At 40.7% G+C, this 60,948-nt stretch overlaps 4 protein-coding genes across 6 annotated transcripts; 3 read left to right on the top strand and 1 right to left on the bottom strand.

Annotated features, from left to right (window-relative positions):
• Positions 1 to 1,390: 1,390 nt before the first annotated feature.
• On the bottom strand, positions 1,391 to 2,816 carry si:dkey-27j5.5 (dexamethasone-induced Ras-related protein 1). Its single transcript, XM_042484490.1, is given in 12 exon segments — positions 1,391 to 1,486; positions 1,488 to 1,550; positions 1,553 to 1,612; positions 1,615 to 1,760; positions 1,763 to 1,882; positions 1,885 to 1,918; positions 1,920 to 1,958; positions 2,178 to 2,192; positions 2,194 to 2,343; positions 2,345 to 2,536; positions 2,539 to 2,714; positions 2,717 to 2,816. Coding segments are annotated over 12 exon segments (1,191 nt in total).
• A 1,025-nt stretch (positions 2,817 to 3,841) lies between these two features.
• LOC121942370 (mycbp associated protein) lies at positions 3,842 to 25,851 on the top strand. 3 transcript variants are annotated; one of them, XM_042485554.1, is made up of 21 exons: positions 3,842 to 3,997; positions 5,925 to 6,013; positions 6,202 to 6,361; positions 6,513 to 6,619; positions 7,318 to 7,483; positions 7,852 to 7,967; positions 8,103 to 8,253; positions 8,558 to 8,676; positions 11,735 to 11,853; positions 12,842 to 12,950; positions 13,343 to 13,535; positions 13,684 to 13,871; positions 14,006 to 14,152; positions 15,427 to 15,525; positions 15,739 to 15,866; positions 16,008 to 16,135; positions 16,211 to 16,350; positions 18,421 to 18,600; positions 19,949 to 20,069; positions 20,546 to 20,663; positions 25,766 to 25,851. In XM_042485554.1, the coding sequence occupies exons 1-21, from the start codon at positions 3,940 to 3,942 to the stop codon at positions 25,776 to 25,778; spliced, it is 2,649 nt and encodes an 882-aa protein (XP_042341488.1). In that variant the 5' UTR covers positions 3,842 to 3,939; the 3' UTR covers positions 25,779 to 25,851. The 3 variants fall into 3 exon arrangements, with proteins under 3 accessions (XP_042341488.1, XP_042341487.1, XP_042341489.1); XM_042485553.1 differs by having other exon boundaries at positions 5,925 to 6,046; XM_042485555.1 differs by lacking the exon at positions 3,842 to 3,997 and having other exon boundaries at positions 5,957 to 6,041.
• Positions 25,852 to 25,926: 75 nt separating this feature from the next.
• Positions 25,927 to 36,471, top strand: epn3b (epsin 3b). Its single transcript, XM_042485556.1, is given in 12 exon segments — positions 25,927 to 26,003; positions 26,275 to 26,433; positions 28,231 to 28,314; positions 28,703 to 29,000; positions 29,946 to 30,064; positions 30,886 to 30,972; positions 34,071 to 34,194; positions 34,283 to 34,453; positions 34,570 to 34,665; positions 35,705 to 35,998; positions 36,097 to 36,191; positions 36,193 to 36,471. Coding segments are annotated over 12 exon segments (1,794 nt in total). The 5' UTR covers positions 25,927 to 25,934; the 3' UTR covers positions 36,391 to 36,471.
• A 6,433-nt stretch (positions 36,472 to 42,904) lies between these two features.
• b3gntl1 (UDP-GlcNAc:betaGal beta-1,3-N-acetylglucosaminyltransferase-like 1) lies at positions 42,905 to 59,896 on the top strand. Its single transcript, XM_042485189.1, is given in 15 exon segments — positions 42,905 to 43,028; positions 43,133 to 43,346; positions 43,933 to 44,049; positions 44,153 to 44,195; positions 44,198 to 44,251; positions 45,702 to 45,766; positions 47,397 to 47,462; positions 48,476 to 48,571; positions 52,218 to 52,313; positions 53,605 to 53,729; positions 56,101 to 56,236; positions 56,352 to 56,420; positions 56,598 to 56,672; positions 57,547 to 57,674; positions 58,452 to 59,896. Coding segments are annotated over 13 exon segments (1,116 nt in total). The 5' UTR covers positions 42,905 to 43,028; positions 43,133 to 43,253; the 3' UTR covers positions 57,628 to 57,674; positions 58,452 to 59,896.
• Positions 59,897 to 60,948: the final 1,052 nt, after the last annotated feature.

Here is a 60,948-nt window from a genome sequence, read left to right as displayed (position 1 = left end):
AATGGTTCCCAAATCTCTCTGAGCCTCTGCCTCATCTTTCCACAGCAGGCAATGTCCTGTGGTTGTCAGAGGTGACATGTTCACACCATACATCTTTACAATGGCACCCAATTAGAGCTCTTTTTTTGAGAGAAATACACCTGGGATCTCGGTAGTGACAGGGTGTTATTATCACAATTAATGTGTTTAGAGGGGATTTGAGAGCTAGCACTTTTATCACTATTTTTAGACGACAGCGTGGGTGTGTGGTGTTATTGATCCATTTATCACTGCACTGTGTAATTTTATTTTGCTTGCTAAAAGTGCTTCTAGTAGGTAGGGTTCACGTGAGCGCCATTCTAGAAGTAAAGCCTGAGTGGTCGAGTGTCTGCTGCATAAATGATTCTGAATATGAACTCAAAAGCAGTGGCTATTTAAATGCATTTACTGTACCTCCAGCACGAGGAGAGAAGGACCTTCACTCAGTGCAGCACACACAACCAAAACATCCATCTTTTTCACAACAGTGAAGACACAGATGAAGCTTTACTTTAGGAGATGAGATGTAAACAGACCAACACCCTGCCTCACATCCATTCGCCCTCATGACCTTTCCCAATGGCCTCTTCAGCCTCATTAAGTCAAGAGTGAGCTGGCAGTCATCATGGACATGAATAACTTGTGAGGGAGTCTAAGTTGACCGGCATGAAGGGCCCACTGAGTGACAAGCCTAACTATCAGAGTGACCATTTATAGAGAAGTGTAGGATGGGAAGGTATATGCCAACTGGAAACCCCCAGCTGTAATCTGATTGTTCAGGATGTGTGGGATTTGGGCTGTGGACTTCTGGCAATCATGACGCAAACACACACACACACGCGCACACACACACACACACACACACACAGATGCATACACACATAAAGAGGAAGAGGTGGTGAGAGAGAGTTGCTATCTAATAGATTTCTGAATATACTCTTTGCTTATGTAAATAGTGTCATACAAATAGTTTATAATAATCATAGCTTGACTCAAAAACCTCCTCCTACTATCTCCTTCACAGCTGTGTGATATGGGGTAGCACACAGGCACAAACACACACACACACACACACACACACACACACACAAAGAGAGAGAGAGAGAGAGAGAGGGAAAAAGAGAGAGAGATAGACAGAATATGGATGGATATTTAGGAAATAAAACATAATGTTTTTGCGAGGAATTTCATTTGGGGTGTCTTACACATGCTCTTATTATTAATAAGCAAGCCATTATGGTTATTACAAATATTTTTTTATTTAAAAAAAAAAACATGGTTTCAAGTGCATGTAAACATCGATAGTGTTTATCTTGAATATCAGCGCTTAATTCATTGTTGTACTTCGCTTTGTAACAGTTCGTCTCATCCTCTAATTGTCCTTCATTGAAATCGGACATTTTTCCAGGGGTTTGCCGGGTTTTCTTGCAGTATGTGGCCCGATCACTTGTCGGAGGTCTGTGCAAAAAACTCGGTCTACGGGCCAGTGGGTAAAGGGCGCCGCAGCATCGTCGCGCCCCAGGAGTCGGGCCCTACCCCTCCCCGGCACACGGCCAGTGCGCATTGCCTTGGTTTACGAACGGAGGAGAGACTTTGCTGGTGCTGAGACGGGCCCGTTTCAGTCGGGAGCCCGCCTCGCTGTTGCCAGAGTTTCGAATGGACTTTCTCTAGATTCGTGCTCTCCTTTGCAAGGGACGTTTCAAAATAGGCACAGTCAGAACCGAAAGCTTGGAGCACCTCTGTTTGGATATTTCTCTCTCAGACTCCTGGAGAGTCCACCTTGTGGCGCAGACCACGAGGGGAACCTGCTGCTGTGCGCACTGCTCTGGCACAGAGGATTTGGTAAGCTTGGATTTAGCGGCAGAATTTCCGTTCGCAGAGTGCACACTTCTTCGAAGGTAGCTCCTGTCATCTAGACTGAATACTAGAAGAAATATGTGCTCTGCAAAAAAAAAAAAAAAAATTGAAAGACAATCCATGTTATTTTTCCTTTCATTAGTTGATATTGTTATGCACATCCATGCGCTCTACAGAGATGAGAGAATAAGCTTTTACACAGCACCTACCAGCTGCAATGATTAATGTCTTACCAAATAAAAAAAACTGACGAGCAATTCTCAGTTTTAGCCGGACATAATAAAATAACAGAATCAATACGCACCAGTGAGGATAGACCAAGCCGGCGCTTGGTGGGTAATCCCGTTCTCGGGACGCGTCCAGGACGTCAATTTGGTAGGTCTCTCCGCGAATACGAAAAACAGATTCAATGAGGAAAATCTCGGAGGTAGGATTATACTCATCCACAAATCCGTCCCGGAGGTATCTTTCTGAGGATGGATGTCTTGCCGACCCGTGGCGCACCAAGAACGACGATGCGCTTACAGTTACTGTGGCTTGGTCGGTGCTGGCTCTTGGGAATCTGGCGGTCCCGGGACCTGACGTGCAGAACCAGGAGCTGCCAGCTGGTCCCAGCGCGGGATCTCTTGCAGGGGTGGCTGTTGTTGTATGTGGGACAGTTGTCGTTACGGTTGACCTGAGCGGCGTCTTCTTTTCCTGTTTCCACTGTAATGAGGCCACTTTAAGTATTCCCAAACCGCTTTAATTCTAGGATCGAAACTCAGGCGCTGCGACGTCGTTCTTGTAAGCTAGTAATACTTTGGATGGGGGACCCGGCGCAACCTGCCCTTCCATATTACATGAAACTGGGGAGCATCTATATTGGTGGAGCAGCTGAGCTGGTGCGCAACAGGCATGGATGTGGTCTGTGCGTCCGGCCGAGATGCATTGCTTCTTTCCATCGCTTTACGATTTTTGGCTCAGTGTGGTTCCGCGGTGCAAAGTGGGCAGAATCTGTGATATGACCGTTTCATAGGACTGCTAAAGCGTGTCTGTGGCGCGGGGGTGGTGTTCCGTTGATTTTTTATATAGGCCATCATCAAGCCCCGTGTATTCATGTGCGTCATGATGATTTGACAGAGACGGCTGTTTTTATTGTTTTTTGTTCATTTTCAGGAGGAACACCGTGTGTTGAGGAAAACATTAGGATGAGGGTATATTAGGCTACATTTTAAATCTATGAAGCATGATGATTGTTATGCAATACATTATAAGTATTAGTAACAGTTGTACATAATAATAATAATTGGGTATCTTAATTGTTATTATAATAACAAACAAAACAACAACAAATAAATAATAATATTAACTAATACTAATAATAATAAGATTAATAATAATTAATGCTACAGATTGAGCCTGTAGCGCTATACGTCAGTTTTCTAAACTTAGTAATATTGGCCAACTTAGTTTTTACCCTAAAAACGCTTTTTGCTTTTGATAAATAGTTGATCACGAGAAAGAATTTTGGCTCGATTGTGTTCAGTCTCACATTTTTAACAGGGAACTAAAAGCTGTACTCTGTTCTCTTTTTTTTAATCCACGGTTAAATCTTTAATCTTTTTCTCCTATATTGCTCTTTATAAGATATACTTTTGCCTCGCTTCTTTTTCTTTTTTTTAAAACACATAGTAGGCTATAAGCTCAATTATTATTATTTTTATTCATTATATTTGGTATTATCAATATTATTATTATTATTGTTAATGTCGTGTTATAAAAGAAAGAAGGAAAGAAATAAGGACTCCTACGCCACCACGTGGTGTCGAGGGGGATGTTATTCTTACTTATTCATTATATTTGGTATTATCAATATTATTATTATTATTGTTAATGTCGTCTTATAAAAGAAGGAAGGAAAGAAATAAGGACTCCTACGCCACCACGTGGTTTCGAGGTGGTCGTTGTCGTGGTTACCATAAGGAAAAACATACCTGAGGAGCAGCGCTAGCTTGGTTAGCACTAGCACTGCTAGCTAATTATTGCTACATTATTATTGCTTTCAAGGTACGGTATTTGGACAAAATGAGCCGCGGCGAGTCACCGAAGAGGGACTTAAGACCTCTAAGTCGCGGTCAGGCAGGTCAGCTACAGCCGTCTGTGTCTCTCTTTCACCTCTGTCCGTGTCTTCCCCTCCTTTCCAGCTAATTGTTGGCTAGCTGCGTTTGTAGCACTGTCATCTTTCCACCTGTTGAAGGAACATATTGATGACAACGAAACTTCCAAACTTTTTATACAGTGTTGAAAAAAATACTCGGACGTTTTACTTCAGTAAGAGTATGTATAACGTTTAACAGGGTAGACATACTCTGTGGCAAGTAGGCTAAATGTTCTGCCTTCAAAAATGTACTTAAGTAAAGTAGGACAGCATCAAAATACGCTCAGATCAGGGCAAAGTCACTTATTGAAACATAATGTAAAACGGAAAAACAACGGTTTAATGCTTGGGCTCTTTAAATATTAGCAGCCAATCACCAAACGTGTTATTAAATTGTTCATACAAATGTGTTTTTCATAAACAAACATTTTTAGGGGCACATCAGAAATCCACTGGTCAAAGAATTTTAAAGAAAAGCAAAAAAGTGGCATGTTGACTTTTTAATTTTTTTTTAGTTAGTTGCAGCTAAAATAAAATGTCTATGGGATGTTGCATTATTTGACTTTTAATCAATGTATTTTCACAATATACTTTAATTTTTATGGGAAAGGGGCTTTTGAGTTAAGAATGCATTAAGGTGAAATGGGACAAAATAAATAAAAAAGTTAAAATGGGAATTCAAAGAAGTAGGCTACCAGGTGCCATAAAATCATGACTTGTGCGACTGTCTGCCACCTTGTAATATTACAGACAATTTTAGTATTTTTGTCACTGAAAGATTATTTAAATTATGCTGTGGGTCCATGTCAGCCACAGTACTCCAGAATTAGCCATCACTGTGACACATGCAAGCACACACACATGTCCTTTGTAGATAGTATGGCAACAAGAAAACAAGCAGCAAAAGAACAGGGAAAGCATTGCAGAATAGTTAAAGACAGAGGTTACATAAAGAATTTCGTGAATGAATGATTAAACTCATAATTGGATTTTACCATTAAAAAAACAAACAAACATCACTGTCCCATTTTACCTGAACATGTCATGGGAGCAAAGCTCTTGATGTGTTTGAGGGTCCAGTGTTTCTGAAGTGTTTTATCTGGCAACATATTTTCTTCAAAGAAATAAAGTAGAGATCTACAATGAGTTTTAAAAGTAACACATAAAGTTTAAGGTGATTTTCTTGCTAATCTACCAAAAGTGTGTCAATTTACACGACTTTTACCGTGTTGAAGTATAACATAAAATGAAAATGCTCAAGTATACAGGACTTGGGTAAATGTACTTTGTTGCATTCCACTACAGTTTTTATAAAGCTACAGTGAAAAGCAATTAGTCTATGTGGATCTGATGCCCTAAATGTGAGGAAGAGATAGACAAGATCTTTGTCAGAAAATGGGTCAGTGCCACTGGCTTTGATAGATTAACTTGCAATGACAAAGAAAAGCGCTGCAGCAGTTTCTTTCCTTACTGGCCAAGGGCATCCGCTGACTCCAGTACAGCAAAGCAATCACCTGAAAAAACTGAGCCGAGTGTATGACAGGAAACATTGAGGAACGAAGTGAAACCCTTACAAACGTCAAGGATTAATCATTGTTGTTGTGGCCATGGAAACTGTAATAAGGCGCTGTTTGATAAAGAAAAATAAGCAGAATTGCATAACCATGTCAGTGTTCCAGGATAATCTTTTTGTCTCTGCATGTGTGTGTCTACATGAGCACTGATGTACTTTGCACACTGATGTAGAGCATCTTTTCACTTTTTGAAATTTTAGAATTAGAGGGTCACTAATAAGACACAAGAATCAAAAGAGGTGTGTTAGGAGATTACAAAGTGACTTTTAAGTATTGCAGCACCCAGTTTGACATTACATAGCATTACGTAAACACATTTATACCTTCCTCTCCTCCAGACAGCAAGAAGCTGAAAAAGTCAGAGGAGATGTACTCCTTGGGTGATGACCAGTCAAAGCGCTCTGCTCTTAAAGGCGGCGATATCCAGGTGCTGACCATTCACCCACAGGACCTCAGTAAAGTAAACCCACTTCACCTATTTATAGTATTTACCATTAGTTGGAGAATTAATTTGTCTCTCCACATGAAATACAAATCATGCTGCTTTGATTTAAAAGCGGTTGTGTATGTAAAAAGCAGCTGTGTATGTAACTGAGTATGTGATTATGATTACAGATTCATATACCAAAGCCACCCAAGAGCCGTCAAAAACCAGTGCCCATGGCTGGTATGCGTAAGACAGTACAGCATGTTGATGGTCTTAAAGATGCTGTTCGAGGGCCGGTGGCTCGTCCAGTGAATCCGGACCCTGATCCTGAACCTTTGGACTGCACAGGCTAGTTGTCTTGCTTTGTCCTAATGGACAATACTGTACTGTAGCCAATCAAAAATATTTCTTGTAGCTATAAAGAGTTGTTCCCCTAGTCATAATCTGCATCCATAAGGCTAAAATTATGACTTTTTCTATTCCTGTATTTCTTTTTCAGGACTGGGAGGACTGCGATTTGACGACCAAGGGATGATTCTTCCACACAGCATCTTGGGTAGTTTAGACGATTTCAGAAGTTATCTGGAGGCCAAAGGGGACACAGAGGTACACTCAGACAAAAACAATGTGTGCAAAGAAAAATTATTTTTTACATACAGTCTTTGAAGGAGCACTGTGTTGAATTAAGTGGCATCTAGCGGTGAGGATTACACACTAAAACTTGTTGAAACTTCTCCCATGTGCTTAATGTGAACTCCCAGTTAGGATTCCTTCAGTGTTTATTCAGGGGGTTTTATCAATGAACTGAATTATCCGCAGAGGTCTCTTCCTCAACAAAACAAACGGACCGGTTGATTTAAATTGAGATAAACACAGAGTAATGCAGTTACATATTAAAAGTCAGTGTTTTTTTTATGCTGTTTTGCTCATGCAGATGCCCTGCTGACTACGTTGGCCAACAACAAAATGCAAGTAGCTTTATCTGATGCCAGTGTTTGATTTGTCTAGTTTAGGATACTGTAGAAAAATGGCGACATGGCAGACAAAAACCTGCAGCCTATTTTAAGGTGACGAAAAAAGGGATTTTTATTTTCAGGTAGTTATACACAAAAAAAAAACCCCATACTTTTTATGTCACATTCCATTTCTGCCAATAGATCCCCTTAAACCCTACACACTGGACCTTTTAAAAGTTTACAACCAAAAGCATCTCACATTCTGTTAACTGACAAATGTGATAGAAATACATTTGCTGTGCTGTGTAAATCACCTCTGGTTTCTTCTGTCCTCCCACTACCATCTAGTTGGTGAAGCGAATACCAAAGTCCCAGACACGTACTCCACCTGAGGCCCCATGGAGGCGTCACTCTGAGGCTGTGGAGAATGGCCACAGAAACATCCAGAGTAGTGCTCTGCAGCATTGGCATACGCATATGACGCAGCGCAGACGGCAGCAGGACTTCTTATCTGGTGAGCTGATCAGAGAGTTCAGCAATTTGAAACAGTAAGATGCATCATTGCACGCCTATCTCGTATGCAGCTGCATGGATGTGAGAGAGGCCAAAATAAAACCACTTAAATGCATTTTTGTTAGCATTAACAACAGACCAGTACAGCAATAGGCAATGTATAATTAAAGAGAGCATTCTTGAACCTGAATTTATGAATTAAGAATTTGTATCTGTGCATAATCCCAAATGAGATTTCTCATTTTAAATAAATCAAAAAGCAAGACATTTGCTTTTGTAAAAATGGCCGATTTCCTAAGTTTGCATTAACATCTTATGTCTGTCTGTTTATCTCATCTAATCATCTTCTGCTCTGTCAACTCCTTTAAGATTTGCTCGAAAGGCCGGTTGAACACTTACTGATGAACCAAGATAACCGTTTCAGAGAAACTCAGGAGCAGAAGGATTTTCTAAACCAAGTTATGCCACTTATCCACTCTGGATATGTATGATACACACTTTCTTGCGTCTGTCTTCTGTGTCTTTAGTCATCTTGTCAGAATCATATATTTGATATATTGCTACAGAAAATGTTCTCTGCAGCTTCTTAATTTATTGACGTCTTTACTTCTGTGTGTAAGGGTTACCGTGTGGGCAGTGAGTTTTGGAGTCTCCCCCAGCGTTATGGAGATGAAATAAGTGGCATCACAGCCACTCTGACTCAGACTGAGCAGGGCAGACGGGAGCCTGTCACACATGTAGGACAACCGAGCAGCATTCGCCAGGAATCAGGTACACACAGACGCCTACGCTGTGTCCCTATTTTCCCCTTGTTCTCAAAACTGTTGTGTCTGATTGTGCATTCTCCTGAAACCCAGTGGTCTCCCAAATTACAAAAAAAAATTTAAATAAATTTCTACGTGAACTGTGAAGTGACAGTTAAGCTGTCCAATTGTCGCTTTGGTGAGGAATTTTACTTGGCATCTAGGGCATTCCCAAAAACATCTCAACAAAAGCTCACAGCAAACGATCAGGGGCCTCTACTCTCAACTGAGAGTGACTTTATTCTCTTTGTGTTATTTTTTTCCTCCTCTAGGAATAATTTGTGCTAAGGCTGTGCGTCCAGCATCTCGGACATGGGACCAGAGTGCATACCTGCAGCACCAGTTCCAGGAGCTTAGAGAGGCTCTACACGACTTGAACATCAAAAAGCCGGTAACACCAGCATACAAACTATATCACTGAATGCTGTTTTAGCTCAGTAGCACTTCCAGAAAAGGCAATTGGTCTTACTTTACCTTTGCAGTAGGCCCATGCTTCCTCCTTCTTGCTGTTCGAAACTCAAAACATTTCATAATGAGTTGGAAAAATTAAAAAAATCTGAGAAGTTTTAAGGTTTAAGGTAACTAGAGTTAGACTAGTAATCCCATGAATCCAAATCCATATTTCATCAGGCTAATTTTTTATCTCATATGAATTTTTATCAAGTCAGTCATCTCTTTATAGGATCTTAATTAAAAATAAAAACATGTCAAAGCTGGATGCTGCTTTTTAGATATTACTTTTAAGTTGAGTGGCTGGTGCAGCATCACTGACTCTGATGTATCTTCTGGGGTAATAATCCAGTCCAGGGGTGTTCAAAGTTCACCACTTTGGGCCTCCTATGGCACAAAACTAAGACAAGTGTTCATTTTTTAAAAACATCTATTTTTATTTATATTTTGGAAAAATGGCACCATTAAAAGTATGCTGAATTATCTATTATCAGTTCTTGTTTGCGATGTGTCCATATCTGTGCAGATAGCTGTCAATTTATTACTGTTGATACTGATTCTGATTGATACTGAAGAAAACTTCGTAGTTCTGGAGTTGACAATGTTTGTCTTCTCTTCAGTGATTTCTCAACAGATTTATGAATTCTTTGTTTTAGTGGGTCATTGATACTGTGATATTGGTATCCTCTGAAAGTGTCACACACACTGAACCAAAAAGAAATATGTGCCATGTCTGTGGGTTCAGATTTGAGTTATGACTCTGAGAGCAAGTGCAATTATTGATGATCTATTACCACCACTGCTTCAGCTCCAACCGACCACATTGGTGAGCAAGCCAAATCAGTGGTCCAAACAGCTAATCTCACTTTTTTATTACCTGTCCCTTCACCTACCTCTGCACTTCCATTGCAACTCTCACACGGCCCTCTGGGAAGGTTTGCCTCACAGTTTAAAAACCTGCGATCTAACCTGAAAGTTGTGACACCACAGTCCAGAGACTTGAGACTTTTGAGACATGAGACTTTTTTTTACACTCTCTTTGTTCTCACTAACAATGGATCAAGAACCTGAATTTCATACACACAGCACAAATCTAGTTCGTGCATCTACTGTTACAACATAAGCAACTTCATTACTGGACCACTCGTTGTCCAACCACACAGCCCACTGAAGCTGCTCACACCCGGAGGACACTCTGTCTTTAGCTGCTTGAGGTGCAAGCTGCTCATGATCAGCCTGTCTCTTCACAAACAGCCTGTGATCATCCACCTTGGGGCACACTGTTCTGGGTTTTCTGCACAAGGAACAAAACAAAGGGACATGGACAAGTCAGACAAGCACATGCACATGCACGGCCACAAAAATGTGCGTATTAATGCAGGCGCATGGGCATAAACGCACACATGTACACACACACACACACACACACAGAGAAACCTTCCACATATTGTTTTGCACATGTGTTATGATATAGTTTATTACCTGTAAAATGTACATTCAGTACACACATGCATAATGACATTAATGAGGCACTGGGGCTCTTCCATAAACAGTCATGTTTGTTTCTGTTCACACAAAGTACAGTTATGAAATCTGGAGCGTGTCCAGTCATAGAGGAGCACTGTTGATATCTGTCGGGTAACAGAGCTCAAGAAAAGGGACCAAACTTGCCTTACCCCTCTCTCTGCATGACAATGACTTCATCAGCGGGGGCAGGAGGTTCTGGGATAAACACTTTGCACAGCCAGTTCCCATTCAACCTCATTATCGCCAAAGTAACAGGTGCTTATTATGGGAAAATGTATTCAAATTCATTTATTTCTTTTATTTCTGTTTGCACTTAGTAGCCTCCTCCCTTCCCCCACCTCTCTCTTTCACTCACATCCTGACAATGTGCCCATGATATAAGAGAAAATGGTTGTAGTGTGTTCCGTCATGCTGGTGGCTAATGTGATACTGACATAACTGGGCGTCTGAAGTACCTCCTAACAAACACAAAAAGTATCAGATCATCCTGTCGGCAGCTGACTTGGCTTTGTGACATGTGTAAAGGGAGAAAAATGATAGGGACAGGGAGGGGTTATTATGTGAGATAAGAGGCGAGAGGAAGGTAAGTAGGAGGGTGTGTTAATTAAAATGTGAAAAGTTTGGACTTTAGGAGGAGAGGAGGGAGTTTAATTGATTGCATTTGTTTGTTTTACTCAGCCAGTTACATAATATAGTGGTGGAGCCAAGTTCATGGCAGCGTTTGGATGTGTGATATTGTTTGTGGAGGTGAGTTAAAAGAATAACAATAATGTTATTGGTTCACTAAAGTGGTTGAGTTGAAAGAGGTTGAATGACAGTGTATGTGCTCATGGATACGCTTTCATTTAGCAATTTAAAACTGCTCATTGTGTTCCACAACACCTCATCCTGTTATACTGAAGTTTATATCCAGTTGCCAGAATTAAATGTTAGCATTGTGCATTTCTGCAAACCAGCAGTGTTTTTTTGTACATTTCATACGAATCTTATCAACATTTCTTAAGTGACGTAGTTCAGATGGTATTAGCTGAGTTTGTCATCAGGAGGAGGAAAGGATGGTGTGTGGATAGTGTGAGACCTTGGCGGGACAGCCGCCAAGCAGGCTTCGAGCAGCTCGCCACTGTCAGAAACCGGTGACATTTACAGCCTTGTTTGTGGGGGTCAAACAGGGTATTTTAAGCCAAAACATTATGTTTTCCTAACCCTAACCAAGTGGTTTTTGTGCCAAAACCTAACCACACGTTAACCACAGCATTGTCACAACATGAAATTGAAAATAAACATAAAGTTTTAACATAACTGCAGCGTAAAATTATAACATATTCTTAGTTTAGACACGCGTAGACAGGACATGTGTATCCTAAAAAGGACTTTAAGTGTAACTTTCCAATGTCAAGAACCAAAATGTTGAATGAACATACAAAGCTGACCACTTCCTCAAAAAACACCCCTCTGTGTTACTGTGGTTACAGGACATCAATGGACTGGAGGTTATTGGCTCTGGCAAGCCATTCGGTTATGTCACCGTGTGTCCTGGTCCCTTACTGGAGAGGGAAGAGACAGAGCACAAGAAAACGCAAAAGGAGAACCAGTAAGCTGTGCTTAACTGATTTATTAGATATTTGTCGCACTTCCACACCAAAGTCAGAATTTTTCTTGACTGAATATATTAAAATCAGGCCAACAATGCTACTCTATAAAATATTTAAAGGCACAAAACAACACAATTAGTGTATCCACAAACCATTAATTTCATGGTGAATTAAGGTGGGAAATGCCCTGTGATCAGGTTGTATTTGTCAGGTTTTTGCTCAATTGCTGTTAATTATGTCATTCAGAGTGTCATGGAAATCATGGAAACGTGCCATAAATTACAGTATTTGTTCTTATAAGCAGCCTGGATTTATTTTTCATTAATATTGGACTTGCCCACAATGTTGAAGAATTAAAGTTGTCCCGACATGTACAACAAACCCGTGTCTTTAAATTTGTAACCGTTTACCGCTGTTCTTCGCTGTTTGTTGCCCATTTGAGGGCAGCTTCCTGATTCTACACTTTCAAATTTCAAGTTGCTAAAGAAACGCTTGAATATATCATGGCATTGAAATGGCTGGACCAGCTCCTTTAGGGAGGAGGAGAAGGTTCAGCCTTGTTTCCAGCTCGTGGGCTGCGTCCTTTGAGGTATCCAACCCGGAAGCAGGATACAGCTGATGACTAACTGATTTTCTAAATCAGTAATGAATAAATAATCTTTACTGTCATAATCAGGTAACACAAAAAAATGCAAGGCTTCTCTCAGTGTGCTGAAAATCAAACAAATACATAAAAGCAGTAAAAAACAAAAGAGTAATAGCAGCATAAATAGACTTGTGCAACTTTAGAAAATAAAATAGCTAGATTAAAATTAAATGTACATAAATATTTCACATTTAAAAATGCACAGAGATGAATATTATAAATTATTAATACATAGATGCTAAATGTGCTGTTTATAGTTTATATAATTCGTCTGTCATAGCAGTTACTGGACTGATGCACTCATGGACTTAGTGGTTCTGATGTTTCGTTTTCTTCCACAGTGATCCCCTGGCACAGTATGATGATGTTCGGTCAGATGCTCTGCTCATTCCTGCCTTGAGGTTTTGTGGTCAACTTGCTAACTGGACGGGAAACTCTACTGCTAACCAGGTACAGAGCGGTCTTTACAAAGGAGGTTGGTTGGTATGTATGAGTATCACACCATGGCATACAACAGCAAAGCAGCATTTCTTTTTCTTTTTTAAGATATTTTTTGGTGCTTTTTATTGCCTTCATTTGAGAGGACAGACATAGCGTGAAAGGGAGGGAGAGAGAGGGGATGACATGCAGCAAAGGGCCAAGGCCAGACTCGAACCCACGGCCGCTGTGGCGAGGACACAGCCTCTATATATGGGGCACCAGCTTTACCAACTGAGCCACCGGGTGCCCCAAAGCAACATTTCTTATTGGCCTTTATTTGCAATCGGCCTTTATTTGTTTGTCCTGGCTATTATTTTAGACTCGGACATTATTTGAATACATTCTCTCACTCTCCAACTCAGGGAGAAGTAGGAATCAGTGCCTCAATAATCTTTGAGGCCCTGACTGGAGAAAGAGCCTCATCCCACCTGGAGCTGCACAATGAGGGCAGCACAGTGTTTTTCTACAGCTGGCAGCAGCTTCCTGTGCCACACAGCTTTCCAAACCTGCGATCGCGAACAAAGAGTCTGCACTTCTACTTCAACTCCTCCTCTGGTAAACACAAACATAATCAAACACCTGCTGCCTACCCCTAAACCCACGTCATACTCTGTTTGTTCTTGTGTCAGCCCATCATATTTTATCTTTCATCCATTAATCAATACAACTTTCAGCTTTCCACTTTGCTTTCCCTGTCATCCAGGTGTGATCCGTCCAGGTGAAACCCAGCAGGTGGAGTTCATATTTAAGTCAGAGGAGCCAGGCATCAAAACTGAGCTATGGCAGCTCAACACCCACCCTGTGCTGCTGCAAGGAGCTTCCATGCAGGTCACATTAAGGGGAGTAGCCCTGTACCAGGACAAAACCGCAGACCAGAGGCTTTTCATAGAGGTGGAGTAAAATTAAACAGTGTCTGACAGTGAGACAGAAAAATGCATGGCCAGATGGAAACAAGGTTTTCGTTAAAGGAGACCCATATGTTGTTGTTTTTTCGGTCTGTGTTTTTGTTATGTGTGCGCAAGCAGAAAAAGCTGGATAAGATAGTGAAGATAAAAATGTGTCAGTCGATTGTGTACGAGGTACTGCGAGGGATCCGCACCCCAGAGAGACCCAGCTCTCCTGCAGAACTATATGTCACTGAAGAGGAAGAGTTCTTAAGGAAAAACCCCAAGGTAAATCCTACAAGTGGAAGCAATGTCCTTTAAGGACCTCATGAGTTGTTTTTTTTTGAGGAGTTTTTTTGTTGAAAAACCCTCCTACAGAGAATGACCGTAAAAAACTCATTTTTGTTTCATAAATAGTTCAAGGCATACTGCTCATCATTATTCAGGGCGGCCACATTTCACCTATCACTGATGTATCAAACATTTTTCTTTTTGCAGAGTCTTTTTGTTCAGCCTGAGGCACACCACCTCATTCACTGTGACATGACCTGTTAATGGGCCCATTCATTGTGTTGTTCCTTTTGACATTTCACTGGCTATAGGCACGGGTGGGATCAGTCTATTATGGCTGCCCCCTTCCACCGTGGATTTTATGTTAGTCCCCATTCATTTTGTCCCACACTGTTACAATAATGGCATCATAATTCATGATAGCTCATTAACTAATAATAGATCATAAGTGCTGATATCTTTAACTAGTCACTCTTGCCTTTACACTTTACAAAAGAGGCTATGTTGCCATGGTAATGTAATATGAGCTGGTTTTAACTGGGCTAATTTGGAGGGTGATTAGATTGATCCAGTGAACATGACTGTCTTAAAGGTCTCATTTGCTATAATAGCTTGATTATAAACAAAATTGGAAAATTACTTAAAATTACTTGGGATAAATTATTTTTCCTATCAAAGTCACATCTGTCATCACCAAATATTAGGATAATTACAGCGTTCTCTGACTTATCATAAAGAGTGGAACGGATTTTCTCTCTTTCCTCAAGCAGTGATTTAAAATGAGGACATTCATCATAGTTGTTAGAGGAGGATAACTATCAGAGGCAATTATCATCCTGTGGCGTGAGAGTAATTTCTCTTCATGGGAGTTTTGTGATCCATATTTATACTTCTCACTAGACCTGGGAAATATATCAATATTGTGATATTAGACTAAATACCATCTTAGATTTTGGATGTCATAATATTGTGTTGTCTTTTCCTGGTTTTAAAGGCTACATTAGAGAGAAACGCTGTACTTTTGTTCATTACAAAATGTAATTTAGTTGTTATAATTTTTGCCCACTTATTCATTATATCCACTTTAGCGATGATTATTTATCAAAAATCTCATTGTGTAAATATTTTGTGCAAGCACAAATAGTCAACCCTACAATATCGTCACAATATGGATAGAGATATTTTGCATCGTTATTAATATTGATGTCTGATTTGCTCCATATAGCCTAGCCCCACTTCTCACGAGAAATATTGCGTTGTACATTTTTTAGTTGCAGTACCTTCATCAGCCAGTGGAAGACCTAAAGAGACTGTGGCAAGAAGTTCGCCCTGGATGCACCTGGGACCTCTCTGTCGATACACTCCGCCAGGTAGACATTATGAGGTGTTACAGTGCATAATAATAGTTTGTTAATACAAAAAAAATACATGTGACAATGATTTTAGCAGGTTCGTCCAAGATTTTAATCTCAAGGTCCTCTCTGAATGCACTGTACACCCTTCTGTACATTTTTACATCATGATGATGCATCAAAAACATTAATATACATATATTTTTTCATTCACTTGTTTCCCTCCTTTAGGTTGTGCTGTGTCTGAATGAGCAAGAGTCGGCTCAGGAAAACAGTCTGACCCAGCTCAACTCTCTGCTTCTGCAGCTTTCTGAACCATCTCAACAGAATCACCACCAGCTAACAGCAGCAGCTATAGGGTGAGGCTTAAACACACACGAGTATTGTAGCATCTCTATTGTAGCTTCTTGGCTCTGTCAGACACACACCCATGTTGCACACGTGCACACCCACAGTGAGGAGAGCTTGTAGGTTATGGTGGTGCGTGGTGCCCCCTGCAGGCAGCAGCTGTGGAGGAAACTGCTGGACACGATGGCTGGTGAAACCATGAGGCTCGGAAACCTGCTGGGACTTCCAGAGAGAGACACATGGATCGATAAAAAAGAGGAGTCAGTGATCCCTGATGCTGGTGAGACTAACAGACTTTGACTCAGACACAATGGTGAAGGTCCACACCGCTTACTGCTGTTTTATTATGTTGCAGATATTGCTGATAACAAAGATGAGATGCGTGAGACAAAGGATGGAGCAGCTAATAAAGAGGAGAGGAATGGGTCAAGGTCTAGATTTAAAGATGACAACAGAAGGGAGTCCAAGTCAGCAGCAACTGAAAAATCAGTGGAGGTGAGGGGGTGTTTGTCTTTGACTTTGTCGGGCTGCTAAAAAAAAATTGCCACTGAGTGGCAGCAGATTCAAAAGTGTTTTCATTATGAACATGAATGAAGAATCAAGACACTTCAGCTGACCCAACCAAGAGTCACCTTCACTACGTTTGACAAGTTGTCAGTTCATCATTGAATCATCTGCCACTCAACAAGACAACTCTTGCTTTCTTGTTACTACCGACTGCCTTCTCATAAAGCATCCCCACAGAGCTGTGCCAGCGCTAGAGAAAGGTCTGGAATCATCAATTATCTCTCTGATGAAGGGGCTCTGGCTTATTTTTATTTCTTTTAACCAATCACAGTTGTCTTTGCCAACAGTGACCCCAGGATGCAGTGATGGTGCCCTTGCGAAGTAGTTTGGGGGGTTTAAGATTCAAGATTAATTTTATTCTCATTTCACTGAGTATTTGCATACACAGAATGAAATGAAATGCTGCTAAAAAAAAAACCCCAGACATTTCAGACACACTATTGAGCAGCCAAGGCCAACAATAAAACACACAGCAACACAAAAGTAAGCAGCAGGTTCAAAGCTGAGAAAAGTGCATAAGTGCTCTGTTTCAGTGCCATTTAAGGTTCACCTTGTTGGATGTGAGTGTGTGTGAGTGAGGAGGGGACACAGTCTGTTAACAATCCTTACAGCCTGTAGGAAGAAGCTGTTCAGCATCGTGCTGGATCTGCAGCAGATGCCCCTGAACCTCTTCCCAGATGGCAGGAGGGATGGCATTGAAAGGGTGGTGAGGGTCCTTAATGATGAAGGTGGCTCTGGAAATACAGCGCTGCTGGTAGATGGGAGATAGGAGAAATTGGCACCAATTATCCTACTGGCTGTCTTCACTATCCTTTTTAGCTGCTGTTGTCCGTAGGCCTTGCAGCTCCCTAACCAGGAAGTGAGGCTGTGGGTCAGTATGCTTTTATGCGTTCAGTGCTGCCCCTGTAGAAGGTGGTGTGATGAGGAGTGGGGAGACCTGTCTTTCTGAGTCTCTGGAGGGGGTGGAGCCGCTGCTGTGCTTTTTTGATGACTGATGTGGTGTTGATGGTGAAGGTCAGGTCATCAGCTATCTCAACTCCCCAAAAGTGACCAAAGTATGCATGTGTGCACATGGTTTGCTAACCATGTGATATATAGGGGTTAACCAGCCATTGCACATTCAGTCTTCCCACTAAATGTAGAAAACTACTGTCTATTCAATGTTTTGTCCCCCAGAGAAGTCATTATAGTAGCTTACCAATAGAATATGGTGGGGACCATTCATGTTTTTGTAGTGTGACTGGTCGGGTGAGATAACGAGCAAAAAATTTCATTTAGTTCCAATTCATTTTAATGCAGGTGGTTGTTTTCCTGCACCCATCCTCATTATACACAGCCACTTTGTGTCATCTTATTCACAAATCTGTACTTCAGCAACTTTTCTGCACTGGGATTGAGAGCCTTAATGAGGACGCTAACTGTTTTTTCGAATATAGACGAGATGCTGCGTCCTAGTGGTTCAGTTGGTCGTGACATAAACAACGTTCTGGGGATGAATCCGCCCCAGGAACTCTTACACCTCTCTCCTTGTGGTTCCTGTCTCCATTGTCAGCCATGAAAAGCAGAAAAAAAGACAATATTAAAATAGAATAGAGACACAGTCTTGTCTGTATGTTTGTGTATTTTGCCGAGTGATTTTCTCCACTGTGTGATGGTTGAGTCATAGGTAAGGTACAGCCTATTACTCACAGGGTACCATGGTAACAGGACACTGTGTGAAAATGTGCACCTGCTCTCCAACTGGGTGGCCAGGGTGTGAATTATTAGCACCCAGACCATACCAAGCCATCTGTGGTGCACACAGCTATACATTAACTCAAACTGTACATGACATCCAACATATTGAACACCATGATATATGAGGGAGGTAGTTTTTTACAATTTACGCTGCATGCAACCACTTAGCAGCCAACTCACTGTGGAAATTCAGTATGCATGCATGCTTCATCAGTCATCAGTTACTTATGTCTGTCTTTTATCTATCCGTCCTTTGTACAGGAAAGCAAAAAGAGGGGGAAAAGAAGAGAGGAAGTGGGGAAACGCACTAGGGAAAAGCAAGGGAAGGAATCTGCCTCCTTGACTGATACCTCTCTAGACAGCATCAGTCAGCAACCTCCTGACGACCAAAGTGTAGAGCCGGAGTTGATGGACATTTTCACAAGGCTCCTGCACAGAAAGGCAAGTCTTTAAATTATCTTAATTTTTTTCTTTTAAAGGGGCAGTGACTCAACCTGTGACAACACTTATACAATTTAATATCTACTTTGGCTGTTGAGGAGTTTTCTAAAGTTTGAGAAGGTAACCCCCGATAATGTCATTAAAGTTATGTCACAGCTTGAGGTCCCATATTTAAAAATCTGATTTCCTTTTTTTATTTTTAAGTACATACAGGTGCTATATAAATACTGTGAAAATATAAAAAATGCTTAATCCAAAAAGAAATGCACACAGCCCGATTCAGAAACTGTGCCTTTAAACGAGCTGTCAGGGCTTCTGTTAAGTTGTGATGTCACAAGTAACTATAGACTGAATTACAATGTTTATTTACAGAAACTTTAAGACAGCAATTTATTGAAAGCCACCTAAAAAAGGTCCAGCTAAAAAAAACAATTTAAGTAAACACTATGTTTAGAATATTTTTACCACTTAACCTTGCTGTAAGACAGCTCTTATCAACAGGGATTTGAAGTGTTATATCAAAGACACACTCCACTGATAAAAACACTCATTTTACTTCACCAAACAGCAGAGTTGCTGGTCTTCCTCTGCCTTTATCAGCTATTGTGTAAATAACAACAGATTAAACAAGTTTGCTGAATTTACATACCTCCGCAATTCATAACAGTAGCCAGTTTTCTGCCTGGAAGTGATGTTTGTTGTTAACGTGACGCCACTGTGTTTCGGTCTATATAAAGGTAAAAGAAAGTGCCATTACTGTCATTTCTCGGATGCAATGATGGTGCAAAGATGTCGAGAACCAAGATGTGGAAGACCTGGAAATACTGATCAGTCCAAGCTGATACAGCTTTTTTTGGAGGGAGTCTTAAAGAGATAGGCTGGTTGGATGGTTGAATAGAGGTTTACTCAGGCAGACAGTATGAGAAAAAATAAGTGTATTTTTTAATATTAAACCATGGAGACATGTTCTAGTAGAAAATAAAAGTATGACCCAGTGTGTATTTTTGGCCTGTGTATGTAACATGTAAATGACAACAGAGTGAAAATATTTCCCCTGGGGCATTAACAAAGTATACCTGCCACCATCCAGCAACAGTGTGTAAAATTTAGGATCCTGTTTCCTCTTGTGGCACTCTAACCATATGATTACAGGAAAAGTTCAGGCTTATTAGTCCCTCCTTTTTTAATTTTGCCCTCCCTTCCTTTAAAAAAAAACCCAACTGTCTCATATGAGCCCCCCAACCTTATGACAGTGCAACACTAAATCATTTAGGTACCTTTCTATAGGTTTTCCACAGACCTACATACATCCCATAAATACATTAATCTATATGTTTCTATCTGGCAGGTTTATGCTCTGATGGAAGACCTGGTGGACAACCTGTGTGACCTGATGAATGAGCTTAATGAGGGGGACACTCACACTCAGGAGGATACTGAAATAGGACACACACACACACTATTAACACGTGAGAGGCAGGCGCAGGAGCCCACTTGACTGAAGATACACAAATCTCTGTTTTTCTTCCTTTTTTTGTGGTGACATCAATAAACTTTCTGTTTCTTCTGGCACATGTGGACTTACATTCATTCTGTTTTATTCACACGGTCACACTCATATCAGCGGATGATTTAACAGTACCGCCGACTCTGCACATGATGCTCCCCCGTCCCTGCCTCTCTTTTACGCTCGCCGTTGTGATTGTGTATGCTACGCGTGCGTGGCCTGCCGGTGCCGTATGCGTGTGTGGATGGCGCTGCCTGAGTGAGAGAGGGAGTGAGTGAGCCGTGTGCTGTGGCTTATCCTTGTCCTATGCGGATTTCACCACCGACTGCCCGCCCGAGCGGCTCGCATCATCCAGGGTAGGCCGGGATTTAGACGCTGACGTTCCCATTCAAGGAAACAGTCACTGATCGGCTGCTCTCTCCCGTTTGCCGGATACAGGAGCGGAGGGGATAATCGTGGTTGCCCTGCTCAGCCGATCCCAGCGGAGGGGATATTATCGGGACTTGGAGAGGCGAGGATGCTCAATGGACAAGGCGAGAGATGAGCAATGGGCAAGGTAAGCGGCATGCTGAAATGACCGGCGATTTTAGTTCCTTAGGTTTTTTGTGCCAGCAATTCTCATTATAAGAGTACAGATGTGCAATCTACAATGTTATGAGCTATGCTACATGTAACTAATAGCTCCAGTGGCAGTTGGCCTTGCACAAGAATCTGTGCTACACATGGCAGCCCGCACAGGGAATCCACCGCAAGAGTGTGTGTGTGTGTGTGTGTGTGAGTGTGCGTGTGTGTGTGTGAGAGTGAATGTGTGGGGATGGAGGGGGTTGGAGGAGAGTTGGGTAATGCATTATGCAGACCCACAATGTGCGCCCTCCTCATCTCCATCGCCACCTGAAATACACGGTACACCTGCGGTCACAGCACGCATGCGCATCCGTAAGTGTTGACGATGGGGTGACGTAGGGTCTCTGTTTGAGCATGTTGGCGCAGCGGACTGGGGCCATGTCAGTTCATAATCTCACTACATGGTGAGATCAAGGTAGTTTCAGAGGACTTTCATTTTTTTAAAAAAAACATTAATAGACATAAATTGATGCAGAATAGGCACAAGCTGTTCTTACAAAATTCACCAGAATGCAAGAAATGTTCTGGTGGAGGTTCCCTAACCCAGTGCCAGACCTAGCACATTCAGGGCCTGAGCCCCCCCCCACACACACGCACACTTTATTTTTTATTTTTTTTAGTTTTATTATTTATTTTATTTTATTTATGTTTACTGTATTATTTGCTAATGAATAATAACTAACGATGAAAGAACAGTATGTGCATATGTGGGTTTTTCATCTTCATTTTCTTTTACTCAGGTCCTCATGTTTGGCAACTTTGGTGAACATAAAGGAACATATGTGGGTGGCGCCCTATAAACCTACACTCTTGGTGCTATTCAGGTGATAGATGACATATGACTGTGTTCCTGGAGTTGAGCATCACGACTTGATGATTTCATCAGGTGACTTTTACTCTGAGTTGGTCCATCTTGGTGTAGTGACTGTTGCTCAGAGTGAATTAATTACCCGAATGAGTCATTTGAATGTAGCGTTCATAGCTGTGAATCAGAAAATATCCCAATAAAACCACCATTGGTGCTGTCATTGTGTCCAAGGAGTTGTTGCGATACTTACAGATTGTCTCTGGATGATTTTATCACCTCTGTCTGTCTCTGTGCTGTGTGAGACTTGATCAAATACGAGCATTAAAAGTGAGCTGTTTAATATTTCATAAAAGTCTTTTTTAAGATACTCGAGGATGGACTTTACTCATGAACTTCTTATTAAAAAACATAGTGTGGTGTTTGTGGAGCTGTGCACATACATTGTTGCACTCAGACAATTTGACATAATATCTTTACTTTTTCCTAAGTAGCCTATTGACTCAGTAATGAATAGGACAGATAGCAGAAAATGATGTCAAAGTCAAATAGCAATGTTGCAAAGGGGTACATTTATTCAGTTACTGCACTTACAAATACAACTTTCAGACAAGACACTTGTACTTGAGTATTTATGTTAAATGCCACTACATTTCGTAGGGATAATTGAAGCCCATTTTTTACTCCGCTGCATTTACTTAACAACTATAGTTACTCCTAATTTTTCAGATTTTAAATAAAAGACATAATTTAAAAAAATGTGATGCACTGTTATAGATGAATCCACAGCATATGAAGTGGTTAAAATTAGCTCCTAGTTAACCAGCAATATTAAAGTGCAGCTTACATCTCAATGCAGCAGTAATCATTAATAAGATAACACTGACAGGGACTGCTCATCATAATGAATACATTTCCTTTTATACTTTTAGTGCGTTCTGTTGCTATTAATGTGTCTATACATAAGAACATTTTTGGAGTGGAATCTTTGGAAGTGTAGGATTGCTCTTATGATTTTCTATCCCCCGCTGTCAAATAGCGACTGCTAGCCCATAACCACATCATAGATTTGTGAGGGTCAGATAAAAGGATCAAAAGAGCAATAGTTTTAAACACGTCATGCAGGAGACAGCAGCAGCCTTTGATAACCTTTGTGTGTGTGTGTGTCTGTGTCCGAACACAAAGCTGAAGATGATTTTGCAGAAAGCTGATACTGAATGAAGTTGCTGAGCTTCACTTTCTTCTTTATGCCCTCCCTTCCCTCGCTCTCTCTCTCTCTCTCTCGCACATGCACACACTCTCAGACTCGTCCTCAACTCAGAGTTTTCTGTATCCCTGCTGCGTGCATCTCAGTTCCTCTGTGCTTTTGCTGATGTTTGCGTTTCGGCAGGATGAGGCATCCTGTGACATGTTTCAGTGTGACAGCCTTTGCGAACTGCAGCAGTGGACAGTGACAATTTGAAAACAACACACAAGAGTCTTTAAAAAGTCAATAATTGTTAAATATACTCATTGATAGTCATCATAATTACAGCATTTACAGTCTGTTAATAATGTTCTTTTATTCTGAGCCAAATGCATCAAGGAGCTCAGTCAAACGCAAGGATGTGCTCATCACATTTATATGCATCTGTTCCCTATAATTTTTTTCTGAGCATGTGCCAACACCGAGTACAATCCATTGTATATTTTTAATATATATTTTCTTTCATACTACAGCTGCACAGTGCAAACATAAAATAGTCTATAATAAGTTATTATTAAAATGAGTAAAGGAATTCATGTGTGTGGTTTCTCCCGCATGAACAAAATCCAAAAATCCAAGGTGCAGCAGCACTTTTTTTTTTTTTTTTTACAAATTCTGCAAGCAGCTTTACAGTAAGTGAACATTTGTCTTTAAATGCAACCATGTATCCCTAACTGAAAAATGCATTATCATGCAAACATACTGGAGGTATGATCAGTCAGAAGTAACTTAAGTATGTCAGGTTTACAGACAAACTCTCTGTGGTGATTTTGTTAGCCGCAGATGATTCCCTGAGGCACCCAGGGTAAAAAATCTTCAAACAGGCTTTACCGTGTAATTCAAAATGTAACTTTGTCTAGTGAGTTGATGAGTGATGAGGAGAGGTTTAGACCAGGAGGTCACCCTCGTTCAGCTTTGGTTTAGTGAGTTAAGTTTGCTCTGTGTGTCACTGAGGGTGTAGTTGCAGGCAGAGGGAGAAGTATCACAGGAACCCTTAATGATCGAATCCCTTGTGTCCTCTCTGAAATATGAATTTGGAAGAGAAAAATAGGTTGTGAGTGTGTCTGTGTGCACACAAGCTGCTGCATGTGTGTGTTGGCCTGAATAAATTAAGCTGCCAAGAAGCTTCATCAGACACCTGAGTGCCAGAGCTTTTGTATGACCTACTTCCTGAGCGGGGACCAATTGTGAGCCACTCATTCAGTCACTATTTGTATCACTCAGTGTGTTCATACTGACGTAAATAGCAAAGAAATAAATCAATGAGTGCAGCTTTTACCTTGAAGCTAGCAGTGCAGAGCTGTGGATGGCAATGTCGTTCATGTTCCCCTCAGGATGAACTAGCAACTCATTAGCAAATGTTAGCATGCTAACACGCTAAACTAAGATGGTAAACATGGGTTAGAATCAGACAGGCAATCTGCACACTGTCTTTAAACCGCCTGGTAACTTTTATTTGTGCAACGTTTCAAAATAACAAAGATCTCCATCAGGCATTTTCTGATCATCACAAAGCAGAGCAAGACACAAACACATTAATTTCTCATGATTATGATCTGTTTCATTGAGAGTCAGTTCACTCTTAGGCTGAGACAATCAGATTGGGCAAGTCAGAGCAGAGCTGAATGGCTCTCTCTGACACTCCCACATTGGGTATCTGATTGTTTCAGCCTGAGGGTGGATTGATTTTTAATCAGGCAGATCACAATCACCTGAGAGATGAATGTGTTTGTGTCTTGTTGTGTCTGTGATCACGATTTGAAAAAGTCTGACAAAGATCTTTGTGACATTGAAACGTTGCACAAATAAAAATTACTGGGAGCTTTTGATAGTGTGTGGATTGCCTGTCTGATTCTTGCCCCAACACCTGTAAAAGTTTTCTGGATGTACATGCCCTCCACCTTGCTTGAACCTGGTAAACATTATGCATGTTAAACACGAGCCTGTTAGCATTTTCATAAAGAGTCCGAAATCACTGAGAAAAATTATAACATTTAAAAATTTTCTTCAGTATCAAAGTAATCCAGTGATAACTGTCTTTACATTCTCGGTCTTTCGCAGGAGGTCTGTGTCCTCAGTGTTGCTACGGGAGGGCTGCAGAATTACTGCTTGATATTTTAAGTTTAATTTAAGATTTTTCTTTAAATTACTTTTAATTATTCATTTATTTTAAAAATAAAATATTTTAAAAGTTACAATGTGTTAAAAAATCATTAATTATCAATTTTAACATATAGTGCATATAAACTGGCCTATTTATAAATTCCATTTAATTTACATTAGGTTACAAAACCAAAATAATAAGCCAACTGTTACCCATAAATTCTTGTGCAATCATGAAAGCTAGCTAATGCTAAATCACTATGTGGGAGAGTAAGGCTGTGTTCAGACCGGTTCAGCATGATGACGTATGTCTCATTTAGCCGCTTGTTAGCAACTGTTTTGGTTTTAAAGGCACATAAAAGCTTCAAAGTTTGTGAGTGGAGCATTTAATAAAGTATTTTATGTCATAGAACCATTGGCGTAGAACAAAACGTGAATGTTCTTCAGCATGTGTTAACCCCAGACATCATTTAAGGCTTCTAACCAAAAAGCATTTACATAACCCATTGATTTTGAGACAAGGGAGCCGGAGGTGCTGAAATGCTAATGGATATTACTGGGGTTCTCTATCTGACATACTTTTAATGGTTGTCAGTTAACTTTAATGTAAACAAATACAGAGTAAAAAATTCAGGGCTTAAGTTGTAGTATTCAGCATTGATATTTCCATCGCAACGTTACACCTAATTTTTACACCCCAAAGCGCTGAAGTGCTGTTTTAAACTGTGCTGAGGCTCAGAATGTCCCATCCATTGACAGAGTGGGGATTTTTGATTGAATGAATTTGCAAAATGAATCAGTCCTAAAGGGGCAAGAATGATGTAAAGTTACTACAAAATTTTATTTTTAGTCATAAATTTTCTCCATCTCTTTCCTACAGGGGCGTCCTGTAACTCCTGACAGAGAAGAGGAGCCTTCATTGCCATAGCTACCTCTCCTCTCCTCCTCCAGTCCACGTTTCCCCTCTCACCCCCCTCTCTTCACCTGTTGAGTGTTTTATTTTTTAAATTTTTTTTCCACTTTCTATCCCTCTACATCCTCCGATCACCATGACAACCTCAGCCCTGCGCCGGCAGGTGAAGAATATTGTGCACAACTATTCCGAAGCAGAGATCAAGGTAGTGTAAATAAACAGTGTTATTAAGTGTCGTAGTGCAGAGGCTTCGTGTGTTAGACTTTGAGGAGGGTAAACTTCTTTAAATGAACACAGATGTCACATCAGAACAAAACTCTGAACAGCTTCTTTATCTTGACCCCTCTGTTCTAAATATGACACTTTTTAACTGCACACTTTTTATGATACATTTATTTTGGATGAGAGAAAACATGCATGAAATGTAAATATGAGAAGAAATTGAGATCTTTTTTTCCTCTGCTGGTGATGTGTAGGTTCGCGAGGCCACCTCGAATGATCCATGGGGCCCGTCCTCATCTCTCATGTCAGAGATCGCTGACTTGACCTTCAACGTAGTGGCGTTTGCCGAGGTCATGGGCATGGTGTGGAAACGCCTCAACGACAGCGGCAAGAATTGGAGGCATGTCTACAAGGTGACTTTATGACAGATTTCTGTCAGATTTTACAGGTTTCTCTTCCTTTCTACCAGCCTACTCTAACTGCTTGTTTAGCATCCCTGTGACTGCTGACCACTCACCACCACCACTTCCCGCCCTTCACCTTCAGCTTCTTAAATAATTTATTACTTTCTTCTCTGAGGTTGACATTTGTGGTTCAGAGTGAAATATCGTGAAAACGATCAAAGGGATTGCCATTAAATTTAGAACTAATGGTCAGGGTCTCTAGAGGATATATTCTTATGAAAGTGATGATTCATGACTTTTCCTGTGGCGCCACCAACAGGTCAAAGTTTTTAGTACTCCTGTTAGATATCTCAGCATCTAGTTTAAGTCTTGGCACAAAATTTGGTACAGATATCCATAGTGCCCAGACAATCTTGCTGACTTTGGTGATCCTCTGACTTTTCCACCATTAGGTTGACATCTTAATCCTAAATAATGTTTTTATTAACCTCAACTTTCCTTTGTGTTTATTGCTAATTAGGAAATGTTAGCATACTAACATGTTAAACCAACATAGTGAACATAGAAAACACATAGACTGCATGTAAAAATGGATGAAGCATCTCCATTTCCTCCCACTGTACAAAAATGAAGCATAAATATTCAGCAGCACAATATGCCATTTTGTGCTGGTGATGTCATTTGAAGCCAGAGCAAGACACCAGGAAGTGCGCTGCTCTTTGACGCAAATTTTACAAAGTGGCCAAAAGTGGAATTACACTATCCGGTTCCATCATGTGATGCCATGGGGCCCAGAAAGACTTTTTCCCATTGACTTACAATGGAAAGGAGACGTCTGTGATTCAGTGGATAAGTTTTTGTGAGCGTCAAAACCTCAGCAAAAACACTTGTTTCACTATCAAGATTTAATCCATTCAGTCCTATAACATTTGGAAAGTCAGGAAGAGACAAAAAATTAAATCATTTGCTTGCCACTCAAGCTCTCAGAGTGCTGAACTGGAAGTCAGACACTCTGCCAGTGGAAGTCTCTGGTGCACATGCTGTGTTGGCCCCGTAAAGCAGAAGATCAGGGGACATTCAGACTGTGGAAATAGAGCGTTTTTTGCTTCACGTGCCACTGAGCTGCTCTTTAAGGAATGAATGGGTCTCGCCACCATACTGTGTCCAGGTTTTCTTAATAAATCAATGAGCCACAGTCTGTGCAGTAGTGATCTCCACAGTATCAAGTCCCGCATAACACCAGTCCAACCATATGTGAGCAGCATCATTGAATGCGAGAACACCGTTTGGCACTCGCAGTTGTCATCCATCTCAATCGAATCAAACCTTTTTTTTTAATCAAATAAATGATTAAAACCAAACTTACGCCATGGTGATAAGAACTACCTTAAATGACAGAAACTGAATTATGGGAACAATTTATTGGGCATGTACTTTGAGTATTAAAGGGTTTATTGCCTGTGCTGCAGCCAGCCACCAGGGGGCAATCAAGATGTTTTGGCTGCACTGTTGGGCGCTGTCATGTCGTCCATCTTTATTATACCGTTTATGGGTAAACATTACACCAGGTAAACACTGACAACCTAGCATTATCATTGCAAGCATGTTAGTATGCTGACATTAGCATTTAGCTGAATTCAGCCTCACTGAGCCACTGGCATAGCTATAGACTCTTAGTTTTGTTTAAGCCATTCTTTCATGTATCCATCTCATTGCATGTGTCCCTTTGCAGTGGATCTATTTGATAATGTTAATGTGTTTTTGGCAATTTTGGCACACAGTGTTGTAACCAGCATTTAATTCCAGGCTCTGACTCTGTTGGATTACCTGCTGAAGACAGGGTCAGAGAGAGTGGCCCAACAGTGCCGTGAGAACGCCTTCACTATTCAGGTACTGGACTGCAACAAGAGGAGAACCTCAGCAATCTGAGCACCTCGGCACAGAGCGGCTGTATTGTTTATTTGGATTGTCATGAGTGTTACCTTGGCAACCACCTCTCTTAGTAGTGACCTTATCTTAAAGAATAAAATATAATCAGCAAATGTAAAATACATTCTAATAAAAAATTCACAAGATGAAAATGCAAGGAGTAACATTTTTTAAAAAACAATGAGCAAACTATAATTTCCTAATATATACGCTGAATGAATAACATTCCTGAGGATCAGATTATTGAGGTTTTCCTGCATCTTCTTAACCAAACTTTGATTGCACATTTTTAAAAGTTCAAGTTTGTCTCTAAAAGATCATGAAAATCTTTTGTCTACATGTGGTTCAGACGCTACGTGACTTCCAGTACGTAGACCGTGACGGCAGAGATCAGGGGGCCAACGTTAGAGAAAAAGCACGCCAACTGGTGTGTCTCCTCCGTGACGAGGAGCGGCTTCGACAAGAGAGGAGTCAAGCCTTAAAGACCAAGGAGCGAATGGCTGGGGGAGGTAGCGGAGGGGGCGGGGGGGTGTATGGAGGGATACCCCCGTCTTACCACCCAGGCAGACGAACAAGCCAGCCCAGCATGGCTGTGCTGTACGGGGAGGAGTTCAGCCGCTCCAGAGGCTCTCCGTCCTCCTTTAACTGTGAGTATTGTGAGTATTTAAACTTTTTTAGCTGAATGAGGGCAGAAGAAAGGTGCAAACACTTTGACATATCATCACCTTTTAAATTTATATGGCGGACTTGTTAGCAATCAGTTGCTTATTTACTCATCCAGCAATTACAGAGCAACATCAGCATTTGGAGGTGTGTTTCTGATCACCTGATGAATATAAGTCCAATACTGACTTTCTCCAACTCAGGAAATATCTTAATCTCTAGCTAAATTAGTCGCCAACAATGTCTGTCTGCTGTTTGGTGCTTAGCAAGGAAGTGTACAATGGATTTGTACAGCCTTGTGTGCTTATAGTGGGTGTTTTTTACTCAACTACAAGGCGCAACAATAAGCCCAGTCTGCTTTCAAACTTCCACAGACTTTAAAAAGCGACACAAAAGTAAGATTTATTTGTCTGAACTTATCTGAGATGTATAATCTGAAGTCTTTTCAAACAGTTTTTCATGGTTTTACAAGAGAAAAAACTTGTTTTGCAATGTACATTAATTGCTCCATTAATTGCACAACCATTTCCCACAACCACAAGTTGCCCGCTGCGTCTGAAAACGACGCCATAAGAGCGAAACAAAACAGTAAAGTTATAGGCTTGACACCTAAACGATAAGCTGAATCTTTTCATAAAGCTTCAAGTCTGAACTTATCTGGAGCAATGATAAGCTTAAGTGTGTTAAAATGCACACTTGTATTTAGGCTGATCCCTGATGAAATGCAGTTTGTGCTGTAGATGGACACTGTGGACAGTCCACCACGTAGATTATCAATACTGCAGCGTAGGCCTGAAAATATTCAAATCAGCCCCACACTTCCTGTGCTCCGTGCATCTTCTCATGCACCCCCACGTCAATCTGACCATTTCTCCTCACGCTCTGTCACTGCTTCCTCCCTCAAAAACTCCTTCACTTATTCCCTCCAGCCTCGTCCTCGTCTCCTCGTGCTGCCTCAGACCTGGAGCAGGCTCGACCTCAGACGAGCGGCGAGGAGGAGCTGCAGCTCCAGCTGGCTTTAGCCATGAGCAGGGAGGAGAGTCAGAAGGTAAAACAACACACACACACACATAATATGATAATGTGTAATCTCTTAAAGTGTGTGACAGCGTACCCTCACTACACAGACACACTCTACCCCTGCAATTGAGCCACACATGTCTCATTGCCTCTTGATGATTCCAATAATGAAAATGTTGATACAAACGCTCTGAACATTCGCCCACCTTCATCTAGCTAGCCCTTCCTTCCCCTGTTACCATAGAGATGGATGAAGACACACAACCACAGATTGCTTTAAGCCTTAAGCCAAAAGGAGCACAAGCAGGTACACACACAGAAACACACCTCGCTCCTTACTATTCTGTGTCAGCATGTATTAACCCTCTCCTGCATGATACGGCTCTTACAGCTTAACTTCTTTGTAACCACTCAGTGTCTTTCCTCCTAACTTTTTTTCCTTCCTGAGCCAGTTTGTGCCACTCCAGGACTTCTTCTGTATCTCCCACTGGCCCTCAAACAAAATCTCTTTTTTCTCACACAAGAAACGTCTACATATAAAACATCCTCTGCACTCTTTCTTGCTCTGAAGCAGCCTCTGCTCTTTGTCAACTAAATATTTCAACAGCACAAAAAAGCCACCAGCGCTGCCTTCGTTTTGCTGGGCCAAACCGACGACTGTTTCACTAACGCTGGTGTGTGTGTGTGTGTGTGTGTGTGTGTGTGTGTGTGTGTGTGTGTGTGTGTGTGTGTGTGTGTGTGTGTGTGTGTGTGTGTGTGTGTGTGTGTGTGTGTGTGTGTGTGTTTGTGTGCGTCCACGCTCATTGCCGTTGCGGTAATATTGATGATGTCACGATGCCGCCCCTGCAGGAGCAGTGCTGTCGCCAAGGAGACGAGTCTCTGTTACAGAAGGCCCTGGATGAGAGCAGGAGAGAGAGTCAGTCGGGGACACAGGAGGTGAGTTTTTTAAAATGTGCTGTACAGTACGAGTGTGGGTGCATGCGTGCTGTATGAGTGCATGTGTTTGCATGGAGAGGTGGGCGGGTGCATTTGTAGGTGGTTTTTTTGGCAGGCATTTAGAGAATGAAGTGGAGTTTATAGTGCGGACTGTGGGATAGGGAGGGAAACGAGACAAAAAGACATAGATCAGCATAATGAGGGAGGTTTGAGAGAGAAACGCTGAAGAGCTGAGAGAGGAGAAGGAGGTGCCTGCTGAATGATAATGACTTTGTCTTGTCTAACCTTGAGCTCAGCATGACATTTCCCTGAAAGCATACTCCTTATCATGTTGCACACCAGCCCCTTTACTCATTGGCCTGTCAACAAGCCAATCAGAGTCACCAGCGGTCTTATGTAAACGTGCTCATGGCTTGTAATTTGTCACGTTATCGTAGAAATCCTGGTACTTTCTGCTGCTGTGGAAATAAAGACCAGGGAAAAACAGTTAACGTGAGCTTCCCAGTGGTTCTCTGTAATTCCTGACATATTTACAGTCAGATACATGTTATTTATCATAATGTCTTGTATCATTACACATTCAAATGTGACATTTAATTTCTGACCTTTTATTTGATGCCTTATTGTAAAATGTGCAATGGGTGTAGCAAGATGAAATGCTTTAAGTTCCCCAGTAGATATGGTTAATGGTATTTGGAAACAAAAAGAAAAAACTATAGCAATACCGCACTTGTTATAATAGCTCTTGAAAGTTGCTTCTTTAAATTACATCTATTACTTCTCTCTAATTGAATTCAGAATCTAGGACCAAGTCCATATATACACCTGTATTTTTAAAAGGAAGGTTTATGCTATTTTTGTAGGGATGCATGATTTTTTGTTTTTTTGCAGATATCCATTATCCAGATACATAACAACTGATATGTCTGACAACTGACACCAATATCAATAAATCCACATTTTTCCCCACGTAATTTTATCATTACATCATCATCAAGTCTCCTCTGTCATGGAAATAACATCATATTATGCATATATCATGCTTGATAGCCCACTAAGAGATGGAGACATAACATACAATGCTTTTCAGTGTATGTAATATTCATTCATTGTGCAAAATAAGACAAATACTTCAGCTTAGGGTTGATGTTCTGTACATGTTCGCTTAATTCTTAAAAGAAAAAAAGGGTTGTGATGTTCGCACAATCAGCATATTGTGTGATTCTGATATTTCATTTGAAAATCAGTATCTGATGATACTGATGATGTTCCAATATTATCATGCATCCCTACATTGTAACCTTTAGTTCATTTTGCATTTAAATCACCGAAAGGCTTACGATTGATGAAGTAAGGCTGCCTCTGTTACATTTTTTTGTTATGTCCATATTGTGTCTATACTGTACTGTATGTACACAATGTGAATATCCGTGTTGATACCATATGTTCAGGGTATTTTAAGGTTAAACAGTTATCACCAGACTGCACTGCTGTCTACTCCACTGTGAGTCACTGCTCTGCCAACTGCTGCAGTCATCTAAAGAGGGGAGTCCAGATGCAGCCTGAAAAATAGTTTATGAATCCCCTCAAGCACTTTTCATTTTTGCATGATGTCATGTAATCTCATAATCTGGTTTTCAACTGTGTTACCTAGTTTTGGCTTTCTCATATATTAATCAGCCGAATTAATGATTATATATCTCACACCTAAAAAGCCCTGGCTGTTATGACTGTGCGCTTTCAGTACAGTGGCAGTAAAACATTGTGCATTTTATGTTCAAATGAAACAACATATTTGTAATTTAAAGTGAGCTAACCGTTCCCTGGTAAATGCACATACAAATTACTGTCAGTGTGACTTCAGTATATTGTCACTGTTCTGTCAAAACCATGTACCTCCAAAACATCAACTTCCGTTAGTTTTCAGCTTTGGGACAAAGAAGTACAGTTTTGGAGATACATGGACTGTGATTAAGTCATAACTGACACAGCATGAGGAAAACATTTCCGGCATAGTTTACTCTTCTGGTGGATTCACAGACACTTACACCACCAGTCCTGTTTCAGCAGCTTTAAAATAATACTTTGCCCATTTTCGACCAGATTTATATCAATATTATATGAATAGTATGTGTAAATGAACTGTGGTAAATTTCCCTCCATGTTACCAGCACCCAGATTTTTTGGTCATCTCAAAGCTCAAATCTGATGCATGAGGCTGTTGCTCCAATTACAGATCGTACTTCTGCATTTCTGTGTGCCAGCTGTATAGCTTAATATAGAAGCGGATATAGAGAGGGTGCTGCTTCCCCCTATCTCTGAAGTCAGATTAAACTCTGAACTAACGGCCAAACTAGGAAGCACTGATGTATTAAAAATCAAGATTCTATCACTATATTGCCAATTTTTCACCTGAAATGTCTTCAGAACCATAACTGCCCTGTTTAGCCATTATATGAGAATTTGTGAACAGATAGTGAGTGCCATACTGTCTCCTGTATTGTAAATATGGAGGCTGAAAAAAAGTGAGATCAAACAGCAAGTCTGATTAGTGTTGATCAAATATGAACTAAGATTCTGTTATTTAGTTGCCTATCTCTCGAGTCAGTGGTTTTCAGAAACATTTTTTAGTGTACTGTTTGATTGTAAAATGAGATTGTTGTTACCTGGCCGCCATATTGTTTTCTGTGTCAAAATGGCCAAACTCACATTATGCCATCCATCAGTAGGAGCCTTTACTGGTTCGGTGTGGCACAGTGCATTCTGGTAGTTGTAGGTTTTCTACCACTTGAGTAAGCGCCAATGCCACAGCCCATTTTCTCTGGTTTCTCTGGTCATGTAGCACCAATTTCAAAAGTATTTGCATCTGTCTACTTCACAGACAGCCTAGTTACACTCTTCCAAGCTGAGTGTATAAATGTTATTTTAAAGTAATTGTCGTATTGTACAATCACAGTAACTATATCAGTCCCCGTACTCTCCTCCTTATACTTTATCTTTTAGTGAAAGTCTTTTATGGTTCACAAACTCTTCCAGTGACAGAAACCTGACATTTTTTTAAAACAGATTTACAGAAAGGTTTTTGTCTCCCTCTGTAGTCGGCCATGTTGGACCTGGTCGACATATTTGGCCCCTCATCTGAGGTCCCACCTCAGCCTAGTGACCCTTGGAACTCTGCCCAACCCACCGGTGACATCACCTCTGACCCCTGGGACTCTGTAGGTAGGTGGCTCATCACAGACACCTATTTTATGAGCTTGTGTGCTTTTATGCTTCACACAAAGTTTTGGGTTTTTCCTCTGTGCCACAGCGGTCCACTCCAGCACTCCTGTGATTGGCAGCCCTTGGACGGCCCCTCCTTCATCCTCCAATGCGACCAACCCTTGGGCTCCATGTGCCGACTCTCACACAGACCCCTGGGAAGCAGCGCCTGTCTCCTCCAGTCCTGTCACTCATGCGTGGGACAGCCCAACAGACGGAGGTTCCTTTCGGAAACACCAGCCTTATCAAAACTTATACACATCATAATATCTGTCAAACAAAAATGTAAGTGCTGCACTCTGCTTAAGATTGTACTGTTTTTGTTTTGACACGCAGGTGGAGATGGAAAAGATCCGTTCGCTGCACAGGAAGAGGAAAATCCTAAACAAGAGGTTCCTCAAGTGTCCTCCCCTCAACCTGCTAGTCCTACAGGTAGTGCAGTTCAACACAGCCAGATGCACTGTAGATTTAACTCTACATTTCATCTTACTGAAGCAATAAGTCCCCTGTGGGGACAGTGGTTTGAAAGGGAAAAACTTTTGCCGCAAAAGGTAGACTGATACTGTGTACACACAAGGTGACTTCATGTAGATAAAACAGAAAGTGTTCCATTGTACCTTATGCTTATATTATGAATCGTCACCTTTCGCCTTTCGCTTATGTTTTTTTCCACCACATTTCAAACATAATTTTGTGCACAAAACTTCACCAGAGTGCAGGAAATTAAGTTTTTGAATTTCCTGGGATTCAGGTTGATTAACTCACATGTATGTATTGAACTGCAATGCATTAAATGTTCCAGCAACAAAAACACCTGTACAATAATGAAATCTAATACAGTAGCACGGTAACAAACTCCAATTATATTCCTGATATTGATACTGAAGTACTGTGCACTTTATGTTGGGATACTTTATCACCCATGGATCATTTTGCATCATATCCCCTCAATAATTATCTTTTAAAGGAACAGTGTGTAAGATTAAGGTGGATTTAGTGGCATTTAGCAGTGAGGATTGCAGATTGTAAGCAGCTGAAACCAGTTAGAATTTCTTCAGTGTCTGCAAAATATCTGCAGAGGTCTCTTCTGCTCCAAAACAAATGGACCTGGTGATTAAAACTAGTTAAAACCCAGAATAAAGAAGTTTTGCATTACAAATCCCGTTTTTTTCCGACACTCTCGTAGCGGAGGGCTGCTAACTACAATTGCCGATGCAAAAAAGCAAATGGCCCTGTATAGAACCAATGTTTGGTTTGTCCATTCTGGGCTACTGTAGAAACATGGCATCGCAACATGGTGATCCCTGTAGACGAAGACCCGCTCCCTATGTAGATATATATATATATATATATAAACAATTCATTGTAACTTCACAAAAACACAATTCTTATTTTCAGGTGATTATACACTGGAGTAATCATACATATGATATTATATCATATTGTAACTTTTCTCCTGTACCTGATGCAGATGCAGAGCTGTTTGGGGTAAAGGCAGAGTCCGACCCTTTTGCTGGAGCAGATTCGAAGCCAGATCCATTCGGGACCGACCCTCCTGTGAAACCCCAGGTCAATGGACGAGAATCGTCCAGCCCTGAGATGTTTGATCTGTCCCGGCTAGCACCCCCGCTCAGTGCCCCACCTACACGTGTTTGTCGAACCCCAGAAGCCTTCTTGGGACCTACAGGGGCCTCACTGGTCAATTTAGACGCTCTGATACCCTCCAACCCTCCTAGTAAGACGCACAACAACCCCTTCCTCTCAGGTAACTAACTGTTCAGGAGCTTGCATACTATTGTTGCAGAAACATTACTGTGGTATAATTTAACAAGTTTTTTCACCCACCAAATTCTGTCTTCCCAGGTCTGAGTGCTCCGTCTCCCACCAACCCCTTTCACTGCGACCAGCCTCGCCTCACCCTCAACCAAATGCGACCATCCTCAACATCCCCACTGCCCCCCCCACACCCCCTCTTACAGCCCCTCACTACCCCTCCCTCTGCACCACCAGCCACCCATCCTCCCCTCCTCTCTCACACAACCTCCCGCCGGCCTCCTGGACCTTCCCTCCAACCTCCCACAGCCCCTGCTCCCCCTTTCTCCACGACCAGCGCAGCGCACTCAGTCACAGACACACAGCCACAACCCCTTCCTCTGAGAGCTCTTCAGCTCTCATCTGCAGAGGGAGACGATAGGATGGACTCTTTTTTTGGAATAATCTATGCCGACTACAACGAGACTAGTTTAAATGAGCCTGAACTGGACTGCGGATCCTGGTCTGATGTCATTGTGCACACTTGAAGTGGATAAAACTCAGACTGGATGTATTTGTGTCTAAAGACACATCAGCTGCTATATAACCTGAACTCTTGAAGAAAAGCTCTCTCTCTCACACGCACACGCACGCACACACACACACACATGCACTCAGGCGCACTTAAGGGTGCATAGACACAAACATGCACACAACACCAAACTAACAGGGTGTATCAACAGTCCCTTCGATGCCTTTTCCCCACCCACAGTGACAACTCCGAGCACCCACAGAGCCAGAACTGTTCCTTTAGAAGATCGTAAAGAAGCCACAAACTTTGATTGTCCACCAAGATTCACCAGGATCCTTACCGCTGCTGCTTCACCGACAAAAGCATGAATGCATCCCACCCCCGAGGCCCCAACTACTCTATTCCGCCGAGCACCTCAGACGAGTTCTTCAAATAAATCCTCTTTTTTCTGAAGAGTCAAATAGTGTCTTGAGCTTTGTTGGCACAATTGAATTGCTTGAAAAAGCCCAAAAGTGTTAGATTCAAGACAGCATTTCAGCACTGTTCAAGAACTAATTGACTCAGGTATTCCTTCCCACATAAACGTGATATCTATTTTGCATCGCCTCGTTACCTTGCAAGCTCAACAGCATCCTAAGTTAGTCACTTTATTTGTCGTAGTCGCCCCGAGAGGATTCAGGTGGATTCAAAACTGGACTACACCAGCCTAAGCTAAACCTTACTGTCTCAATCTGGACCTAAACTGATCACTGATTGTACCCTATCGGACCCGCGTGCCTGTCTCTACAGCTGACCCACAATGCATTCCTGGCTGGTACATATTGGCGAAATGAAGGAGGACCTCAGGGAGACTGCTCTGTCCCTCCTCCAGTGAAATTCAAGCGAATTAGTGAATGGAAAAGCATTTGTATATGGATAAAACAACAGGGAGATTAATGATTTCGTGTCAGATATGAGCATAAAAGTGAGGGATACCAAGAACTTATATATCAGAGGGGAGGAGTAAAAGAAAGATGAGTAGAAATAAGATAAACTGATTACAGATGATAAGCTGATGTACTGAGCAGTAGCTCCGCTCCTCTGCTCCTCCTTTACTTCAGTGTGAGGAGCAGGCGAGACGTCTGGTCATCACTGCACTGAACCTGGACTTGAATGTGAAACGCCTGCCTATAGATACACACAGGCTTAGTACATATGTATTTAACAGAATGATACCTATAAAGTATTATGAAATGTTATACCAATAAATGAATGGTGTTTGCATTATAACCTCTAAAGTGTTCAGATGATTGGTTGTTGAGGTTTGGGCTTTGTTACAGACACACTGAATGCAACACAATGTGATGCGAAGTGCAGTAATATCTGTTCTTTACTAATTCAGACTTCTTTGTACTTGTGCTACAGACAGTAGAATTGATCGTCACATAGAAGACAGTAAAGCACCGGGCTCTTTGCAGTAAAAATGCAAAACAACATTATTTATCAAAATTATCAGGTACGTATAACAGCACAATGACGGCATTGTTTGTTTGTGTGCTTACTTGCTTTCTCGTGTGTACTTGCTCCCTTGCCTTCTTGCCTACCCGCGTACTTGCTCATGTGCCCACAGTGTATATTTGCACACTTGCTCACTTCCCTACTTGCCTATATACTTAGGTGCATATTTACTCATTAGTGTACTTGTTCACTTGTGTGCTTTCATTTTTAAACCCAAACCAAAAGCTCTTGACGTGTGGGATATAATGAAACATGAGTCGCCAGTCTGGTTACCCGTGGCTCTGATTTTTACACTGCAGTTTAAACAGCTAAAATGCGAGGGCCACAAAGTGAGCGGCAGCCAGCAATTTGAATTCATGTTAGTAAACTGTTCCCATATACAGTAGAGTTAGGCTGCAAACTCCTGTCAAAATCAGGTGTATATGGCACTTACCTATGAAATGTGAGCATTGGACTGACTTTTAGAAGTAGGTTAGGTGTCTGAAACAAATCCCCCCCAAAAATCTGCCTCCTCTTTGGTGGCTGGTGGCATCTTGGGTAACATCCTAGCTTCCTGTGTTTCTCTATTTTTTAAAGCTGCAGTTTTTTGGGCCACTTGGCAGTAAAAAGTTGTGAAAAAAACACCGATATTTTTAGTTGATGGTGCGCTTGATAGCAGTAATATGTACTGTATATTAATTACTTAGTTAAGCAGCATTATTATTCATTTGGAGTCGTGTTTCTGGTCACTTGATGAATTTAAGTGCAATATTCACACTCTCTCAACTCTGCTTTTGGTTTTTCCCACCTCATAAAGTAATGTCTGACTCTTTTGTTGCTTAACGTTATCAAGCTAGTCACTTAATGTGTCTGCCTGCTGTTTGCTGGTGAGCAGCTAGTGTGCGATGCCTTTTGGGGGCTTTTTGCTAAAAAGCTGCCTGCTGAGGCTGAAAATAACACTATAAGAGAAGTTAGAGTGAATCTGAACAGCAGAGTTGCGGGTTGGACGGCTAAACAATGAATAAAACTGTTGTGAAGCCCCGTAAAGCTGAGGAGAGCTGACGGTTGTGGTAATAATTTCATGTAGATTCATCCCTTTATCCCCCTCACACTGTCACATAGTTTTCATGTTGTCGTTGACAGTACACATCTCAAACAAACACAAACACAAACATATATCACAAGAAAACAAGGAAAGAGTTTTAAATGATGCTGAGGAGAGGATGCCATTGATATGATCCATTTTACTCGTTGACCACAAGATGGTAGTATTGACACAATGTGTAGCCCTTTTTGCACCCTGCAGGTTTTCTTTGTAGCTATTCAGTCTGAAGTGATGATTTTATACATGTTAGTGAAGCAAAGCAGCAATCAGCACACTTTATGTTCACAGAAGAAGTTCTGTAAAGAGCAGCTGTAATTACTGCAGAGGTGTTGCACGGTAACAGTTGATATCCAGTCATGCTGGTGTTTTTCGTTTTTTATCTGTAATCCAGCTCAAAACTGCAGCAGCTGCTCTCACTGATTACTGCTACACCTTATATTCTCTAAACAAAGGATGCTGATGAAGTCTGTGCTTTTTCTCTGGCAGGTAAGAAAAAATACTCTCACGTGTATTTCTAAAGCAAATACATCAAAAAGAAGCTTGGCATATTATAAAAAAAGAAAAAAGGTAGAGACAGAAGGACAGAGTGCAGAAAAAAACTGTTGTTTGGGTGATTGACAAATTACAAGAAAAAAAAAAACCAAATAAATAAGTGACATGACAGCGTGACATGAGTGTAAAAATGATGTTAATTTTGTGCCATGGCCTTTGAAGTCGCTAGATCTCAATTCAAATACACACCCATGGGAGATTTTTGACCGAGGTGTTAGCACTCTCCACCACCATCGTCAAAACATCAAATAAGGGAAAATCCTGGAAGAATGGTGTTCACTTTTCTGCCGACTTGTGAGAAAAATCTAGGCAGTCTTTGGTGTGGGGATTTCTTGTCCTTGACAAAGTATTGAAATATAAGAAAGACTGAAGTTTCCATCCCGAAGGCCTGTCGGCTGGTAACGTTCATCCATTTTTTTCATTCATAATGGACCCAGTAAACATATAACCATCCTCAGCTGTCAGTACACTGTGCATCTGCATGTGTTGCTGCACAAGATAAATTAAAAAACAACCACAAATTCTCTCAAAAGGTCAAATACACACAGTTCCCCCATACTAAATGAATCGAGGAAATCCAATCATGCCCGTACCCCAAGACACACTCACACACTCTGCCTTCTCTTTAAAGTCTGGCATTTCTGTCCAAACAAAATCAAGTGCAGTCTGATCGTAGATCTAAACGGCTTCAGTCACAACCTCCAGATTCAGCTCGTTTGCACGTTTGATTCGCAACATTGCCATGTGGCGTTGATTTGGCGGAGGAAGGAGTTATTTGATTGTGAGAGTGTGTCAGAATATTTTCTTTTGTGAAAGAATATCAGAGACTCTGTGGACCTGCAGTGCAATGAACTGGACAAACATCGCATCTACAGTCAGAACAGAGGGACTCAGATGACCTCAAACTGAACCTCTAAGAGTGAAACATGAGAGAAATGTTATCATATTTAAGTTAACCCTTTAAAACCTGGAGTGACAACTTTTTTCTTGCTGCGTTCAGATGCCTTTCACAAGTTATGCGACCCCAAGAAATGCCCCACAAATTGCAGGAAATTGGCAAAAGGTGCCAGGAAAATGACCTAAAAAAACAGCAGGGATTGTTAGAAAATTATCCAAAAAATAGGGGAAATTTCCCAGAAATCTATATTTATAATTATAATAATTGTATATAATAAACTGTCACAAAAAATGTAATAAAATATAATAATCAAAATAAATACATATACACATTTATCTCCAGCACTTCTTATAAGACATTTTTTTTTTCACTCATTATTTTGCTCATTTTTGGGCCATGTCTTACTAAGTTGCTCGTTGCCTTCTCCCCTTATTTTTGAGAAAAAAAAACAAAACAAAAACAAAAAAAACAATCAAACCAGTTTGCTCAGGTTTCAAAGGGTTAAACATCAATTGCTGTCTGCAGCTATCTATCTCTATTGGTTAGTGTTTTAAATGGGACAAAAAATGTCATAAAGTCCCTGTCAGCTGCTTCCATAAGTGTACACCACTATACATTTCTTATCCTAACTGTCCCGTTTAGCAGGTGTGTTACATCTGTACAGTCAGGCCAGATTTTCTCTTGATCCCATTTATAATGCGCTCAAGCATGAGAGAATAATTCCTGATCTTGGCCTTGTGCTGTTGCCTCCCTGGAGCTGTTGTTCCTGGCCTGCACTGAAGCGTTCGTCTGATTTAAAGAAGCACTCAGAGTAATAAATTAAGCTCAGTCTGATCAAGATGCTGCTGCAATGTGGGAGCAATTATTCTCCAGCGTAATCTCTAAACTGCATCCTGTCTGAGTGGTGTCCTGATTAAGGAGGATTGTGTGTCTGTGGGCTCTAAAATGCGGGACTTCATTAAAAATAACGCAGAAGTTAAGCAGCTTACGTTCCTCCCAGGCTTTTTATTGCTGCAGAATCATTTAATTAGGACACAAATAAAAAAGAACAAATGAGGACTAATATGAAGATAAAAGGGGGACAAATGTACTGTGGAAGTAGATCTGGTGGGCCACGGAGTTTTCCATGATCCAGGACTGATGTTGTTTTGTTCCTGACTCAGATTATGACTTCAGCTGTTGGGCAATCCTTGTTTTCGCTGAGTGCTGTGATTGTTTTTAACTTTATTGATACAGTAACTATGGATATTGTTAATTTCATATACTTTAATCACTCAGAAGGACACACACACACACACACACACACACACACACAGACACACACTCAGACACACACACACAGATCAGAAACAATATTTCAGCCCTTCCTGTTTTTCCGTCGGCTCACCAAGACAAACCTCCCATGCTGCAGCTGCCAAAATTAACATTAAAAAGAAAAGAAAAAAAAAACAACACTCTACAAAAGAGAGAGTCATTCTGTTACACATCAACAAAAATGAGTCTGACCAAACAAAACAAGAAAAGATGGGGAAGGAGAGCCCTTTAATATATTTTTTTTTTTTTAAAAAAAACAACCTGACATGATCTAAAATGTATACCACTATTACATTTGTGACATTATTGGCTCTCATCACACTGTAGTTGCCCTGTTTTTATAAACTTCAGCTTTTTGTGTTTGTTTTTTATACATATGTTTAACCAAAGTGAAAATGATTTGTTTCTATATTTCTCTTTTTACAATTCATGCTGTTACGTTTTTATATTGAAAAGGGCAAATTTATGTGTCCAATGGGATTCCTTCAACAAATAATTGAAAAAAGCCTAAAGATTCGTTACAGACCTTGGAATATAATACTTGTCAATCTACAACTGCCTGTTTTTAAATGAAAGAAATACCAAGTAAGTAAACCCATGTGCTAAGAATTACTTCTAATGGAATATTGAGTACTAAAACATGATATGACACATAAGATGCCAGGGACACTTTCATGAGACCATTTTAATTTCAAACAAAAACTTTTAATACTTTCAAAGTAAATACATTTAATTAAAAAAAAATATAAATTTTATTGAACATTTATGGTGATTTGTCAGTTTTAAAATGAACAAGTTTTAAACTGACATTGACATAGTGTTGATTTTTTTTTTAATTTAATTCATTTGTTTTATATTTTAATACCTTTTTTTCTCTGCACATAGAAATTAAAAAAAAAAGCCATGGACTGTTTTACACGCTCGCTGACGTCACTGCTTCAGATGATTGACAGGGAGTTACAGCCAATCCTGTGTGTGTCCGTGTTTTGCACAAGCCAATAAGCGTCTGCAACTCATTGTTTGCGGAAGTTGTGAAGCGGTTAACCGCGCTTTGAATCTGAACCACTCGTTTTGCTTAAAATGTTACTTTAACCGTCACTAAAATGTAAATAATGTAAAAAAAAATGTTATCGTGGATGTATTCTACATCGACAACAGTTAAGAGTGTGAGTTTGCAGACAATTTTACTCACGTGTAGCCCGCGTGGGTCTCTCCTCGTCACTGACTGTTGTTTTAAACCGTCATTTCGGTTTGTCTTTATTGTTTTCAGACACTTTTTACCTGATATATGTAGTCGATTAACGCGAGGTTAGCGGTCGGCTAGCAGCTGTGTTGTTATCCAGTCCAGAAGCGGATTCCTCGGACAGAGGAATCGGGGATCAGAGGTTGACATGAACCCACCGAAGCGGCTTCGCACCGCCGAAAATGAAGCAAACCCACCGAGAGGAGGGCAGGAGGAGGAGGAGAGGAGCGCGGTGGATGTGGTGGTGATGGATTAGTTTAGCACTCTCTCATACACAGCTAACACTGATGGGCTAAAGCTGAAGGAGAATACACGGTCAGTTTCTTGGATGTGGCTAGCCTGAATGAGAGTTCAGAGAAACTAGAACCTCTTAGGCGTACTGTTAATTCTGAATTGCATTAAAATTAAGTTGAATTTCCATCTTAAACAATTTGTCCCGCAAATCATCTCAAAACATGGGAAAGGGGGGAGGAGCAAGCCCCCAAATTAGCATGAAATTACTAAAAAGTTGCAATAAAACCCCCCCCCCCAAAAAAAATATATAAATAATTTTATTATATAAAATTATATAATTAAGAGAATTATAAACATAGTTTGATGGACATTTTACCCCTTGTTTTTTTAATCCCTGCTAATTCTAAGAAAGACACAAGGCACAAGAAAACTGATGTCGATCAAGGATTAAAAATTGTCACTGCAGTTTTACTAATATTACAAATCCCTGAACTTATTGTATACGTTGTTCTCTATAGGATATTCATGACTGCTTGTTTGTGCGGTATGTCTTAACATTGACTGTAGATTCTTTCTGTATTTTCTGCGCTTAGAGTATAGTCATGCCAATGTACAATGCATCCTGTTGGCTGGATGAATGTCTGCAGGCCATATTACACCAAGACTTCACTGGGACCATGGAGCTTTCTGTCTTTGATGATGCAAGCATTGTACGTTCGTTTGTATGCATATATTTACAAGCATATTTGTGTAATTTGTCTCAAAATGTAAGAAGCTGAAGTTCAGATCCTGTGTATGTGTTTTTGTGTCCAGGACGACTCCAGGAAGGTGGTGGAGGGTTGGAGGGAGAGGCTGGAGAAAGGGGCATCTCAGTCGTGATCTCTGGCCACAGTTCTGCCCAACCCAGAGGAGGTTAGGAGACTTTTAGGTTGTTGGTCCCTTATGTTTTGTCTCATTGCACTATTATGACAGCAGTCAATTTTATGTCTGAAGCCAGACAGGCTGAATGACAGAAAAGACAAACAAAAGGAATTAATCTGAGTTATTTCTTACGGAGACATGTCCATGAAAGCTGCAGAAATTTAAGATATGCCTATAATTTACTATAATTTATTCTTCTCAAGTAAGTCCACTAACTAGTGTTTTTAAGAAATCTTCAGCTGATAGACTGTGACTCCTTCTGGTAGACCCTGTTTGACTGTTGTGTTTACAGACATCTGCTTCTATAATGTATTACGTATCTGGCTATGAAGGCAGTTAGATGAAATTGAGAACTTGAGAAAAAGTTTGTAAGTGGACCTTGAGACAAAAAAATATATTGTCAAAAATGCAGTGAGTGGCTGAAGAAAATGGGTAATGTATGTTTGTTATCCATACAAGTATGCGACATATTTGCATTGCCTTTTTGCGTTTGGCTTTCACTTGATTTTAGAATCGATTTAAAACCTTACACGTTTCTTTAAAAGCACATGTTTGCACTCCAAACACTGATCTTGCAACAAACATTCAGCTGAAGTAGACTTAAACTAAGCTGCTCCCAAACTCTGGGACAGCCTTCAAATAATTTTTGCTTCCTGAGTGACTTCCTTTCAAAGTGCTTTATATAACTCTTTAGAAAAATAGTTCATTGTTGAGTCAGATTAGCAGATTGTCAAATACTGACACTGTGGGTTGGTGGTTCAGTGCGGCTACCAACCCAAAGTGTCAGTATTTAACAACCTATTAGTAACACTCAACAATCAACTGTCTGTCTCCAGAGTTGTCTACAGCACCTTTAAATTTCTGTTAAAACCCCATTTTATAGATTTGCATTTCTACATATACTGATCCTTCTGTGTCATATCACTTTGAACCTTCTCTTTGTGTTATTGGTGTAATTTTTTCTATATTTTTTTTCTGTGAAGTACTTTGTGACTTTGCTTTGAAAAGGACTACATAAAAGGACAAAATGTTCCTATGAAAAGTGACCTATTGTTTCTTGTTTCTCATAATTGTTTTGTTACTCTTTTTTTAGCATAGAGACAGTATGACCTCACCGGATCAGCAAAACTGTAAATAATGTTTAGTTAAAGTAGTTTGTAGTTTATTTTTATAGTCTTCTCATTAACCACAGAACAGTAATGTGTGACAAAAATAAAACAGCATTATGATCTCTGTGACGGATTATCAATCTCATTCGTATGACTAGCTAATCTTATAATGTTGCATGTCTGGTATGACATTTTGAAAACGTTAAATGGTTGAATATGTTAATTACTAACACATGGTATGATGGAAATAGTGCATGGAGGTATAAATGTACGAATGTAGGAACACACACATGCACATAAACATAAACATATGCTGTTTTTATGTCTTTTAGTGGGATATGCAAAGAATAAGGCAATATCTCAGAGTTGTGGACTAAACTTGTGCTTTCAGGATGCGGTAAGTGTATGTATGTATTTGTGTGTGTGTGTGTGTGTGTGTGTGTGTGTGTGTGTGTGTGTGCGTGTGTGTGTGTCAGTCAGTCAGACAGGGCATGTTTAATTTCACCGTCCAGATGTCTTCCATAACACATACAGTAGTGAGTCAATGCTAATTAGATCATATTGGTTTGTCCAAATATACACGCTGTACAAAGACACATTCACACACAGACCTCAGCGGCTGTTTGACAGACCTGTCAGTACACATGACTAATGAGCTGAGTGCAGCGTTTCATACGTGTGTGTGTTTTCTGTGTTTATGTTCATGTGAGTGGCAGCTCTGTCTTTGAAACAGTGCTTTGTTGTCACCCGTCTGAAAGCCAAATAGTCAAAACTACAAATCAAAGAGAGAAAAATGGGGGAATTCATTTTTTTTTTTACATTTTTACCGATGCAAAACACAGGGCCTATAGACATGCATGAGTGGAAAGATGACAGAACCAGCAGGCTGATACATAGTCAGCGCTGCAAGCAGTTGGGGGTTTGGTGCTTCGCCTAAGGCCACTTTGTCAGTGCCCAGAAGGTGAACTGGCAGCTATTTTAAATGTCTCATTTTAGTCATATTTATCATTCATACTTTTGTAGTTTAGTTTTAGTCTACGAAAAAGTCATGAAATTTTAATCAGTCAAATATGCTTGGTTAACATTAGGACTTACCATGAAACATTGCAGTTAGCTAACTTACTGTGGCGTAAACAGCAGGGTGGTGTCCCTGTAAGTGTCTTTAGGTTGGTTGATTCTTTCCACCTAATTCGTAGCCAGACGTTTCTCCACCTTCTCTTCATACAGCACATTGTGTTTTCCTTTATGTGGAATTATAAATAAAGGGTGTTTTTTTTTTTTTTTTTTATGACCAAACCCTTTTTGCATAAAAGCCGTCATGCTATTGTCGTTAACTTGTTGTTGGTTCAGGGAACCATTATCTGTGTAGCTGGGATTTGTTGAACCTGCACACATCCCTCAACCAGTTCAACCAGTGACATTGCTTATGTTTTGACACACAGACTAGAGCAGGGGTGTCCAAACTTTTATGAATGGGGGGGCCTGATTAGATCATGCAAAATACCCGGGTGTCACCGCTTCTGAAAGCAGTGGCCCTTGCTACCGGCTACCAACTTTATGTATTTTTTTTCTTTAACCATGTCTGTAGCCTCACAATTAATGTGTGTTGCTTTTTACCATTTTTTGAAAATATCAGGCATTTTGAATATTCAATAGCCTACCACTTACATTTTGGTCCTGTCCCATCTCCTCAGCAAAGCCAAAACATACATTTCATCATGTTTATCATCAAAAATCTATTTTTAGCTTGTCAAGATCCTGCCTTAGTCTTGAAAAAAGATAGATTTTAAAATAGATTTTTTTTTCATAGATTTTGTTAACAAGATTAACACTGCTCTCCACTTACCATTCTGCACTCCATATCACAAGTCTGTGTAGGACTTAAACACAAATAGTTACTGCCACCCTGAATCCCTCCATCTATGAATGGATAGATTCTTATACTAGTGTGTATTTGTTGTCATTTAATGCTAAATACTTACTATAACTATTCGTTTTCAATTGATTTTTTTTTCGGTGTGCTCCAGGATGATATCATGTTGCCTGAAAGAGTTCGTCTGCAGTATGAGGCGTCCCTCCTCCACCCAAACTCTGTAAGTTCTCCCTCAAGTATTTGCTTACTCACTTCCTTCCCTCTCTGTAGCTCTCTGCTTTTACCTCTCCTCCCTTTCTTTTCTCCTCTATTCTTTTTCTTTCCTTCCCTTTCTCTCTCTCTCTGAGGCCATCTGACCGATCCCTCCCCAAAAATATTCATGCTGTTTGTGTGAGTGAGTGAGTGTGTGTGTGTGTGTGTGTGTGTGTGTGTGTGTGTGTGTGTGAGAGAGAGAGAGAGAGAGAGAGAGAGCAGTTGGCACGCCGAACAGTGTGAGTATCCGGTGTTGATGCTTTCGGTGGCCTGCTAGGTCACAGGTCAAAGGTCGTGTGTGTGAGGGAAGTGAGGGAGACAGCATGGAGACAGCAGGCTTGCTGCCCTGCACAAACAGCCTGCCTCTCCCTCTTATGGCTGTGATATTTTATAGTTCTGGATGAAAAATGTGGTCCTCTGTTTGTTTTTAAGTTAACCTCCCCCCGCTGATGCACTTTTGACCAATATTTTGCCATATAGATAAGTGATGTACTTAACAAAGCTCTGTAACTAACGATTCTTTTGTTATCATTGCTTATCCTGCAAATCATTTTCTTGCTTAATTGATGAATTACTTGTCCTATACATGTAAGAAAAATTTAAAGATATTCAGATTACTGTCATACAAGACAAATAAAAACTGTATGTCTAGTAGCATTTGAAAAGCTGAAACAAGTTTTTTGGGCATTTTGCATAGAAAACGATTTCAAGTTCATTACTAAAATTGTCCAAAGTTAGTTTTATATCAATCAACTAATTGATAAGCCTTATGCAAGCCTTTACATTTAATTTAAAAATACCTTTATTCTACTTGTGAAACCAGAAGTAATCTTTGCTGCGTACCGTTAACCTTTAAAAAACAAAACTTAACAGTTACATATTTGGCAGCATTTTACAAATTTTTGCAAATGTTTTCAGGAGTTTCTAAAAGTAAACTATTTTTTAAAACTCATGTGGTGTATGTGTGTGTTTTCATGATAGCTGATTGGCTGTAAAGTTCAGAGGGTTCCCGAGGGATCTACCGAGCGCTACACTCGCTGGATCAACACAATCACTCAGGATCAGCTCATCACGCAGGTAAACACCCGCAGCTTGATACAGCGTGTGTTTGGGCGCACACATTATGCCTGTGCATGTGTGTCTGTGTGTATGTGAGAGGTCATGTGCCAGGCAGCAGCCAGGTCAGACAGAAACAGGATACGTACCTGCCATTTGCAGTTTCCACGGAAATGTGGCAGTGGACTGGACAGAGGACGTAGCATCACGCCTGACCCCTCTGTCCATCTCAGTCCCACCAGAGGAAACAGGTCAGACTGCCAGCTGTCTGCTGAGGGGAGTCCGTAGAGGAAACTGTTGGCAGTGGAAAACATTTTTAAAAAACTGGGGACTTACTGTGCAGACTGTTTCTGTTTCGATTGCTCCTCCAGCAGATGTTTTGATATATTGTGCTTATTGTACTGAACCACTGTGTGAAAGATGCCATGTATTTACATCACCTGAGACAACACCAGCCTCTGCACCCCAACACAATGGATTTCTCTGGCTATTCCTCCAAAGCAGGTGGAGTTTCCTGCTCTGAGTTAAGACGGAAAATTGTGAATGGGCAGGATCTGTGTCATATTACTATTATCACCTCATAGGACCACCTCTAAAGACGAAAGCAATGGTAATGTGCTCCAGCACAAACCAACCAAACTGATAACGTTTGGCCTCATTCACCAATTGATCTGAAGAAAAAATATTTTCTTAAAATCTTCTTACACAGTTTTCACAGAGATTCTGACATTCACTGACATTTCCTTATTTGGGATTTGTTTTTAGGTAAGAACACAATCTACACACTCACATGTCTCACGCTAAGTTATTGCATTTTCTACAATCATACAGTTGTATAATATTATGTGATTTAAATTTAAAAAATATTTAGAATATATGATATTTTTGGTAATTCTTTTCATCATTTTAATAAAAAACATCATGGCCTTCTAAAAATAAACAACACTAACACTTTAGTTCACATCAGTTATGTTAATGGAAACCATGCCATTGACTAATTAGTGATTGATCGTGCTAAAAAGAATCCCAGGTTCTGGTAAACCAAAGGTGAGAGCGCAGCATTCAGAGTAAGTTATTAATAACTTTAAAAAATGGAGAAATAATCCACCTTCCAACCTTTCTTTGTGTCACTCCCTCAAACACATCTCTGTCCTCAGTCCTGACAGTTGTGTTACTGTAATGCATAAAGTTTGCGGTTTGCTGGTCAGGTGGTTGATTTATACGTATTTTTAGCATCCCCTGCATGTTTTTGTCTTGTGTTCTGTTATACTCTCTTGACACTACAAAATATGACAGCTGATTTGGCGCTCACTTGCTGCAGAGGTACCCCTACTGAAGAACAATTTTTAATTTTTGCAGTCTGTTGCTCAAGTCTCTTTAGACGTTTGTTTTTGCATTCTTGACCTAATTCTCTCAACGTTTTTAAATTTCTGTGCGCGCAACCATCCCTGCAGTCTCATGCCCTTTTATGGGGATCTGTGGGGAACCAGATTGCGAACTAGGATCAACTGGCATACACTTTCAACTTAGGAGGATAATGGGATTCATCATTATAAGAACACAGGTGCGAAGAGTTCTGATGTTTAATAACATGTCGCGAATTGGACTTTTCTTTGGACCTTTCATAAGAACAAATAAAAAATGTTAAAAAATACGTAGGAAGATACTGGTGAATGAGGCCTGCTGTGCCTACATCGGCTTAGTGTTTGCTTGCTAACCTGGTACTATTATAAATGCAGTAATTTTACTGCAAAAGGCAGTTGGCACGACTCGTATTAATGATGTTTAGACATTTAACTCATGACAGAAGCCTAAACTTGCGCTGCAGTGGTTACTTAAAGGTGTTAGTAAGTGAAAAATCTTTACATACCTCTTTTACAACTAACACATTCACCTTATTAACCAGTCACATTAATGATTCAATGATAAGTGATAGAAATGTGACAACACTGGCAGTATTTCTGTTTATGTAGAGATGAATGTCGACTGCTGCTGTCTGAACAAAACACACCGTCTCCAAGGATACAAGACAACCTGGACCCACACTCTCACACTCTCTCTCTCACACTCACACACACACACACACACAGTCTGCATAACTCCTTAGCAGGCATTCCTGGATATTTATGTGATATTAAGTTTCATGGAGCATGAGAATGAGATCATACATTGATTCTGCAGGCTTAAAAGCAGCTCCTTTCCTGTCCCCTTCTTTTTCTTTACTTTACTTCTTGTTTCTGGGTAAAGAAACAGAATCTAACAGTTAAACCTGAGATCTACCCGGGCTGGGGCTTGTTTAACTTGATCCAGAGGTGGACACTGAGTGTTCATCTGTAGGACATTAGATATGGTTATCCAAACCTTCCCTACCCCACTGATTTCTCACTTCCAGACCGATTCTCTCTCTGTCTCTGTCCCTCTGTGTCTCTCTTTGTCTCTCTCTCTCTCTCAATGTCCCCTTGTTTCCCAGAACTCATTCTTATTCCTCTTATTCATGCTTTTGGCCACAGCTTACATCTGCAAAATGTTGCAATATTACAACAGAAGGGAGAAGAGATGTACGTAGGTGGACACACACACAAACACACATGCACGCTAGATTCTGTCCAGCTGTTCATCTGGCTGAATCCAGATGTTTTTCCCAATTTTCTTCATCTGTGATTCATTTGAGTTATGTAGTCGTGTTTAACTTTAACCGAGAACAGTCACACACTCATGCATGTACACACACACATGCACACACACACACACACAAACACATATGCGCAGCATGTGAAACACCTTGAAATAGTTGTAGGGAAGAGCAGATCAACCTGGAATGACCCCCAGATTCAGAATGCAAGAACAATACTGAGCAAAACACACATGCAGGAAAGGAGGAACAAGAGGGAGTGGGGTCAGAAGAGAGGCCGGTGGGCAGCAGTGGAACAAGTAAGATGTGGGTGAAACAGAAATAATTCTAGGTGCTGTAATGTGGTCCTGGTGTATAAAAGAGGTTGTGGTTAGAAAGAGAAGAAGAGGCCAAAACAAACTCTAGTCAGAGATCATGAGCAAGAGGATGGAAGTGTGTATCCTTCCTCTGCGCACTTCAGGAAGCACACACTTCTGTAAGAGAGCACATGCGGCTGCACTCTAACCTATTTTGTTTGCAGGATTAGAAGTTTCGCAGAGTCCTTATGCATGTGTTCCTAAAAGCCAATAGGAAACTTCCCAGAGCCAGCCGCCAAATCCTGGTCAGGTTTCAGCTGATACCAATGTTGTGTTCTCTAACCACAACAAGAAGTTCCTTTATTTATGAAGTGGAGCTGAAACAAAGTGCTGTTTCCTGCACCGTGCGTGCATGTGTGAGTGAGAGAGACAGTTTGTTGAAAGACAACATGTTTGATTGTGGAAGCCTGAGTGCAGACTTGTTTTTATATTTGCAATAAACATTAAGAGTTGTTTACATTAGGGGTCGACCCATATAGCTTTTTCAGGGCCAATATTGATACCAATTATTAGCAGTTAATGAGACCAATAACTGGAACAAGTGCTGTTCACGGCTGCCAGTATGAGCACTTACAGTGTGTCCACAACACAGTATTGACTGTATGACTGATAACATGACTGCTGGATAATTAATGTCCATTTGTTCTGTGTTATAGTTTGAACTGTTTTTGTGTCTCAGGTGTACACGTCTCATGGGCCCACAGTTGTCATGCCAACATGGTTCTGCCCAAGGAGCTGGTACCTGAAGGTTGGACTGTTTGATGAGGGAGGCAAGGTGAGAGTTCACAACCAAACTATTCCAAATGCCTTCTCACTCTGTGTTGGTGTTTCTGTCTTGTACCTACCTTTGTTTACGTTTACACTCAGAATGATGCTCCAACAATCCATCCATCCTCAGTAAGACTTCATCTTCTGTACATGTTTATTTTGAACATTTAATATTTCTTTGTCTAAAATGTTAGCTTGGCTCTAAATTAGGACATTTTTGAAAGGTCTGTGAGCACAGCACAGCTGGAACTCGTCATGGGTTCTGTTTTTTCCTCAGCATCACCAGTTTCAAGAGTTGGATAATTGATGTGTAGATCTGGTCAGAGCTGATCAGATCAGATCGATGGATGACAGGAGCAGCTGCTGTAATGACAAGTGAAAAAAAAATTTTGATCCAGCTGAACTGAACTGTTCAGTTTGACTTTCACTGCACCTGGTGTTCTGCTGCTTGGTCTGAGTCCAGAGTATGTTCTGCGTCCTGAGAATGTAGTGAAATTAGTTTCCAAACAGCATACATATTCCAGTAGTGCTCCTAGTGAACTGTCCGACTCCAAAAATATAAAATCAATACATGGCGGCAGATGTTTTAACCGTGGTGGGCCACCACAAATAAATAAATGAGTGGGAAACCGTGCCCAGCCACCATCATAAAACACTGAACCATAGAAAGTTCCACCTGAAATTACCGAAGCTTCATTAGCACCCGTTCTGTCGATTTTAGATATAAAAAATTAGGGCTGTCAGAATTCACACATTAATGTCAGTACAAAATGCATTTTGTTTTTAAATCACGTAAATTGTCAGCAAATAGTCCTGTCTTTAACAGATTGTACTGCGCTACGTTTTAAAGCTAGAGTGATAATCCTGGTAAACTAGAAGACCTGAGGAATCCAGTAGTACCAACCATGTCATGCTTCTCAGGAAGGGCACAGAATAAGACTCCAAAGGGGTCCCTTGACCTCTGACCTCAAGATATCTGAATGAAAATGGGCTCTGTGGGTGCCTATGAGTCTCCCCTTTACAGATATGCCCACTTTATATTAGTCCAATGCATTTTTTTGCTCTCATGTAATTCCTAATCAAGTCAATCTGGTAAGAATTGCTCCATCATGGATGCCATAACTGTTTTGTAATGCAAAATAATGGATCTGAAAACATGTGATTAAAAAAAAGAGATTAATCGTGATTAACTATTCCAAGATAAATCGCAATTTTAAAAAATTAGTCATTTGACAGCCCTAAAAAAATGCATTAAAACTATTAACAGTCATTAACCAACTCTTCTTCCTCCTCTCCAGGGAGTCCCGGAGGACTTGATCTTCTTCTACCAGAGTCTTCGTCAGGGAGGGGGCTTGGCCAGGGTCGACCAGTGCTTGCTGGTGTACCGTTACCACGAGAAGGCCACCACGCACTCTGTTACAGAGTAAGTTTCCCCTCACACACTCCGTCCCTGCTCGTCTACACTCACATACTTGGACACGGTGTTGATCCCCCACCTACTCACAGCTGCCCGCTGGCATCCCAGATTTTCTCAAGGTTCGATACTTTCACACACAAATATGCGCGCACACATAGGCGCATGTTTTTGTAATCTTGAGATTTTTGAGAACACGGTTTTGGAATTCCAGACTCTTTCCCAGCATGTGAATTAGGATTGTGGACCTGTTTTCTTGGCTCTGTGGAGCGTTCCCTGTCTCTGTCGGGGGAATCGGATCTTGTTGTGAACTGTGGATGAGTTGGTGTGTGTGTGTGTGTGTGTGTGTGTGTGTGTGTGTGTGTGTGTGTGTGTGTGTTTGAAGGATCTGACACTCCTGCTGTTGCCTGTGCTTCAGCAAGGTTATGTAGTGTCTGCAGGTGTGTGTGAGTGCCTCAAAATATAAAACACACCAAAGCAGAGGGTCTTTTCCTGCTTTTCCTCCCCCAACACCTTCCTGCCCTTTGATCCCCTCTTTCTTTTCCTCCTTCCTTCCTTCCTCAAGTGCTCATATGTTTGAGTGTTGACGCACTCCTTCACCGATCATCCTCCTCTGTCTTCATCTATCATCTGTCTATTTTTGGATGCCTATTTCAAGCTTGCTTACTTTCCACTCTCCCCCACTTGTTGTCAACCCTCCCATCCACAGCCTACCTACTTCCTCACTTCAGTTAAATGAAACCATCATCTTCACTCTGTCCCTTACACACACACACACACACACACACACACACACACACACACAAACACACAAATTGAGTAATTGTAGAGGCTGTTTGTGAGGTGAGAAGTGTGTTTTTTAAAAAAATAAAAATGTTTGCAAAGAGCAACTGAGACAAGAGACTTCTTAACACAGAAAGGCTGTGTTTATAAATGTGTGTGTGCCAGAGTGCATGAAAGTGTGTTTGCCCTTTGATCTGCTGGGTATTAGAAGGATGAAGGCTTCAATATGTGTATACAGAGAGTTTATAGTAAATCTCTGCCATGTTACTGCCATGTCTCAGAATCAAAGTCTGGATGGAGAGTGTATAGAAAAGTAATCTTGAGACCACCCACAACCCTCAATGGTGGTGGGTTTGTTTGTCATATGAGGCCCGCTGTTAGACTCAGTAAGACGCTCACATCAAGAGATGAGAGTGGAGTCCCTCCTGAGAATGTGTCCGTGTAATTACTCAACATCAGCGCATGCCTGTGTGTGTGTGTGTGTGTGTGTGTGTGTGTGTGTGTGTGTGTGTGTGTGTGTGTGTGAGGGAGACAGAGAGTAAGGAGGAAGAGGTTAAGAGCATGAGTAGAGCGTGAAGATACATATCTCTGTGTAAAAATGTGTGTGTGTGTGCGCGCGCGCATGTGTGTGCATGTGCATGTGCGTGTGCGTGAGGTTACAGCTGTACATATCAGTCAAACTGTAAGCAACACGAAAACAAGCTAATTTAAAACAGGTGCAATTCTTCCATCCAACTGAAAAATACGGTTGTTTATCAGAATTGAGCCCTGGTTTTTATGTAATGATTTAATAAGTAAATGATTTTGGAAAATTCCTTTAGAGAGGAAGTTATTGTGTGATACTGAGAGGATGTTTCCAATTTATTACAATTTGGGTCTCTTTTTTGTATTTTGATCCTCCATTTCTTTCATCTGTGATATCTTGGATATCATGAAAGGAATTGCTAAAGTGTGATAAGCATAAAAAGAGGAGCAGTCAGATCATCAGACAGTCCATATTAAACCAACAATTTAGCCAGGAGACGCAGTATCAAGGTCCCACCCATCTGACCCAATCCCAGCTGTCAGTCATAATGGTGCATGCCCTTTTCTAGCATCAAATAGCTACCCTAAACCTAACTTATCAGAAAAATGAACACTGACCATATATCAATGTGATAAGAACTACCAAAAATGACAAAAACCATCACTGGGAAAAATTAACTTGGCATATACTTTGACATTTTAGTTTGGCCCATGTCCTATCTGCTAATATAGATAGTCAGCAAGTAAGCAAATAAATATACATCCCAAAATGTTAAACAATTCAAGCGATATAAGTATTCAGCCCTTTTATTAAATATCCCCAACAATATGTGTCTGTGTGATTAGTTTACCGCCCCATTTAAAACAAAGTCAGCTCAAAAAGCAAAATATAATCTGGGTGTAGTGACTGCATGCAGCACATACAGTACATCTGTAAGTTTATCTCAGATAAAAATCTTGTTTTCACACTGAATTAAACAATCTTGGCTTGGGCTGACTAATTTTGAGCTTGAACGCTTGCTGCTTCTGTGTCCATCCTCTAATATCCTCTACTCATCTGCTCTGTTTCCAGGGAAACCATTTGGAAGCTGCGAGTTGACTTCCTGCAGGAGAGAGTTCTCAGCCAATGGGAGAGCTTCACAATATGGAACGCCGGGAAACAGGGCCGAAAGCTGTACCGAAGCCTGAGCCCAGCCAACCAGGAGAAGGTATGCTACATCCAGTAGGCAGTTGGATATCAGTCAAAGAAGTGGTGGAAAAAATGTCTATGTGTAGTGAATGTGCGCGCGCCAGCTCTCACCGCCATTCTGGTTCATTCACCAGGTGAAGGCTTTCTGTGATGTCGATGAGAACAAGATTCAGAAAGGCTTTTACACGTATGAGGAATCCAAGGTGAGATCAGCCGCTGTGGATACTAAGTACAACAGGTTTATTTTGACTCATTGTGATACAAGCTATGATTCAAATGATAACCCAGCCACTTTATTCCAGCAAACTGTATTTCTATGAAACTGTGACCAACAACAACATGTGGTTTGTGTGTCTTTCTTTCTCTTTATATCTCTCCAGCGAAGACCTAAACCAAAAATCCCAGTTCTGCACTACAAAGATGCTTCTGCCCCCTTCATTATCTGTGTCAAACTGGTGAGCAGAAAACGTGTTTGTGTGTTGTATGTTTGCTGTTTCTGACCGCCTGTCCCTCAGGTCTGTAATCTAAGTTAACGACATAATGATCGAGGGCGTGTGCCTGGCGCAGGACATAACACACACACACACACACACACATACACACACACACACACACACACACAGAGGGGGCAGTCAGGAAATGGGTAGAGACAGCAGCCTGATCTTTGATCACATGACACTTGAACAAACATCTGATGTTTTTGCCACTCCTCAGTTTTGTACATTTTGTTCTCTAAAATACTGCCAATGTTCAAAGCTATGCAAACATGCACACGCACACACACACACACACACACACACACTGCTGTTCTGGCAGCCGAACCACTAATTGCTTATTTATCACCTAGTCACATTCAGACGTCAAATCCAGAGTGACCCCACCTACGCGGTTACTAATTGCTCAATTATGGGAATTGGGAGAAGTAATCATAGTTGGAGGACGAGGAGACCTGGACTCAGTCATTCTCAGTCTCTTGTTTTCAATGGCACGCGTGTGCGCGCGCGCGCACACACACACACACACACACACACACACAGACTCAAAAACAACTGGACTCAATCACACAAGTTTTTACACCCAGATATCAAATAACAACAATCAACACATACACAATTTCAACTTTGGTGAGTCTAAACCTCTTTAGACATTATATAACCTTTGACTGTAGGTCAGTGTACTTAAAACACTCAAGACAACTAGTACCTTTATTAAAAAGACAACAAAAGGAAGAGTTTCAGGGCAAACATTAACTCTTATAATATTCTTATAATACTTTCTTTTGTGGATTTTTTTAACCTTTCACCATGTTGCCCGTTGTTTCATCTGTAGGACATGACAGGAGGCGTTCTGGAGGAAAACCTCAACTCTTTGCAGCTGAAGGAAGGAACAGATTACTACCATTTCAACTGACTGCTCAGAGTGACAGAGATGAAAGAAAGAGGCCAACAGGCTAAGAGGTATGCACACTGAAGTATAGGCAGGCGATAACAGAAAAGATCGAACTTAACACTTAGAGTCGGTGATAATACCAAGACAAGACACATAGAAAGTTAGAGTGTAATTTAAGAGCTAAAAGAGTTGGAAGAGAAAGAGTTGGAAAATGAACAGTTCTCAAATAATTATTTGGCAAAGTTGACAGAACTGCTAATGAAGGCATAACAGTGTATCCCAGACTGCCTCATATCTGAACCACAGCACTGAGGTGGTTATTAGTTATAGTTTCTAGGTTAGCAAATTGATACCATTCTAAGATCTGTTCATGAAATGTGAATCTACCATCAGGAGACACTTATCTTAGCTTTTAGCACAAAGCCTTGAAAGAGGTGGAAACAGCTAGCCTGGCTCTGTCCAAAGGACACAGAATTCACTTACCATGTTTTTCAAACACGGGTAAACCCGCTAAATATAGGCAATTGGTTGCAATCCCATTGCCAGTGAACTCACTGCTCCAGCACACGAGTCTGCCTTTCTGTCAGCTGGCGTATTTATGTGTGTGGCTTGTTTAGTTAGTGTGTCGATGCGACGTCACGGTCAGGCAGGAGAACAAGTAAACAGTAGACAGCAGCAGAAACAGGGGTCTTTGAAAACTTTTCAGTGGTTTCTTCCCTTTATATTTCTCTTACTTATTCAGTCTCTCTCTCAAACTTGGTGCAGACTAACTTGGATCAGTGTTTGAGCTGCTTAGGAAGAGACGGTAAATGTTGATGGCACGTTATTGCATCTTGCCGGTTTAGGAGCTGAAATTGAAGCTGTGTTCCCATCAATGCCAATCGGGGCTGGAGGTGATAAAAACCCATGTCTACTGCAGAGTCACTTGACCTGGGTGTGAATGCCAATCGACTGCACTCTCATTGCATAAAAAGCCAGATGTTAGCTGGTTTTTGTGCAGCGGGACTAAGGCTTAAATCAGAAGACACTGGATTTTGGTCACCCAACGTCTCAACCTAAATTCAACTGAATATCAACACCTGATGACACTGAACATGGAAGGAAGACATGGTAATTGAATTGGAACAAAGAGGCCCTTATGCTTCCACAGAGGACAGCTCTTTATAATGACAGAGGACATGACATGCTGATGTTGACCACTCGATTAATAAACTTTAGTGTTTTCTAATCCTGTATGGACTGAGATTGGGATTTACCAACCTGTACACTTGAACTTGTGTTTAAGTTAAAGGAAGCGATCAGAGTCAGGGCATCATAACAGAGGGATCAATTTATAAAGGGTGGGATGTATTATGACCAGAATCATAGATTTCTTCATAGCCCTCTCTGATGCAACCATGCAAAATCAGATATACACACGCAGCTGCTACAAATGTACAAACATGAATACTGCACGTATTTGTTTTTCTCTCCCTTGGTCTCTTATGAAATCTAAAGAACAATAACCTCTTTAAGAGAGCTAGAGTTCTGATACATAAACACACACAAAAAGTTTATTTTACCTCACACAGTTTGGAGTTTTTCTGCCCAAAGGTAAACAGACCTTTCCACACAAAATCTCCCCCGGTGTTTCCTGGGTCGAGGATGTGGTCTGCCTTACTGTAAATCTGTCCACAGCAGTTTGTAAGGAGGCAACAGTGGCAGTAAAAGCAACTGGGGGATGGGGGTCTTTAACGGTGCCAAAGTTTTATTATCACCACCTTTGTTTGTTATCACTAAACATACAGTTGCACAGTGGTGTGAATGAACAGAATCACTCTGCTGTATTAGAGGTTAGGCTTCAATTCATTGTTTGATAATTTGAGCGTGATTCAGTCCGGGTTTTGAGGTTAAAACCCCAGACCTCTGCCATCCACAGTACAGTGCTGCGTAGGGGCTGAGAAAAATATCACATAGTATTAGCGCTCAGTCTCTACCTGAGCCCCTCATCCCTTTGTGTTTCTGCACATAAACACTTCAACAAGTCTTTGCAGTAGGGCTGCAACTAATGATTATTTTCATCATGGATTAATCTGATGATATGTTTCTTGATTCATTTTTAATCTATAAGAAAGGTGACAATAGCACAAAGTGTCCTTTATATTTTTCTTACACCCAATGGACACATTCACATAGCTTGTTTTCTCTTACCAACAGTATAAAGCCCAAAGATACTCATTTTACTGTCACGTACGACAAAGAAAAGCTGCAAATGGATCTTGAAATTTAATAATAATTTGCTTTCTTGCTTAAAAATTGACTTAAACAATAAAAATCTTGTGGACTTATTTTCGGTTGAATTGTCAAATAAACTAAATGTTTGTCTCCACTTTGCTGGATTACAATTTTTTGGACTGTTTAAATTTGTAACTGTCTTCTGGTTGTTGTTTTTTTCCATTTTTTTATCCATTATAGCAGGTTGTAAAGGGCTGTAACATGCTATGCAAAAAATGCTGAAAATGTGCACATCAATAGGATGTTGAAGAGGGTGCTGCAACCAGACAAAGTGCAGGCAAAGACCAAAGAACTTCATGTTCAGACCTTCCTCTGTCACACGCTATGGCAATGACAGTTAGTCAGTTGGTCATTTCACCACTTTGATCCAGACTGAAATATCTCAACAACTAGAGCTTTGCAGGAATGTCTTTTTGTTTTGTAGACCAACCCAAAAGCTAACATAACCTAGGTTTCCTCATCAAAAAGCCAAGCCGAGATTTTTCTGTCTCAAGTCATGCAGGGAGTCACAGATACAATGGCAGTGAATTATGTAAATTTTCAAAATTAAACGTCCTGTGCAGATGTGCTTGACTAAATCAACTATGGCGAGCATTTACACAGGTAGTAGTCAAATCTGAAAGATATTTGTACCTGACAGAATGAACTATTCCACATTTAACTATGTTTATACAGGTAGTAGTCTATTCTGATAGATATTTATACCTGATAGTAACACCTACTCTACATTTAGATACATTTATAAAGGTAGTAGTCCATTCAGATAGATACTTGTAACTGACAGATTGACGCCTTTACCCAGGTAGTCATTCATTCTGATATATATTTATACTTGACAGAAAGACCTACTCCACATTTATACAGAAGTAATCCATTCTCAAAGATATTAGTACCTGACAGAATGACCTACTACACATTTGACTACATTGGTACTGATAGTAGTTCATTCAGATGTCTGCACCTGACGAAATGACCTGCTCCACATTAATTACATTTTTACATTTTAATTTCACCACTATGTTTAGCAGCCTTCACCTGGATTGACAATGGTCTGTCTTAACTGTCAAA

This window comes from Plectropomus leopardus, chromosome 4, assembly GCF_008729295.1.
Source record: "Plectropomus leopardus isolate mb chromosome 4, YSFRI_Pleo_2.0, whole genome shotgun sequence".
In the NCBI taxonomy this organism is placed as follows: domain Eukaryota; kingdom Metazoa; phylum Chordata; class Actinopteri; order Perciformes; family Serranidae; genus Plectropomus; species Plectropomus leopardus.
This window is presented reverse-complemented; position numbering and strand designations above follow the sequence as displayed.

Excerpts from the sequence above, each read along its gene's own strand:
- LOC121942370 (XM_042485553.1), top strand. The coding sequence starts at position 3,940 with ATGAGCCGCGGCGAGTCACCGAAGAGGGACTTAAGACCTCTAAGTCGC. Across the intron at positions 12,951-13,342 it reads GAAACTCTACTGCTAACCAG|GGAGAAGTAGGAATCAGTGC; the intron begins GTACAGAGCGGT and ends TCTCCAACTCAG. Across the intron at positions 16,351-18,420 it reads CAACTGAAAAATCAGTGGAG|GAAAGCAAAAAGAGGGGGAA; the intron begins GTGAGGGGGTGT and ends TCCTTTGTACAG.